Raw genomic sequence first — 63,357 nt, forward strand, 5'->3', positions numbered from 1 at the left:
CACTATACAATAGATAGAAGTGGAAGGCAATTTAAAATAGATAGATAGATAGATAGATAGATAGATAGATAGATAGATAGATAGATAGATAGATAGATAGATAGATAGATAGATAGATAGATAGATAGATAGATAGATAGATAGATATGAAAACCACTATACAATAGATAGAAGTGGAAGGCAATTTAAAATAGATAGATAGATAGATAGATAGATAGATAGATAGATAGATAGATAGATAGATAGATAGATAGATAGATAGATAGATAGATAGATAGATAGATAGATAATAAGAAAGTGCTCATAATTGGCAATTCCATAGTGCGGAATGTTAGAATTCCAAACTATGTTAAACCAGCAGTTCATGTTAAGTGCTTCGCAGGGGCCAAGATTTCTGGCATAGAGGCCGCATTGGACCGTGTCGCCGACGATGAAGTATCTACCTTATTGCTGCATGTCGGCACTAATGATATTTATTCACAGCAATCTGAGGTATTAAAGAGGAACTTCATCTCTCTTTGCATCAAAGCTAAAAGAAAATGTCGGAATTTAGTTGTATCTGGCCCCTTACCAAGATTATATAGAGGGGATGTGATTTATAGCAGATTGCATTCCCTTCACTGCTGGCTAGAAACCTGGCGTGCAAACAAAAGCATAGCGTTTGTAAACAATTGGGATGATTTTTGGGAAAGGCCTGGATTTTTCAGAAGAGATGGTCTTCATCCTAACTGGAGGGGATCTTATGTATTATCCCAAAATATGGCAGCAAAACTGCCTGGTTGACTGATTAGAGCACCATCCAGGCCGCAGTCATGTGATCTTAAATCACAGGCTGTTGTTTATCCCACCTGTTACTTTCCTGAAGCTATTACCCATAATCCTTGTCTTGGGGCATCCAGTAAATTTAGTCTTGATACAAACCTTAAATTAATTGATAACCAAAAAATAAGGTGTATAATTAGACCAAGGGATAAAACCAGACCCTCCACCAGGGGCATCTGTAATAGAAATTTACTACAAATTAAAACAAAAAGTATATCACCAATTCAGAAAGAAGCATACAGTTTTAAATGCTGCTTATTGAACATTCGCTCTCTTGGCACTAAAGCTGTTTTGGTAAATGATATTATATTAAGTACAAAATCTGATCTGTGTCTTCTCACCGAAACCTGGCTTAGTAAATGTGACACTGTCCCCCTAGCTGAGGCGTCACCAGATGGATACTCGTTCCTTCATAAGTCTAGAGATTCAGGTCAAGGAGGGGGCCTTGGAATAATTCATTGTAACAAAATGCAAATCACTTCTAAAAATTTAGGCAACTTTACATCCTTTGAAGCATTCATTTTAAATATTAAAACAGATTCCAACACAATTATAGTGCTAGTCTATAGACCACCAGGGCCGTATTCATTGTTCATGTCTGAATTTAGCAACCTTTTATCTGACTTGGCAATAAATTATGATCACGTAGTACTGATGGGAGATTTTAATGTACACATTGATGTGGAAACTGACACTTTTAGCAAATGTTTTACTTATTTGTTAAATTCAGTAGGATTTTGTCAGAATGTCAAAGGTCCAACTCATAATCATAACCACACATTAGATTTAATTATAACTTACAAAGTTGAAATTCAAAATTTAATTATTACTCCATTAAATGAAGTTATTTCTGATCACTACTTAATTACATTTGATTTGGTCCTGCCCTTGCGAACACACTCCCAGATTAAAACAAAGACAGTGCGGCATCTAGATTGTAATTCTGCTTCAAAATTTATAGATACTTTGAGTAAGTCGAGTGTAATTGTGGAAAACCATTTAGATCAGTTAACATCAAATGTAAACACAGAAAACAATTTAGATGAGCTAACATCACATTATAATGTGACCTTGAGAGATGCTCTGGACACAGTGGCTCCCCTTAAAACAAAAGTGATCAAAGCACATAGAAACTCTCCCTGGTTTAATGAAAACACTCGAGCTCTTAAATTAGAGTGTCGAAAACTGGAACACAGATGGAGAACAACAAAGCTACAGATCTTTCAAATTGCATGGACAGAGAGTGTTAATACATATAAAAAAGCCCTCTTTAAAGCTCGCTCAGAATACTATTCTACATTAATAGATTGCAATAATAAAAATCCTCGGGCACTGTTTAGAACAGTGGCTAAATTAACAAATGGAAATTCAGATCAACAGTGCAAAATACCAACAGACATTAGCAGTACAGACTTTATTAACTTCTTCAATGAGAAAATTAAAAATATAAGATCCCAGATCTCTGCATTACAGTACAAACCAAATACTAGCTTAGCAGACCCTGTCTCACATTGCACTCAGCACTTTAGTAATTTTAATCCTGTAACTGAGCAGGAAGTCTTAAGTTTAATTTCTAAAATGAAGCCCACTACTTGTTCCCTAGATCCAGTGCCAACAAAACTAGTAAAAAGTGCAATGGATGGTAGATAGATAGATAGATAGATAGATAGATAGATAGATAGATAGATAGATAGATAGATAGATAGATAGATAGATAGATAGATAGATAGATAGATAGATAGATAGATAGATAGATAGATAGATAGATAGATAGATAGATAGATAGATACTTTATTAATCTCAATGGGAAATTCACAATGTTCTTGCAGCGCCTATCCTAAACATTATCAATAGTTCATTATTGCATGGCACAGTACCAGATGCACTAAAAGTGTCAGTCATTAAACCATTACTTAAAAAGTCAGACCTTGACCCACATATACTAAATAATTATAGGCCTATTTCAAATTTACCGTTTCTCTCTAAAATACTAGAAAAAGTAGTCGCCAGTCAGCTTCAGACACACCTTATGCATTACAATTTATTTGAGAAATTCCAGTCTGGTTTTCGCACTGGTCATAGTACAGAAACGGCACTAACACGGGTTGTAAATGACATTCTGATATCCTCTGATGAAGGAAACTCAACTGTAATTATGTTGTTGGACTTAAGTGCAGCATTTGACACCATCAACCATTCTATTTTACTGCACAGGCTAGAAAATGATGTTGGGCTTACAGGCACCATGCTCGCTTGGTTTAGTTCTTACTTATCAAATCGATTCCAATATGTACAGAAATGTGCTGACAGTAGTCCATCATTATACACAGAAGTTCAATATGGTGTCCCGCAGGGCTCAGTACTGGGACCTTTACTGTTTTCACTGTACATGCTTCCACTGGGATCTATCATTAGGAAACATAATGTTAATTTTCACTCGTATGCAGATGACACCCAGTTATACCTTTCATTTAAATCACATGAAGTTTCTCCAATATTGTCTTTAATTAGTTGTGTTAGTGAATTAAAGGAGTGGATGAATAAGAACTACTTGTCTTTAAATACAGATAAAACAGAGATGTTAATTGTTGGAGGGAATGATGCTGATCACAATAATATTTTGTCATCATTTAACTCAATGGGAATTCCAGTCAATTTTACTGAATCAGCTCGCAATCTAGGAGTTGTCTTTGACTCTAGCATGTCATTTAAAGCGCATATTACAAAGTTGTCCAAAACATGTTTCTTCCATCTTAAAAATGTTAGGAAATTAAGGCGCTTTTTAAATAAACAGGATTCTGAGAAACTAATTCATGCATTTATCTCTAGTAGGATTGACTACTGCAATGCGGTGTTCACTGGATGTTCAAACTGTTCTTTATACAGCCTCCAGTTAATCCAAAATGCGGCTGCGAGAATTATTACAAGAACAAGAAAATACGAACACATAACTCCAGTTCTTAAATCCTTACACTGGCTCCCGGTTAAGTTTAGGGCAGATTTCAAAATCCTTCTTTTAACATATAAAGCATTAAATGGCCGAGGTCCGGCTTACTTGTCTGAACTTATCATGACTTACAAACCAGAGCGCACATTAAGATCTCAAGATGCCGGTCTGCTTATGATTCCAAGGATTAATAAAATAACTGTGGGGGGTCGAGCTTTTAGTTACAGGGCCCCTAAACTGTGGAATGGTCTGCCTGCTACTATAAGAGATGCCCCTTCGGTCTCAGCTTTTAAATCCTGGCTGAAGACTCACTACTTCAGTTTAGCATATCCTGACTAGAGCTGCTGATTAACTGTACAGACTGCATCTCTGTTGTTAGTCATTGGCACTAAACCACAAGTAACATGACAGTTATAATTGTATACTAACCCTCACTTATTCTGTTTTTCTTCTCGGTACTCAAATGTGGCACTTGGTGCCATGGCCCACCTGCCAAGTTGTTTTGCCTGCCTAAGGAAAAGTCATCCCAGATGGAGGATCGCAGGAATCGTGGGAAAGAGGGGTCCTTTCATCGGATTGGCTGGCCCAGCACTGTTTCAGCTGTGGAATGGCCAAATGGGGGAGGCAGCTTGAAGGATGAGGTCTCCAGGACTCTATACAAATCCAAATCTTATTATGGGATATATCATCTACTATTAAATTCTGCTCTGTACTTCTAAAATTTATATTTCTTATTTCTTACTATATTGAGAAATTGTTCTGTGTACTGTACTGTATTGTATTGTATTGACCCCCTTCTTTTGACACCCACTGCACGCCCAATCTACCTGGAAAGGGGTCTCTCTTTGAACTGCCTTTCCCAAGGTTTCTTCCATTTTTCCCTACTAGGTTTTTTTGGGAGTTTTTCCTTGTCTTCTTAGAGAGTCAAGGCTGGGGGGCTGTCAAGAGGCAGGGCCTGTTAAAGCCCATTGCGGCACTTCCTGTGTGATTTTGGGCTATACAAAAATAAACTGTATTGTATTGTATTGTATATGAAAACCACTATACAATAGATAGAAGTGAAAAACACTATAAAATAGATAGATAGATAGATAGATAGATAGATAGATAGATAGATAGATAGATAGATAGATAGATAGATAGATAGATAGATAGATAGATAGATAATGTAAACCACAATACAATAGATAGAAGTGGAAGGCAATATAAAATAGATAGATAGATAGATAGATAGATAGATAGATAGATAGATAGATAGATAGATAGATAGATAGATAGATAGATAGATAGATAGTTTACTTGTCCCATGAGGTAAATTTGAATTTTTTACAGAAACCCTTTAAATAAATACACACAGATTAAATACATACGTTCAGAAAAAATATTAAAAAAATTGAGAAATAAAGAGCTGCTGTTTAGATGAAAATAAGTAAAAATTATTCATACTGGGTTTGGTGATGTAAGAAATGCCTTTATTTTCGGGTGGTAATTGCGTATTTCCTACTGTTGGTAGGTGACAGCTGCTGAGCAAAACTGCAGATTAGATAATGGATGGGGGTGAACTTAAAATGGCTGTTTATAAGGTTGGGGAAACTTGCAGTCAATTGAGACTGAGGAAGAGACTTGGATAAGTCTCGAAATATTTCTCCCACTTAAAAAACGTTGTCCAGATGAACAGAATCAAATTTCTAGGATTTCCTTACCTGGATTATTGAGCATGCATCGAGACGGCTTAATTTCTATTTCTTTTTATTTTTTTAAATAATGTTAGGTCAACTCAAGCTCACTTTAATGTAATTTGCATGTAACTTGCATCGCTCCTCAGAACAGCTGACAAAAATATAATACAAAAAATAGAAATAAAAAGAATTCAGTACATAGCATACAGCATACTTATACAGTTGCAGTGGATTCATAAAGTATTCAGCCTCCTCACTTTCTTCACACTTTAATATGTCGCAGATTTACCTTTAAATGAAAAATTTGCCATTTTTGCTCATCAATCTGTACTCAATAACGAATGATGAAAACATGTTTTCGAAAAGGTTTGCAAATTATTAAAAAAATAAAAACTGACATCTCTTATTCCTATAAGTATTCAGACTTTTAACTTGTTACTTTGTAGAAGCACCATTGACAGCAATTTCCAGCTTGGAATCCTCTTGGGTATGTCTCTTATAAGCGTTGCAAACCTGGATTTAGGCAGTTTATTCCATTCTTCTTGGCAGATCTTCTCAAGCTCTCTTAGACTGAAAGAGAAAAGTCTGTAAACTGCCATCTTCAGGTCTCTCCACACATGTTCCACGTGGTGGTGGGCTTTAACTGGGCGTATAAATGACATGCAGTGGTCTGTCCTGACGCCACTCCAGCATTGCCATGGAGGTGTGCCCCTGGTCAATGCCAAGTTAAAACAGTGAACCATCGTCCCGGTCTGAGGTGGCGTAACCCTAGGGCGCAGGTTTTCTTCAAGGACTTCTCTGTTTTTAGCTGCATTAACCCTTCCCTCAGTTCTGACCAGCTTCCCTGCAAACGACAGTACACACGGACCTTCAGGAGAAGAAAGAATAGGCTGACATAAAGACTATTTTTGTTGGGGCTCAGTACTTTATTAATTATTATTATTATCCATCTTATTTCCCCACAGTTGCCTTCCCCTCAGATCGTCCCGATGTGAATGTGAATATTATGTGAATTTCCCCTTGGGATTAATAAAGTATCTATCTATCTATCTATCAACATATTTAAACCCACCTCTTTTTCCCTCGTTCACCCGGATGTAGAGTTTACGTCGGAAAGCGGAAGTACACGCCGGTTCGACTTTTTCCTCGCTCTCACTTTCTCTCCCCTCCCCTCACTTCAGCGTTAAAGAAGCCATTTTCAATTTCATAATAGAGAACACCAAGGAGAAAGGAGAAATTTGACGAAAGACAGAAGCCAGCAGTAAGAGCTTGTCAAGTCGGATATCAAGTCCTTTTGTCGAGAGCAGCACTTTTTGAAGTCGTCTTGAAATGTTTTCCTTGTCCTCCACGGTGCAGCCGCAGGTGAGTCGGCAGTTGTCTCGCGTGGAAATGGCAACTTGTCTTCATAAGAGAAGAATTTTTAAACCGCGGGCGTTGTTTTTGTCTGTATGGGTCTGTGCGATGAAATTTAATTATACGTTCACGGTACTGTCTAGTAAGTCAAAGAGACTTTTAAGAGAAGCGGGCCCATGTGAAAACCGGAGTTTATGCGTAATCTTTCTTGACAAGATTGTTTACCTCGCCCGGTGTTTGTAATCACTTGAAATGTTAACCAGATGTCTTTATCATTTCATTTCTTTTCCCTCGTTTGATTTTATTAAATTATTATGTATAGTTAAATCTTTATGAGGCGTATGGCAGTTGACTTGACCCCAAGCCTTCTCTCGATGACTGTTGTTGAAATTGACATTGCGTCATTCGTCGGAATAAAGCATCAGCATTTCTAGGGTTCAAAGCCAGCACACGGTTTGAACTTTTTGTGTCTTGCAAAAATAAAGAGTTTTATTCACTAAATATTTTAAGATCAGGATAGCCATTTGTGTGTTGTTATGACTTTGTATTTTAAAAGTAGGAGACGGCAAGCCGGTGCTATACGGTGAAAATTTTCATCGATAGGCAAGATAGATACTGGAGAGCCGGATTTTCTGCAAATTTGTGATTGAGTTTCTTTTATTCACGGTCAATGTCATGCTCAACGCTAATTCTCTCTTCTTTTTTTAGTTTTGCTGTGAAGCTTTAAGCAGATTTGCTTAGTTCAGTCTTATTTGTGATTGCATGAGTGTGTTAATATGTAGCTATTGGGACTTTTGGGGACTTTTTAGAGGAGTGGAAAATGGCCATTTTTCAGTTTCACGTTAAGAGTGATAACATGCTGATCACTGCCAATCAATATGACCGGTGTTTAATAATTTATTTACCTTCCTATGAAAATAAAATCTGATAGTCAAAGTCGCCGCATTATTTTTCAATATTGTTCCCCTTGACTTCAACACACTTGATGCAATTTGCCTCCAGTGATGGCATCTTTTCAGAATAAAAGGATTCATCACAGTCCTCCAGCCAAGTCATTATCATTGGGAAGTCGCCAGTTCTGTGTTTTGTTTTTTTTTTTTGATACACAGTACAGTACTCTAATTTTAATCCCAGAGAGGAAATTGTCTTTTTGGATGTTCTTTGGAGGTCGTTGGAGGCCAACCCTGGACTGAATGTTGGATGGTTAAACTCTATGAAGCCGCATTCCCTGATAGCAGCCTTTGATATTTTGAGATCTGTGGAGACAATTTGCTGCCATGAAGCAGCAACAGCCCTGATGACAGTTTCCCCACAACGTTTCAATTTGGTGGCCTGTTATAATGATTTTGTTGTGGAAGTGTAGATTTCATTAGTGAGGGTTGACGTGTGCAGAACACCCCTTATATCCCAGAAAACTGTCATTATGACTTTTCTGGCCAACTGTGGCACACAGTTTATTGGAGGTCGGGGACCTTTTATGATTCTGTCTCATGAACTCCCATTGCTTGGTTTCAGGGCCATTTTGGTGCACCTACGTTTTATTTCCATTAACTGTCTGGAGAAAATGTCAATTTTCTTTGCGAAAGTCCATGTTCTTATGGCTCATTTCCTGGCAACATGCTTTCTGATTTGGTGTTAGCTTTTGGGGTACCCATTGTAAACTGTCCTTTGACATCATCAACTAAATATAGAGGATTGTGGAAGTGTGTCAGATGAAATGTCTAGGGGCTATAATATTAACATTAACTCGGTGGTCCTCCATAATCATAACTCCCATTTTTTTTGGCACATTTCCTGTCAAAATGCCTTCACAGGACCCTCCCATGTTGGGGCCATCTTTATTTGACTCCTGGCCCCATTGAAATTGCTTGGCCAAAAATTCACCAAACAATATGAAGGTGCATCATCACCATACACATTAATTCAACCTTTCATGGTGTATTCTTTGGCTTCTTCCCCTCCTTTGTGAGAAATTTAATGACAGAACAGTGTCCCCAATCTGTCAGTTTCTTTGCAGACTTGCGGGTAGATAGATGTGTTTGCCATCCTTTCTCTCTTGAGTGCTTGATATGAAATTACGTCAAACTGCGTGTGTGGCATGGCAAGACGTGTCCTGCACTCCAGTGACAAGTTCAGAGTTGTAATATAAATACATAATTCTTGGGTAGAAACATTATTGAACAACTCTCATAAGAACAGTTGCACACCTGTGTGATATCTTTTTGACATCTTCAATTATTTTCAGTCAGAAATAAGTGGAAGGTTTTAAAACAAATTCAGCTCCACTACTTTAGAACACTACTTCTTAACTGTTCAGAAGTAGCGTCACTACTTTGAATGTGATAACAGTCAAGTAGAAAAAGGAAAGTAAAGTTCAAAGGCATGACCAGATCTGGCCCTTTTTATTCTTTGATTTATTTGCTACCTTTGGGTAAAATCTTATGTCCGCAGAACGTGTTTCTGCTATTACACTGATGACACTCAAATTTTTCTCCAGACCATTCCCAATGCCCTTGTTCTACAAACTCAAGACACTTTCTGTCCTAGTGATATTCAGAATTAAATAGCAGTAAGTCAGAGGTTAAACTTGTGGGCACCCCTTGTCAAGTAAAAAGAGTCCAGTATAAAACATTAGTACTGATGGTCACTTAATTACTGCATCTTCATTGGTTACAAATTTGGGGGGTAAATTTGATTCTACTCTTTCATTTTAAAGTCACATCATATCCTTGTCCAGGACTTCATTCTATTACTTACAGAATATAATAAGAATTACACCTTGTTTATGAATGCATGATGCCAAGAAGTTAGTTCATGCTTTTGTCACCTCTCCTTTACTACTGTTATTCCCTGTTTGTTGGTCTTCCTGGAAAGACCATTCAGAGGCTACATTATTTCCGAAACGGTGCTGCATGTGTTTTAACTAGAACTCGTAAATTCACTCGACTAACCTCGGTTTTATCATTCCTGCACTGGCTACCTATTAGAGAGAGGATCCCTTTTAAGCTCTTACTCATTTTTTACAATTTAATTGCTGCTACTACCCATGTCTGTCTTTGGCTATGTCCAAACTACCACGCTTTCATCTACTGTGTTTTTAAATGAAAATGATCTCTGTCCACCCTAGAGTTGTAACGGCCGGCCACTACACTACCAAGACTATTCCTTGGATAACCTGAGGCTTCTTGATCTGTTAACAAGCCATACTCCTTACAAGTTGTATTTTTTTTCCCCCACACGATGAATTAACCAGCAAACAGTAGACAGGGATGTAAAATCAAATATGGATATATTGTAAATGGAAAAGACAAACAAATATTCAATAACGTAGATATGTGTGTGCAAAACACCACTATCCCAATGACACCAGTGACTAATTACTATATAAAAACACGAATATACAAATATTTACAAAAACCTTCCCTTGCCCCTAAACAAATAGAAACCGGGAACACAAACACAGATTATTTAAACACAGCAATTGAAATGTGGTGATAAATGAGTCCAATGTTAATAAAGTCCGGCGGTATTGATACTGGCTGTAATGTTATTGTGCTCCTTCCCAAAAACAAAACAACCTCACCGCGAACGTTCTTGCAATAGCTGGGATGAATCTGAACCCCGGGGTTCCTCGGTGCTGGCTGTCGTGGTGATGAATCAGATGTTGAAAAAGCAAGCAGTGGAATAAAGCAATGATCGGCAGTGATGAGTTGGTAAATGAATGGCTAAATTGTTTTCTATTTGCACCTTGATTTCTCTCTTCTACTTCTCTCTCTCCCTCTCCTCTTCGTTTCGCTCCTCTTGTTTAAATCCTGAATGTCCCAGATGTAACTGGTGGATCCAACAGGTGATTTCCATCTTGGGTTGCAGTCTCCCTGTGTCATCCTTCCCCATTTCACTTACGGGGACAACATTTACCGATGCACATGTAACAGACAGTAAACTGGACGATGAAAACAAAACGCTCTTGGAACAGACAAAAAAAACAAATACTTATTATTATTATTATGTAACCCCGCTACAGAGTTTTCACATTGTTTACAAAAGTTTTGCCGTTCACACTAAAACAAGTGAAAACGCAATTTGAAATAGACATTCACCTACACTAAGCATGGAAAATCCACTCCTGTGTCATGTCAGCATACTGATAACAGATGACAGTAACTGTCTTCAGAACTGGTAGGGGTCGTCTTGTCATTACTTAATAAACACTGCAAATGTTAAAGCTGTATATTCATTTGCGTGAGGATTCATTATAAGCAGTTCACAGCTATCAGGGTGCAAATTGTACCAAACGAAATATTTAAGACTAACTCAATAATATTTAGAGGAAATTAGTGTGTGCAAGAGTCTATATCTTCGCTTTGCTGCATAGTGCTTTTGTGTTTTTGTCCTGTATTTTTGTGAGTTTGACTGCATTCTACCCCCATCCACTTCATTAAGTGCCTTGTTATTAATTATGCTGTGGAATGCATTCTTCCTTATCAAACAGGTTAAGTTTCTTATATATAAACATCTACGCGTGGAAGTATGTATGTGTGTGTGTGTGTGTGTGTGTGTGTCCGCCTGTCAGGCCCGGAAGTTTGAGGCTACAGCATGTAGCTCAAAGAGCCGGCAAGGTGGCCCAAGTTAAAAAGTTGGAAGAAGAAAGAAGTTTGAGGCTGCAGCATGAAGCTGAAAGAAAGCGTCGCCAAAGTGAGACCGCCGAGGAAAGACAAACGAGAGAGAAACTCGCTTAGCCGCTGATAGACAAGGGGGCTGAGCATGCTCACAAAGCGAAACCGCCGACTCTGCATTTCAATTTTTTTGTTTTTTTTTATTTGACGATTTCAATAGTTTGTAGGAGCCCGGGCTTTTTACAGCACAGGCTTACACAGCTAGTAAGAAATAAACATTGATTAGAGGCTGTCAACTTAGTTGTTTACAATCGGATTTGTATGAGACCCTGAATTTTGTGCTACAACAGTAATGCTACTGTCTGTAGAATTTAACACAAAACTATAGCGACCAGCATGTCATTTTCCTTTAATGCATATATATGCACCATTTGAACTGTACGACACGTAATGTAGGTCCTTATTTAGGTAAGTCACTCAAGTACCATGAAAAGTGACTCTTCTTTGGTCACCTGTCATGAAAGAAAAATGAGCAATCAGTAAATGAGACATTGTTCATTGGGCCCTTGAGAAAGGCCCTTAACCTGTAATTGCTTCGTCCTGGGTATGACGTTAATCTGCATCCAGCCCAGCGAGCAAGTCGTCCAATTTACAGGGAAAAATTGGGAATTGTTGGTATAATTGGAACTCCAGCCACCATAAAAAAGACCTTGTACTGTTCTAGTGTGGTGCTGAGGTGTCACCGTGCTACACTCGGTTGGTTCCCAATCCAGGTGATTTGTTGTGTGGTGGGTGGGGCAACATGTTATCAGTGCATGCTCCCATCCTCTCGCTGTCTCTCCCTCTCTAATATTACTACCATCATGAGTGTGATTTGTGTGCACACCCCGGGGCCCTGCTTGCATATGCAAGAAAAACATTATTATTAGGAAAGGTCTGTGTTTTCACTGACTGGCACTCGCAGCAATCTACCACCTGGCGCGCACCCCTGCCCAACTACTGTCATCACAATTATAAACCTGTCAGCCAGACATAAATAACAAAAGCCTTTAAAAACAAAAATGTGTTCTGGTTGGTTGATATAGGTGAAGCACAGTCAGCAGAGGTGTCTTATTCGTGTTGCTGTGCCATAAAAGAGAAAATATCCAATTGAATGGTCATTCAAAATAGAAAAAAGGAAAATTTTGAGAGAGAGGGAGAGAAGCAAAGTATGCTGTTCTGGTGAGTGAAAACTATATCTGATCTTTTCAAAAAAAGAAGTGATAATATGAACAAGCCGTATATTTCGTAGGTGAGACTCATGAAGCTGACCTCACAGATAGCCTTTGCCTGACCTGACCTGATTCATATGACCACTTCTAGCAGCGATGTGCAGTCCCATTCTATGATGTTACATAACTCCGATGTAGACTTTAGCAACAATGTGAAGGACACGCCAGTTACACATCGCTTTGGCCTCTTAAAAATGTTTGAGATTCGTTAACTTTGCTAGCAGAAGAAAGTTGATTTCCTGCAGATGTTATGTTGCACACATCAATTCATTTGTGTCATTCATTGAAATACACAAATGAACAAAAAGCAAACATGCATTTTCCTCTAAACTTTTATGGTAGGTTGGTGGCTTTCCTTACTGGGCTATAAATGTCCTCCAGGGTTGGAAGCTGTATCCCGATGATCCGCTGCGCTCTCTACACAATCCACCATAGAGCTTTCCACTCGGCTGCTCTGCAGCTATGATACCACACACACATACAGTGGGTTAAAATGCTCTGAGTGGTGGACTGAGAGTAACAACGCTAAAGCAGCTATGGTATTTGGAATAGTTTGTTCATTCTGTGCATCATTGTTACAGAATGATTACAATCAAGTGAATGCAATTTGTAAACTATATGCAACTAATTTTGGTGTATTTGATGAATCCTGCATTACTAATATGAAGCTGAAAAATTGGAGACCACACAGAAACAGTAGAACTGCTTTGACGCTGGGTGCCACCTATTTGCAAAACCGAGCAGAAAAGTGCATACGCAAGGGGTGAGGCTGCCGTGAGAGTTGTGTGTGGCTTTAAGCCAAGTTTACTTTTTATACATTGCGAAGCGAGTGTGGAAGTGGCTGTACATGAGGCCCCTGGTAATTATTCCATTTTCTGTGGTGGCAATCTGCGCCACCACCCCCTAATCAAAGCACTGTGATGTCCCTACATTGATGGATTAAAGGCCAGAAGTCCACATGACCATCATCATTATCAAGTTCTTCCATGAGAACCCTGAATACAATGAGGACTGGTTGAGGTCATTTATGTTAGGTAGAATGCCTAGAGGGGACTGGGTGGTTTCGTGGCCTGGAACCCCAGCAGATTTAATTTTTTTTCTCCAGCCGTCTGGAGTTTTTTTTTTGTTTGTTTTTTCTGTCCTCCCTGGCCATCGGACCTTACTTTTATTCTATGTTAATTAGTGTTCCCTTATTTTAATTATTTATTTTGTCTTTTTTCTTTCTTCATCATGTAAAGCACTTTAAGCTACATCATTTGTATGAAACTGTTATAGAAATAAATGTTGTTGTTGTTCTGTAATGGAATGACCTAATGTTCCATGTGTATTAATTAATTTTGTATTATTCTTTGATAATTTACACTTGTCAGCAACACGCATTGCTTTTAAGTATCCTTTCAAAGTATTCAGCCCTGCTTAATCACACATAATTTTACTTTATGTATGTTTAATGCCTCTGTTTCCTTTTAATGCCACTTAAACAATACTTTCTCCTTTCTTAGGTAACAATCCCTCTCAGCCACCTCATCAGTGCCTTTCATTCATTAAAAAGCTCTGTCAGTACTGCTTCTATTCAGTGTCTTCACAAAGACAATTCCACTGAAAGTGATCTTTACAGCGCTGAGGTAAGACTAATTTGCTTTATCATTTACAGCTAATTAACACAAAGATATGTTATGTTCTAATAGATAAGAGATTATTTGTTTTAATGTGTATATGACACTGGATATAGCTTTTTTCAGCTACAAACACTAAATTTAAGTTTTCTGAAAATACTATGCTTCAGTTTGTCTAAAAGTTTTTGTTTATTTGTGTGAGTGATGGCATACTGCAAAAAAGTCAAAACAAATCTACTTTGTGCTGTGATGCTGAGTTTAAAAAAACAATACTTACTGAGAATAAAAAGGTTCAGAAAATGGAAGGAAGGATATTTTCTGGATTGTATGGCTGCACCACTATTATTAATTTCTTGCATAGATCCTGTCTGGGAGTGTGGTTTAATGTACTTGTTGAAACATTATTAAATTATTCAAAATCTGCTTAGCATCTCTTTTATTTTCTTTGATAATTTAGCAAATTAACTAATCTGAAAATGTGAGGAGCGAAGTGAAAGCTAATTAGACACTGTTGCTGGTGGCCCGTTTGTATCAACAGTTATTTATTTGATAATTTCTTTAATCAGGAAGAGAGTACACTGGATAGACACCATCATCATTCTATGTAGTATAAATCAAAACGGTTATCCTTAAATAAGCCCTCATCTTGAATATATTTTTTTTTAGGTCTTGTATTACAAAACATTTATAACACTGCTACAAAATGTCCAGAGAATCGCTTGCAGGTTATGAAATGTGAGGAAAGCTTTAATTAGGTCAGGGGTTTTTTTTTCCCTCCATCAGAAGCAAATAAAGATTTAAGAGGTCAAAACATAGAATAACTTAAAAGTAATAAAGCGAGTTTAAAGTAGCATGTCATATACCTTTAAGTGAGCTCTGCAATTTGAGCACATAGATGTTTGTTATGGGTAAGTTTCACACATACATCATACTGTACAAGCAAGGAATAGTTAACTTTGTACTCTAATAAATATTTGTACTAGGATGTTAAGATGAACTGGTTTTGCTGTTAACTGCAGTTGGAAATGGCATGGTTTTCTAGAATGAGTGTTTATAAAGTTGTACTCAAAGGATTAGCTCCTGCTTCATAGCTAACATGTGGCAGCAAATAAATGGATATTCTACCAGAACACTGTTTCATTGGTCAGTGTTATGGTTACCTCTATCCTCACATGTGAAGAAGATCACATGATATTTGAATTCTTGCCTGTGCCAAAGTTGGTTTCTTATTGGAAACATAACTCACTTTTCTGTGAGGGGACCATGCCTTTAGATTTAGAGGTACTAATTCTTGTTCCATCTGCACGGGGTGGAGTGGTGGCCCTAAGGTCTGCGCTGGTATGTGGAAGATTGCCAGTTCAAATGCCATTATTGCCAGAAGGGATCCTTTAACCTGAAAATTGCTCCAGTGATGCTGTATAATAGCTAACTCTGCACTCTAACCTAATGCAAAAAGACATTAATCCCCATCAGGATTAATAGTGTATTAAATCAAAATCCCACTTCGCTGAAAACTGTTCCAGTGCCTTCCAAAGATTAATCTGATGAAGCAAAGAAGACAACAATATCTGCAAACAGCAGGTGGGGTACCATGCTAAATGCTTTCCATACCTTGACAAGTATGTGGTCAAAGAATGGAGCTCACTGTTGTCCAGACACAAAAAAAACTGAAGAACTGCCATGCGGGCTAACTACCCACAAGGCACTGACTGAATGTCTTGTTCAGTGTCTTTTCGGTAACAGGAAGAAATCTAGCACAGATGGTACCAGTGTGCAAAATACCCTGTGGTAATTGGGGTGCACCAGGATTGGCTGAATATTGAGATTGTAGTCTGGAATTATAGAATATACGTTAGCTATGTAGAATGCTGCCAGTTTGGATGTGTATATCTCAAAGTAGCTAATTGTATCGTACATGCATACATAAAACATGCTACCTTATACTTTTGAGCAACATCCTACAGAACAGCCTACTTTCATGCACTTAAACGCAGTATGTACAATGCTAATGTAGCTGTTTCATTATGTAAATTGCTAGACCAGAGCTGTAGGTCCATTTAGTGTGTAGAGACTGTCCCCAATTTAGATTTTTAGTCTTTGGGTCTAGGGGACTAAAGGCTTAAATGTGTTTTGCCCCTTAAGTGCAATCGCTTAGATTCCCAAACTGGATACTTCCCAAATATGTTTGGTATGGTGAAGATGCACTGTGATGGGCTGAGTTCTTTTCCTAGTTACGCATGTCTCGTAGTCTTCACCTTCCCACAGTCCTGTATTAAAATAAAGTTATCAAGTTATGACGGATGGATAAGTGACTTTTTCCCCCCCTTTTTTGTTTAGCCTGCGGTAAACATTCGTGAATTAGGATTGAACGATCTCAGAACAACTCAGCTTGAAGAACTTGTGAACAGACTTCTTCCTAGCCTTACTGCAGACCAGTGCCCAAACAGCTCACACTGGAAAACCTCCTACATCTCTGCAGAATCTTTCTTTCATAATAAAAATGGTAAGTCTTCTAATTTCAGATTTAGAAAATTCCTTTCAAGTATTTATTGCACATACATTTGGAATGATTTGAAAAAAATCTGAAACACATATGTACTAATGTGTGATACTTTTCAACTGTAGCTTGGTGCAAGTTTATATCTGTCAACTGTGTGCATAGTGTATTTTTTTTTTTTTTTTTTTTCTTTTTTCCCCCCCAGTTGCTGGAGCCTCATGTATAACGCCATGCATAGAATGCACACTAAAACATGGTGTACGGACAAAAGTGGAAACGTGCGTACGCACAAAAAAATTCAGATGCACAAAACCGTGTGTAAGCCAGCTTCCACGAAGTTCCGCTCCATAAATCCCGGTCAGCGTGAAATGTAACACAAATGCACACGCCTGCCACCCCACCCCAACTCTTGTATATTTTAATATGCAAGTCAATATAAATATCACCTTGCATTCAGTGTTTCGTTAAAAGACAATGGCAAAAGCATATTAGAAAAGAATTTCAGCGAATGCAAAGTGGAGGCAAGGAAAAATGAACTATTTGTTGGCTTAAGCAGTGGTATAAGCAAAAAAAGTGTGGGAGAGACACTTGAAAGTTACAGTTCAGAAAGCTGCACCGTGCCCAAAATAAAAGGAAGTGGTCAGATATCACAGTCGATGTGTAAATGCGAGTCGCAGCCCACCGTTTGCTTATTCCATTTCAGACAACTTTTTTCTATAACTGTAGCAAATCCCTAATTTTATTTAATCTAGTTCAATGCAAGGTTGCATGGAGCCAGACCTACCCGAGATTATCCCTAGGCTAGACATCAGCACGAAGAGTGGCTAGCAGAGTAAATTTTAGAATTGGCAATTAAACTAAACATCTTTAAAACATAAATGAAAACCCACTTGAACATTATTAGACTTTGTAAGAAAGTGAACGCTTGAGGGCACTGTTGCCCCGTGAAACCCAACAGATGCAGACACAGGTAAAAGCACCAAGAAGTATTTTAATTTTCTTCCTAATTATGCTTCCAAGGCACCACAGCCACAATAAGCACACAATGAATAAACAATTCTCCTCCTATCCTCCCAGCAGCTCTGTCACACTCCCTCCCAACTCCGGCTCGCTTGCTGGGTCTCCATCAGTCCTTTATATAGTCCTTGACCCGGAATTGCTTCTCCTCATCTGTTCACGTGACTTGTCAGCACTTCCGGGTCAGATGGAGAATTACATTTTTCTTCAGCCTGGAAGTACCTCTGTCCTTCCGTCCCAATGACTTGGGAATACTTCTGGGCTATATTGGAAACCGAAATCCCCTTGTCTCCCTGCAGCGTCCCCTGGCGGCACCTACGGTACCCAACAGGGCTTTGAAGCTGAAGTCCATCTCCCATAATGCCCTGCAGGACTCTGGGGCACTGCTAAGCTGCAGGGAAGTCGCCATCTAGCGTCCTGGGGGTTTCGTCTGGGTTGAGCTGCCGGCCGTCCCTCACAACTTTAATATTAGACTCACAGTAAAAATATAAAAACTTGGTTTTACCATTATTTGTAATAACTGGGTACTACTGAATAATAATTTTGGTTAAAAATGTACAAATAACTCCCTGAAACTATAAATGTACTACTGTAGATTTGGGATGCTAACCAAAATTAGTACTTTGGATAGAATTAATCCACAAGTTTTGTTTTTCCTAAAAAAATCATATGTGAGAATGTGTATCTAGTGAGTGTGACTATATTTGCAGATATTTAAAATGGCTCCAAACTGGGTGCGTTTGTTGCAATGTTTGCTGTATTCAGTCGTTCTTGATGCTGTCTCTACTGCCTACTTTTGTTATTGTGAAAAGTAACAAGTTGACATGCCAGTCAAAACTATGACCAGCATCTGTGAAATTCAGTTTTTAATATTAAGAAAACAAACAGACCTACAACAACTGTGCTGTTGTTAAGATACTTTCTTTAAACCCTTAATTACTTTAGTTTGATTTTATTAAACACTGTACATTGCAATTAATAAGCGTTTTTAAATCTACTCAACTGTTTTCAGTAAATTCAGTATGGTAATGGTCTTTTATATGTCGTCAGAACAGTAACTGTATCAATTGAGATTTTTTAGTTCAAAATTGATTTTGACATTTTGCATCAGTTGCCCTTCCTTAAATGTGGACAGCTGACAGGACAGTTGCACTGACTCTAGGTTTTTCCTTGTTGTCTCTTTTCATGATCTGTCATATAATATGTTTCCTTCATTGTTGCTTTGCCTGCTACTCAAATCCACTGCTAGTCAACAGAGCATTTAGAGTTTGTTCTGCTGCATGTGATGATGTCAAGCAATCTGACACATCCAATAAACTGTATTCTGCATTAAAGCCAAAAAAGTGCTGTGAAGCAGCCCTGTTGCAGGAGAATCCTGTAGAAAAGTGGTTAAACCTACAGACAAGAAAACAAAGTGAAGCAAAATGTTGCTGTTGATTATGAAGAAAAAATTGCAAACCAGTTGTATACACTGCAATAAATAAAGCCATAGTTTTCCTGCCTATTTAGCTTTTCTTGCTCATGGTTAGTCTCTGCACCAAAACCCTTGCCTTGAAAATACAGGACAGATGTTTGAGGGAAATTGTGTCAGATGTTAACAATTTCATAACCAGTCAAGCAAGGTCTAGACCAGGAGCGTCAAACTGAAGGCCTGCAGGCTGGATCCAGCCCATGCATCTTTTTAAAACAGCAATATTCAAAACATTTTACATACAGCCCACAAAGTTGAAACACCTGCTTTATGACATGTTTCATATATAGACCATATCCATATTAATAATTAGGTCAGATTAGGTTTGTACCTTGCCTAAAAATGTGTTCCTAGTGGAGGCTTGTGTTTTAACTGTTAAGCACTGTGCACCAAGGATACTAACCTGTAGTTAAGAATGAAAACTAGCTGCTTATAAAGGCTGGACTGAAAACAAGGTGACATGCTGGCAGCCATACCACCTACACTTCAGATCAAGTTATCCATTTGAAGCAAAGCAATTTTGTGCCCGGCTAGTACTTGGATGGGTGACCATCTTAACAAAAGTTTGGGCTGCTACTGGAAGAGGAGTTGGTGCACTCTGTGCTCTGTATGTAGATTCCAGTGCCCCAGTGTAGTGATGGGGAAACTGTGTTGTCCTTCAGAATAGAAATCAGACCAAATTCCTGACTCTGGACATAAAAGCTCTCTTTCTTAAACACTAGGACAGGTGATGTCCAGGCTAAATTGCTCACTACAGCCTGACCATTCTTACCTCCTAATCGACTCCTGTCTCTTGTTGATGCTCTCTGAAACATCACCCCCTAAGAGCTAATGTGTAGTGAGCATACCGCAGTTCATTCATCCGGCTGAATGCTACACATTGTTGTTGGTTAAAGTGGTTCCCATCTGTCTAAAGTGTGGAGAGGAGCACTTTATGCATTTAATTAATTATGACAAACTGACCTGAAGAACTTTATTGTTTTAGCATGATGCCAAAGCTATGACATTCTCATTAAGGAGCTGGCAGCTTATCTTCACACAAGGTTCTGCCACTCTGCTCACTTTTGAAAATTGCATGGGTATCTTGGCTGGCTATCCTTCCTTGCCTTACCTGACTGCTACCACCACCTTAAATGATTCTTTTGTCTTTTCCACTGACTTGATTGTTATGTGGATAGAAAACACATTTGCCTTTCCACTTGTGTTAAACCAAACTGCAATCCATTTCTGATCAACTCTGAATGTGACCTGTGTCGTCCATCACCAGTGCATTTACACCTGGGTTATTAACATGGTTACATGCCATCCAATCATGATGCATGTAGATGTAGCTGTTTTCAAATTTTCCTGCACATAAAGTCAGAGTAGCAGGCGTCGCAATTTCAAGTGCAGCACAGGACAGAATATGTAATTGTGATGTGCATAGAGGCACTGCCCAGGCTTCAAAAACACCATGTCTGCAGTCAGGTACAGTGGTGGCAGCATAATTCTTTGGGGATGATTTTCATTAGAAATGCTTTGTTTCAGATCCTTTGGTCTTGAACTTTTGATTTTTATTGTTCTTAAAATTAATTGAACTCTTGTTATCCTTGTGGTGTTTTCCATGTGATTTTTAGGCTTTTCCAGTGCTTCTTTGGGTCTCATGGGTTCCTGGGCTTCATACAGACAGCACCATAGTCCTCTTCAGAGAGTGTGTTCAGATCTTCATCATTGGCCAGGTAATACAATTACTAATTTTAAAGAACTGAATTTTAGGTTTTATAAATATTATGGATACCTGCGTACACAATACAGAGGAAAATAAGAAAAATAGCATGTCACTTGAAATGTCAGGTGTTTTTTATTTTTCATAGTTATGGTTTGCTGTTCATTTTATTTTACTGTAGTTTTGTGTGTATTTTTGTTTTTTTTTTTATGTAGGTTTATGTTTTTGTTTATCCCTCCACTTTCAGCCATTGTCAAATCTGCTATTTATAGGAAAAGTTTGGTATTTTTTCACAAACATGGTATATATGCATTTGCCGTGCAAAATTGTTTTCTTAAATTTAAGCATTTTCTATAGATTTAAAAAAAAAAAAAAAATTTTGTCCTCGCTGGTGCTTTACAGTAGAGGCTAAACTTACCAAATACATCCAAGACAGTTCTGGAATATTGATCCTTGTCTTGCGATTACACACATTGTAAAATAGTTCATATAGTATAATTTCTGAACAAAAAACACAACCATTATGAGATTCAGCCATTTTAAAAGAAGACCAGCTGTGTATGCAAACTCAGCGTTTGTCTTTCTTTGGCAATAATCGTTCACCCTCCCAGGGTGAGATTTCCTTTTGATAAACCAAATCACAAACATTTCTTGCCATATGGTTGGTTTTGTTTTGATTTACTCAGTATTTATGTGAGAACTCAAGAAAATAGAAAAAAAAAACATCCTTACCATGAGAAAAATAGTCCCAGGGATATGCGATTAAATGATTATTTTCCTTTTGTTGTCACAAACCTGTGTCAGAAACATGCAAGGCATGTTTTGTTACATTAAAACTTTTTCTGGTTCATCGGTATGTTTTTAGGCTTATATTTTCCACGTATGCCCCATGCCTCCTCTAGTGAGGGCAAGAATTTTTTTTTTTTAATTTATAAAAAATGCTTAACTTTAGAACAAAATGTAGAATTTCTATACCATGTCTGTGAAGAAATAACTTTGACTTGAAAAATACCAAACTACTCTTTTAAACCCTTAAAGGCAAGAAAGGGTACTGAAAATTGAATTTATTGGGACCTTCACTATACTGTAGTTTATAATAAAGCTAAAATAGTAGGTCCATATGCCATGACTGTTCCTCATTTGAACTGTACCCTTTTTACATGGAGTTTAAAGAAAACTTGATTTGTATTCTTTTGGTCAGTTTTTATACAGACTCGTGGCTTTAAAACTCTGAAATCAAAAACGAGGCGTTTGCAGTCATCATCGGAAAGAGTTGCGGAGCCTGAGAGCTATGGTTCATCCTTTATGAAGGTTGGTGTTATTAAATATATATTGTTTGCATATATATGTATGTATGTATGTATACATGCATTATAATTGCACAACACCCCTTACCACAAATTAACACTCGTGATGACTTTTTGTACTAATTTCTCTGTAGTCATTGCATGCAAGGGATATCCAACAAAGTACTAAATATCACTGCTTTAATAGACCTGCCATTGCTATGTTGCAAACCATTATATTGCAATGTACTTTTCAAAGTACAGGTATAAGTTTGAATTAGGATTCAGAATTTTACTGAAATTTTTACATGTTCCTTTTCCATAGTTCATAATACTAGAGTCTTTTATTCAAAGGAAAGTTGATCCCTGTTGTAATATTGATATTGCAGTTAAATACATAAAGTAAACTGAAAGATACTTATCCTCCAGAAAAAAAAGTGGGGAAATGGACAAAGCCAGTCTAGGATATAGAAAAATGAATTGATTTGCAGAAGAGTTTAAGCTTAGAAAGTACCTAAAGTTAATATTGCCTAAAATGTATTCTGCACTTAATTCTTATCCATTCCAAAATCGACATTTTCTTTTTTTGTTGTTGTTGTTGTTTTTTTTTATATAACAGCTTTTCAGAATTATTATGTTAGTTTTTTAAAATTGTATGCAAGTTACAAAGATGGATATACGGATAGATTAAAATATGCAAATTGTAATTTTATGACTCTGAGACCTTTCATTGCCCTTTCATTTTTGTCTGTAGAATTCCTTGCTTAGACCCCACTTGACAGTTCATGGCCATTTTTTTTTTCCCCACTGGTGGTCTCACTAAAATGTTAAGATGCAGTAATATTTCTTTTGAAGTGCACTGTAGTTATTCTATGCATATCTGCAATTTAGTGAAAGCATATTTAAAAGTTGTTAAATTATATTTTAGCTGAAGTCCAACGTCAAAGTTATAAACTTTTTCATATTGGATAGTAGTATTCAAACTGTTTAGGTTTTCTTGCACACTTTTGACTATATATAGACTAGAGATTGTTTTCAAAGAAAATCTACTATTCTATACAGTATTTGTCTTTAAAAGTTGTTTACATTGCTTCACAGGCACTTCAGCAGTAAGGTCTGAAGGCATAACTCTATTATGCCTTTTTGTTTAGAAAAGATAACTTTTGTTAAACAAAATGCTTATTATTTTTGGTGTTCATCCTAAAGGGCCTTTTGATGCGAGACAAAGGATTGGAGGTTGAAAGTTTAGAAAAGTTAATGAAAAATAAGAATATTTCTGAAGCTCATCAGGATGCTTTTAAGACTGGTTTCGCAGAAGGATTCTTGAAAGCTCAGTCAATCACACAAAGAACACATGGTATGTTTTTCCCCTATTTCTCCACTTGTTGAGAAAACAGTTAAACACTAAATGAGTTTAGACCCTCTCCCTTGATAAAAGTGTTGATAATTTCCACATACACAAGCTAAAAATACTAAATGCTATATTCTTCAACCTTCCTGCTATCTGCATCTGCTATGTGAAAATGATCTCTTCAGCCTTGGTACACTCTTTAGCTCCCTGGAATGTCAGCCATTCACAAACGTTTGCTAAGACAATATACTTTGAAATAAGTAATGGGAAGTTTGCTTGCGAGGATGCTACTTGCTGGCAACTACACTCAAAATATTAAAGTCAACAGACATCATATTCTCAAAAGAACATTCAAAATAATAGTTGTACTCATGACATTTTAATGCCATAATTAGAAGATCCTAAATCAAGTTTGAGGAAGTGAAATGTATAAAATTAAAAAGCTATCATTATGAGATGCATTTATTTATTTACTTTTATTGGAAACCAGCTTCTTTTAATATTGCTTACTGGAATATTATAAGACAATCTCGGCCTCCTATAGGTTTGTCATATTAATGAGGATATACTTATTGCTCTTCATAGTTTGAGCAGAGATTTAAAAATTATATTTCCATCATTGTAATCATGACTGGGTTAACAGCCATTTTCTGAGTTTACCCAGGTTAGCCGGTTGCACTCCTGTTCCCCAACCTTCCACAATCTTTTTTTTTTTTTTTCTTTTCTCCACTTTCCTTGGCATTATTTAAGGTGAGATGTATTCTGTTCATATCATTATGAAACGGCAGACTCCTGTGTCCTCCCTGTGGACCTAATCCTCTCCATCCCAATCTTGGTGAACCTCTGCCTTTCGCTCTTTCTCTTAACTGTGTATTTATCATCATCTCACTTTGTGGCACTACACATCTACCTGAATATTCTAATCTTAGTTCTTTCCACCTTTTCATCGTTATTTTGTTCATCAGCCACATCTCCTACTACTACTCACAAAGCTCTCATAAAAGTTTCCTATTAATGCCTTAGGGACTCCTTTTGACGTATGAATGGGGGACATCTCAGATAATTTTTTATGCACCTCTCTCTGCAATACCTGTACCTCCATTTATACTTAACATGTCATCTAATTATCAGACCATGCCTACTTTCTCTAAAGAATTCTATTGCCAATATCTACATTTAGTATACCGGCATTCTTTGACCACAGACACTTCAAACAAAGGTTGCTCTCATTGCCTGCATATTACCCTTCACACCACATTCATGTGCCTACCTCTGACAATCTATACGTTGGACAGAGTTTCTCATAACATATATTCCAACTCTGTCAAATAGGTACTGTATATTCTTACGAGTTCATTTTTTTTTTCTCAGTGTTTCCAAAGCATTTTTCCTTTCCAGGAATGTACATGCCAATCTCTGGCTGATCTGCCTGGCAGCTCCTAGCAAGTTAGGACAGCTCACAAGCTCCCCTTAATCCTGGTGAAGTTAGGAGTAGTTTCACAAATTAGGAAAATTGATAATATGCTTTTACTCCTAATCCTAAGAGTAGGGACACATTTTTGTCACTCTGAGAATTTTGAGGCAGTGAGGACAGTTTTCCTACTCTTAATAAGTGCACGGGTATTATAGTAGTTTAATTCACAGTAGCATGTTGCTATCAAACTGTTTTTGCTCATTAAATTGTTATATTGCAAAATCTTTGATTCTTTTATTTTTGTTTTAGATTCTCTTCGGAGGACACGACTGTTTCTACTGATTCTCCTTCTGATTGGTATTTATGGCTTGTCAAGAACCCCATTCTTATCTGGTAAAGGCTCCTTTTCTGATGCTGGTTTGTTACATTTTAGTTTTTATTGTTCAGTGAAGTATTTATTTTGGTTTTCTGTCAGTGGCTGAATCTGTTATACCTCAAATCAGTGGCTTATACATTTCATATGGTAACTTAGAGACACTGTTCCCATTCCAGGATTAGTCTATCAAGTTTTGACCAATTTATTTATGCACTTACTGTTCAGCAGCAAATTGGAAGTCCGACGTTTTTGCTGCCAAAGAATGCAAAAGTTTCTTGATAGACAATGTGATAGTAAAGTAGTAAGAATTACTTTTTATGTTTCAGTATAAATATGTTAAACTGAACCTTTTCTTTATCTGGGCCTACTTTTGGTGGAGGCAAAAAAGTTTCTGTCATTAGTTGTACTGCAGCGTTTTGCCTTTTATAGTCACAGTAAGCTTAATACATATTGGTAGTTCATTTTGTAAGAAAAAAATTACATATAACATTCTGATTTGGAAATATTGTTTTTTTTTCTTTAACATTACTCAGGGTGTGTCTGTATAATATGTGTGTGTATATTTGTGTGTGTGTGTGTGCATATATATATATATATATATATATATATATATATATATATATATATATATATATATATATATATATATATATATATATATATATATATATATATATATATATATATAATATTGTGTATATATAAATAATGTAGTATTGTATATGTATGTAACTTTTTTGTTTTAATTGACAGTTCGATTCCGGACAACATCAGGTCTTGATGCAGCTGTTGATCCAATTCAGATGAAAAATGTCACCTTTGAACATGTGAAAGGGGTATGCTTTGAAAAGTTCAGCTTCTTCAATATTCCTTTCCTGTGCGTATTAAAATTCATGCACTATTTTGTATTTAGGTTGAGGAAGCTAAGAATGAGTTACAAGAAGTTGTGGAATTTCTTAAAAGCCCTCAGAAATTCACAATGTTGGGTGGAAAACTTCCCAAAGGTAAACAATACAAATTTTAAAGGGTTGTTCTAACATTTCTACTTGTCTAGTAATATAATGCTGTTATTAGTATTTTGCTTTTAAATTCTTAACATATTTGAATAAAACATAAAAAGAAATTGATAACTATTATTGAATCAGTGGTTCCAAGTAAATACAAAGTGGACGTGCGCCCACAGTGAGTGTACTTTGTTGCTTCTTTGTGGTGAATGGAGCACCCTAGTGGTTAAGGCATTAGAGTTGACCACAGAACATTGTTTCAGTTGTAAGAAATATTTAAGCAATTGTACGATAGCATGGTACTTGCAGATCATCTTGAGATATGTTTTGTTAATGAATGATTTCACAGAATAATGTTTGATGAGTTGGCCATTTTGCTCTGGCCATTTGTGAATTTTTTTGTGATGTGTAGTAAACACTAGAATTCAATTACTGTAATTTTTCATATAATTCCTCCTGGCTGACATTATGAATTTAAAGTGAGCTATATCATTACAAACCCACTGAGATTCCCAGTATCATCTATACCTGCTTACTGCTTAACATTAAAGATTGAAGGAACAGTGCCGTTTTTTTATTTCGGTCATTTTGGAGTATATCAAGGATAGCAAAGGTGAAACCAACAGTTTTTGCTTTCTAGTTTATTTTGATTAAAACCGGTTTTGGTTTGCCTTCTGTCTTAATCGTTATTGTGTGTCTGTATAACAAACATTCTGGAAGCCTCCTATCCTAATGACACAAAGCAGGAAATAGGCTTAGCTATCCATCACAGTGCCTTATTACACACAATAACATGGCAATTTTGGAACCAGAATTAACCTAACCTGCATATCTTTTGGGGGTTTGGGAAGAATGCCATAGTACCTATAGGAAAACTTGAATAGACCTGTTGAGAACATGCAAATTCCACACAGACGATCACAGTGTGCAGGATTTAAACCTAGGACACTGGATCTGTTTTATAAGATTGGAAATGTTCAGTTTCTCTCTAGTTCCACCTGTATTTTGCATTTTCTTTTGTAATTTATTTATTATTTCATTGTTCATTGGCCTCTTATCCTGACCTGGGCACTATTAGTGTCTGTTTGCCTGTTGTCATTGTTCTGACATGGTTTACCTCTCACATCACAAAGAGTTGCAGGTTGTGTTGGTTGACATCTCTAAATTGACTGGAAATATGACCTGTGGCAGACTGCAATCCAGTCCTAGGTTTGCTCACACCTTGCAATCAGATTTCCAAAGACAAAGTTCTGGAACTCCTAGCCCCTAAAACCCCAACCCATCCACACACAAATCAGAAATACAAGGGACATTCAAAAAGTTTCCACACTTTTTTATATTTTCATTGGGAACGGTGAAGGTGAGAGGAGTAGTAATTGGGCATTAAAAAGTTGCTACGATGCTGGGAAAAGTCTTAAATAGAGTTTAAAAAAAAGTGTGGAAACTTTTTGAACATCCCTCGTATAATATAAAACATAAAATTAATTTTGGAAAATCAGAGTCTTCATTACTGCTCTTTTTACCTCCTGTAATTATCAGAGGCCTTTTATCCAAAGCTCAAAGGCTGCTTCCAGCTGTGCAAATCACTATTGTGTGTTAGTTGAACACTAACTCATTTTTTAAAGGTTTCTTTTCCATGATTTAGATGTCCACCATAAACAATATCCTCAGTGTGTGTCATTTCATTTCTTACATAAATGTTCTGTTCCTAACATAAATAAACCATCTCGTGTCATTTTGTAGGAATCCTTTTGGTTGGACCTCCGGGTACTGGAAAAACTCTGCTAGCCCGAGCAGTGGCGGGTGAAGCAGATGTTCCTTTCTATTATGCCTCTGGATCAGAGTTTGATGAAATGTTTGTTGGTGTGGGAGCCAGTCGTATCAGAAATCTTTTTAGTAAGTTTTGCTTAATTTTGTTTTACTTCTCTCATTTGCAAACTACTGCAGGAGTGGAGGAGGATCATACCGGAGGATCGGAATATCTGACATAAGTAATTTGACAATAGGTATAACAGATATATGACACCTTACTGGTGTTCCTCAATTTCTAGATATTTACTTTTACTTGTGAATGAAATTTGCAGGGTTTTTTTTTTTTGTTTGTTTGTTTGTGTTTTTTGAAAGTTTGAGGGAAATTTAACTATAAAATATCTGCAGTGTTCCCAATCACTTTGGCATGGTTATATACGTGTTGTAATATATTCAGCTTCTTTCAAATTTCAAAAAGAAAATCTACTGTTTGTGAAACGATTAGAACATTTGGAGTACTGCTATAGCTGTTACCCGGTACAGAGTTTGTGCATTATCTGTAGTACAGTTTCTTGCTGCAGGTATTGTTTGACATTGGTAGTTTTAAGCAGCACAATAGTAGTGTTTATCTAATTAAGCTCAGTTGGTATTTTTCTGTTGATTTGTGTGTAGAATAATTTTCTACAATGAATGTGACTTGTTTTTCCCCCATTGTAGGAGAGGCAAAAGCAAATGCACCATGTGTTATATTTATTGATGAGTTGGATTCTGTTGGTGGAAAACGAATTGAGTCACCAATGCACCCATATTCTAGACAGACCATCAATCAGCTTCTGGCAGAAATGGATGGGTAAGTTTAATTTTTTGTTAACAGTTAACTGAACTTTCTATATCTGTTGAAGACTACTAAAACGTTACGGCACTTGTGTTGGATCAGTACTAAAAACCTGATACCAGCTTTCACACCTCAGTACCGGTACTAAAACAGTACCACACCAAAGCAAATGAAAAATAACTTCCCTATATAATATCCTTTTCATTTGCCTTAAAAGCAGAGTATAAAGTCAGAGAGGCGAGATTGCGTTGCTTTGTACATGTGCAGAGGAGAGATGCTGGGTATATTGGGAGAAGGATGCTAAGGATAGACCTGCCAGGGAAGAGGAAGGCCTAAGCAAAGGTTTATGGATGTGGTGAGAGAGGACATGCAGGTGATGAGTGTAACAGAACAAGATGACGAGGTCAGAAAGATATGGAAGAAGACGATCCGCTGTGGCAACCCCTAACGGGAGTAGCCGAAAGAAGAAGAAGAAGAAGATTGCCTTATCTCATCCTGCTGTGTTAATGCTCTCCATACCCTCTTTTTAAAGACAGTTTATTTTTCAATAAAGCAAGCGTAAAGTAAATTCAGTCACATTTTCATGTGGTAAGATTACTGAATTTTGCATAATGGTGTAGTACCATTTAAAAATGTGGTAGTTTGGCATTTTTAGTACCACTATACCATGTAACACTATGTGGCACACCTACCATCCATCCATCCATCCATTGTCTCCCGCTTATCCGAGGTCGGGTCGCGGGGGCAGCAGCTTGAGCAGAGATGCCCAGACTTCCCTCTCCCCGGCCACGTCTTCTAGCTCTTCTGGGAGAATCCCGAGGCGTTCCCAGGCCAGCCGGGAGACATAGTCCCTCCAGCGTGTCCTGGGTCTTCCCCGGGGCCTCCTCCCGGTTGGACGTGCCCAGAACACCTGACCAGGGAGGCATCCAGGAGGCATCCTGATCAGATGCCCGATCCACCTCATCTGACTCCTCTCGATGCGGAGGAGCAGCGGCTCTACTCTGAGCCCCTCCCGGATGACTGAGCTTCTCACCCTATCTTTAAGGGAGAGCCCAAACACCCTGCGGAGGAAACTCATTTCAGCCGCTTGTATTTGCGATCTCGTTCTTTCGGTCACTGCCCATAGTTCATGACCATAGGTGAGGGTAGGAACATAGATCGACTGGTAAATTGAGAGCTTCGCCTTGCGGCTCAGCTCCTTTTTCACCACGACAGACCGATGCAGAGCCCGCATTACTGCAGATGCCGCACTGATCCGCCTGTCGATCTCGCGCTCCATTCTTCCCTCACTCGTGAACAAGACCCCAAGATACTTGAACTCCTCCACTTGGGGCAGGATCTTGCTACCAACCCTGAGAGGGCACTCCACCCTTTTCCGGCTGAGGACCATGGTCTCGGATTTGGAGGTGCTGATTCTCATCCCAGCCGCTTCACACTCGGCTGCGAACCGATCCAGAGAGAGCTGAAGATCACGGCCTGATGAAGCAAACAGGACAACATCATCTGCAAAAAGCAGTGACCCAATCCTGAGCCCACCAAACCGGACCCCCTCAACGCCCTGGCTGCGCCTAGAAATTCTGTCCATAAAAGTTATGAACAGAATCGGTGACAAAGGGCAGCCCTGGCGGAGTCCAACTCTCACTGTTGGTTCGACTTACTGCCGGCAATGCGGACCAGGCTCTGGCAACGATCGTACAGGGACCGAGCAGCCCTTATCAAGGGGGCCGGTACCCCATACTCTCGGAGTACCCCCCACAGGATTCCCCGAGGGACACGGTCGAATGCCTTTTCCAAGTCCACAAAACACATGTAGACTGGTTGGGCAAACTCCCATGCACCCTCCAGGACCCTGCTAAGGGTATAGAGCTGGTCCACTGTTCCGCGACCAGGACGAAAACCACACTGTTCCTCCTGAATCCGAGGCTCGACTATCCGACGGACCCTCCTCTCCAGGACCCCTGAATAAACTTTTCCAGGGAGGCTGAGGAGTGTGATCCCTCTGTAGTTGGAACACACCCTCCGATCCCCCTTCTTAAAGAGGGGGACTACCACCCCGGTCTGCCAATCCTACATTTTGTTAAATTTGGATCAAAAGCTAACACATTAAATGCTGCAAAATTGGAAAAGCTGTGTTCACACTGTAACCTGATCTGAATTCCCATTTGGTAAGTCTGCCTGCATTGTGCTGCACTATTAAACATTGTTCAACATGCTCTCCACCTCATAAGTGATGGAAAACAGTACTGGTTGGGGGGAAAAGTAATTCTCATCTAATCTTCCATGTGTCTTGTCTGAGTTGACCTGGACCATACAGTATATGATCTTCTAATTCAGTGTATTAGTTTGATGATAGAACAGTGATTGAAAATTTAGTATTTTTTCTTTTTTTTTTTTTTTAAATTATTATTAATCTCAACTGTTTTACCTCAAAAAATACATATGTGATCTAATAGTAACCTTGGCTTCCTTAACAAAAGGAACCTGGATATTTTATCATGTTTCCTCTTTTGGAGAAACTGGTTACAGTATGTACACTCTAATAATAGTGTGTCTTATACCTCTAATGTTCCTTGGGCTTTGTTTGTAACAATGTACCTATCTTTCAAGGATTCATTATATCTTATGCCGACAAGTATTCTCCCTCAGTTGCTTATGTGACAGGTCTTAAAACTATGCAGAATTTCTGCAGAAATTATTTTGACTGACAATATGGTCTGTATAACTCCACTTTGTAGAAATACCAGAAAGACTACATTCTTAAGCATGACACTGGGTGAAAGGAGTGTGTTTGATCGTATGGTTTAGAGTTAACCTGAAAGAAGCCAGTGTAGTGTGGAAAATTGGGCTTACAAATGACTTTTTTTTTTCTTCTGTAATCCTCCAGATTCAAACCCAACGAAGGTGTCATCATAATCGGAGCAACAAACTTCCCTGAAGCCTTAGATAAGTAAGCTAATTTATTTTTCACTTTATTTTTATGAACTTGAGGTTTGTGTTCACCAAAAGTCTACTTGATTTGCTTTGTTTAATGTGGAAAAAACTATAGTGTATCTTATTGTGTTAGTGGCCTTTTTGTCAGACGAGTGCTCTTTAGCTTTTGGCAGTAAATGTCAGTCTTTAAGTGTTAAATATATTACAGCAAGTAACACGTCACAAAGTGAGCATTACGTATCTTGCACCCAAAGCAGGGTAATTGACATCAACAACAAATATAAACAGGTTTGCGTAATCTAAATAAAACTGTATATTCATATGCGAAATAAGAATGTCCGATTTATCTACACTTTTAGGATTGACAGAGCAAGCTGCTTGTTAAGCATTGCACAGAAATAAAACCGTTTCATGTTTCGTTTTTTTTCTCGAACAGTGTATCTGTACAGTTTGAAGGGTCTCCTGTGAGGGGGTAACATTTATTGAATGGATTCCTAGCTGACAGAAGTGCAGATTTTCTCTTGCTGAGTGTAAGGGATGTATCTCCTCCCACCCTTCTCAGGTTTATTTGGAAGAAAGCTGTAGTTAGGCTGTGGCTTGTTACTGCAGTGTTTGGTTGGTGCACCTTGGTTTGTATTTGTGGTCTTATTTTAGTAGTCACTTACACATAGAGGCTGGGAAATTTCATATAATGTAGTGATAAAACAGTGCAAAGAGAAAAAAGGATGTAGATTGCAGCATCTTAGGGGGCACGCTATTGGCTGCCATTAAAATGGAAAAGCAGGACTGTCCTAGAAGGTTGGCACATAGTCACTAAATGTGAAATGGCCAACAGTTTTTACTTGTTTAAATTGACATAGTCTGAGATCAGCAGCTGCAGCCACCAAATCTGACATTCTTAACTACTAGAAGTCGAGTAATGCGACATCCACTTTAACCATACAAAAATCCATTGGAATTTACCGATTCACATGTGTCGGGACAATACAGTTTCCAAGTTGATAGCATTTGAACATGACAGTTTCAGTAAAGGCAGTAGTAGGAATCCTGAATGATGTGTTAAGGGTTTTTTGTTTTGTGTGTGTGTGCATGCATGCATACATATAATGTTTTGGGGTTTCAAGACCTTCATAATACACTAGATAGAAAATGGGGAAAAAGAAACGGGTTCCATGCCACTTCAGCCTGAGTCCCTGTTCATCTGTGAGACTGAATTATGGCCACCTTGGGTGGCAGCTGAGCTGAATCATTTCCTCGTTCTGGATGGAAAGTAGCGGCCTAGATGAGAAAATGTTTGGAAATAGGAAACCTTGCAAAACACACTTTGCCAAATAACGGTAGTTGTTGACTTATACATCACTTATTCATTTAGATCAGTGTAATTGTGCTTTAGATTGAGCAGTCCGATGATAAGCTGTCCTCAGTTTTTTGGAGTTATGACTTGGCATTCATACAGCTTTATTTCCACATACAGTTTTCTTGGGATATTTAACTGTTGATTTATTGACATATAACTTTAAAGCAAAATACTCCACCCAAAAATATTTTTATATATTGCATTCAGTTTATTGCAAGGGACAGGTAAAAATATTACCAGTTTCAATGCAGAACCTGTCTATATCCCTCATTTATTGGTCAAGAGTCTTGTCTTCAATTGAAAAGCACATTCTTGTGTGACTGGGCTTCTTGTTTGTGGACTACTTTCATTTTTTAGTGGTATTTATTTAACATTTTTTTAGCATGAAATGCACATGTGTACCCGTTGTGAGCATATGTCTGGATGCCTTGACATGTGGATTATGCAACATGAGTAGCATGACACTTTTTTCTTGAATGTTGTAAATATTGTTTGTTGTTGTCCAGACTTGGTCACTATAGGCTACTATTCTATTAGAAATATTGAGCTCTCAATTTTCCATTAAAGAAGGAGAGGAAAAGTTTTTCTCGGCTGTCCCTACAAACTACATGAGGAAGGTAACGTAAAAAAAAAAAAATCCTCATAAGAAATTATCATTAGTTTTGGGATAGTTAGCTTGTGTGATAGACTATGCATCCACTGAAGCACTCACTAGCTCTTTTGATGCTTCAGATGCATTGTCAGCTGGCTGTAACACTGCAGGCTTGAAATTCTTAGTGTCCAATACATCATCTCAATTGGTGGCAAAGCTTTCTGTCAATTTATTTATAAAAAAAAAAAAGATGGATGGGTGGTCACTTGGTGAGTGTTGCGGAGGAGAAAAACTTCAGTCTAACAGATGTAGTCTGTAAGATGTTAGTTTCTTCATGGAAGCTTTCTGCCTTGTGTGCATTTATTTTCTAACCTTTAAATTCTATCACATTTGCTGAGTGTATTGTAATTATCATCTGTTACTTTCTAATTATGTGGAAGCTGTGTTATTTTATTTAGATTCCTTTCACTTTAATTATTTCATTTAAACCTACTTTTTCTTTTGTGATAACAGTGCCTTGATTCGTCCTGGACGCTTTGATATGCAGGTGACTGTGCCCAAACCTGATGTGAAAGGTCGAACTGAAATTCTGAAATGGTATCTGAACAAAATTAAAGTGGATACAGGTATGGTTTACGTTGCAAGTATATTGACTTACTATCACAATTTGCTTTTAAATAACTTTTTTTTTTTTTTTTACCGAAAAATAGGTCCAATTAATTATTTAGGAGGTTATATTTATTCCAGGTGTAAATGCAGAAATAATAGCAAGAGGAACAGTTGGGTTCTCTGGAGCAGATTTGGAAAATTTGGTAAATCAGGCAGCATTGAAGGCCGCTGTAGATGGGAAGGATGTGGTAACAATGAAGGAGCTGGAATTTTCTAAAGATAAAATTCTAATGGGTAAGTCTGTGTATGTGAACTTCCTGACTGAATCTTGTATTATATTGTGCTTGAAACATTCTGAAACCAGTCAAATAAGTTATTTTATTAGAATCTGTAGTGTTTAGAAGAAACTCTAAAACATGTTATACTAATAGGGAAAGAATGGTGATATTTATTTGTATCAAGTGCTCCTCACTTTTGTAAATGCTTTCAGTGTTTTATGACCTTTAATCTTCTGTTTAAAGATTATTTTAATAGAAGATTGCTGTGGAATTTTGGTAAAAATGCCAACACTTTTAAAATTGGTGCAACTCTATCCTCTTTTAACATGAGAACGTTCTGTTTTCTGTCACCACAAAATGAAAAGTACACAGAAATGAAACAGAATTCTTTGTTTAGAGGAGTACATCTCTGCTCTCATTCTGTGAGGAGAACAGGAATGTGCAAACGTGTGCAGACTTTAAAGGAATGTGCACATGTGTAGCATTTCAGTACTTGCTTAAATCCATATCTATAATACCAGCCTTCAACCCCCATACATTTAGCTGAGGGCAAAGGAGTTGCAGGGACACTTTACAGAGCTGATGATTTGGTAGAAAGTTAAATGACTATCAAGGCATGTTGCTTGCTCCTGGGCTTAGCTTAGTAATGTAAAAACACTTTATGTATTGTTCAGCGGATATACACACCATGAAATATTGGTGGTTTTATCTCAGAGTCTCCTAATGCAAACCCAGAAGCACTTCTATACATACACACACCTTAAAACAGCCAGCAGAGTACAAAACATTTGAACGCGAGAGAATATGGGGCTTAGCCCTGACTTTTAATGCTTATTTAATTTCTTGAAAGAAGCTGTGGAGGCAACATGTCAGCCCAATAAAAACTACATTATTTATTTCTTCAGCACATTTTCATACAGAGGATGTGGCTCAAAGAGCTTTACAGGATGTTGCAATAAAAGAAATTAAATGAGAACAATAATGAGCAGATAACATAGAAATTCCTCGCAGGTGGCGCAGTGGTAGTGCTGCTGCTTTGCAGTAAGGAGACTGTGGAAGATTGTGGGTTCGCTTCCCAGTTCCTCCCTTTTTGGATAGCGCTTTGAGTACTGAGAAAAGCGCTATATAAATGTAATGAATTATTATATTATTATTAGAAAAGAATTACACATATTTACATAATATAGACATAATTAATAGAGAATTACAGTTGTTATACTTAGAATCGTTTTAAGTCTCAAAAGATGAGTACAGTGGGCCAGATGGACAGAGAGAAATTTAAAAAAAAAAAAAAAAAATTCCAGTTAAGCTGAAGAAGAAAAAAATCTGCAGGGGCTTCCAGGCCAAAAGACCACCCAGCCACCAATGGGCATTCTACCTAAAATGTTCTTCTTTAAGTATGTACTTAATTTTTTTTTTACCTTTTTTTTTTTTTTTTTTTTTTTTTTTTTTTTAAAAGCTTTGACAAGTTTGGGGTAACCATTGTTGCTGTCTTTTTCCAGGAACAACTATGCTCTAAGTGAAATGATAAACTTTGAAGTTCATGTTTAGTATTTTGTCTAACAAATGGAAAAAAATGTCCTATTCAAAGAGGTTTGAATGTAACTTTTGATTTTAGAGGTTCACCTTCAAAGACAGCCTGCAAATACTTTTGAATGGTAATCTATTTTATAGGGAAATGAGTTTAATGAAAAGAAATTACAGCTTCATGATTACAGCCATCCCCTGCCTATCGCAGAAGTTACGTTCCAGACCCATCAGCAATAGGTGAAAATCCGCGATATAGAAAGACCATATAAATAAACATTTTTTTTTATAGTTTAAGCCTTAAAATACCCCTCCCACACGCTTTAAACACATGTAAACTTATTCAAACACTCTTTGTAAACATATGATATGTGGATGTTGGGCTAAGGATATGAGTAACATCTCTATTAAAAAAAATCTTGGCAGGGAGACCAGGGAAACGAGGCTTGATCTTCTCAGAAGACAATTTGACATCCCACGAGAGACATTTTAACGTCCTGCAAGACAAGGCAGTGAGACAGGACGACAGCTGCTGTACAGGCTTTTAAATGATTGATGCGCAGAGCGACAAGCAGAACAAGCATTTTGGCAGAAGTAGCGTGCGTTCAGCTCCCCCCCCTTCACAATGCAAGCGGGAGAGACATGAAGTGACAGGAGCGTAGCGCGCTTCTGGGGGGGTTGAGCAAAGTGACTGAGACCAGATCATCTCGGAGAGACACTTTGATGACAAGCAAGACTAGACATTACAACCTTCGGTAGCAGAACCCCTGAGATGGTGACCTTTGCACATCACGCCCTACTTACAAACAATTTAAACAAGTTCACTGACATCTAACCTAGCAGTTGTTGGAATGCTTTTGGCAAACAAACTTCAGGTGCTCCCAGCTCTTAAAACAAAGACAAGCAGAACTCACAGTTTGCCAGCTGCAGCAAGCCAGTGTGCGTTCAGCCCTCACACCCCCCCTACTCCTCCTCCTCCTCCTCCTATTCCTATTCCTTCAGAATGCTAGCGGCAGAAACGCAAAGTGGCAAAAGGACAGCTGCTGTACAGGATTTTAAGTGATTCACGCAAAGCACGACAAGCACAACACACAGCTGGCCAGCAGCAGCAGCAAGACACCATTTGAACCGATTGCATCTCTTTAGCATGCGTTCAGACAAACCCCCCCGCACCCACAACACGAGCAGCATTAGAAGTCCAGCGAGAAAGAGATTTAACCATGCCTGGGGCAGGAAATAAAGGACAAATATTGTTTTTACAAAAGTTTTAAAGGAAAAATGAAAATAATGCATATGTAACAATTCCCATGAAAATAACAATCTCTTTAAATTGTTTATCCGGTAAACCAAACCCGGGGGTGGGTGAGCGAAGCCCCTTAGTAATTATAATATTAATAAATCCGCGATGTAGCGGGGGGCGCGATAGCTAAACCATGATATAGCAGGGGATTACTGTACATGTGTTTTACCAAAAAAAAAAAAAAAAGACTATCTGCATTATTGTAGACTGCAAATGTAGGTGACAGCGCATCATCTGTTATATGAATGTTTGTTAGTTTTTTAAAATATTGGGTTGCTCATTTCTTTGTTTGTAATAGGCCCAGAACGCAGAAGTGTGGAGATTGATAAGAAAAACAAAACAATCACGGCCTACCATGAATCTGGACACGCTATTGTTGCATGCTATACAAAAGATGCAATGCCTATAAATAAGGCAACAATAATGCCAAGGGGACCTACACTGGGACATGTAAGTATAATAGTTACCTGCCATGAAGTGTTGTGAGTTTTTATTACTTAGTTTAGGAAACCATTTTTTTCCTTTATGCATCTATTAAACAGTAGCAAGTGTAGAGCTTGCATGTAAATCATTTTTCAACATTGTCCTCCTTTTCTTTATTTGGAATTTCCAAAATGTAATAAAAATACAATTTTTAAAGAAGATAAAATAAGTTACAAGTGAAGTGTTACAGAAGTCAAACAAACATTGGTTTAAACAAAAAAAAATGCCAGTATTCTGATCCAGTATGTCACAGAAATAGTTAAGGTTTGTTAACCCTGCACCACCCTAAAGCCCTTTATTTTGGTATTGTGTATCAGAGTTTAGGAGAAAGCATTTTATTTCCTTTTCCAAGAAATATTTTAACTGGGTCATTCACACTGTGGAGTGCAGACAGTGGCATTTGTTTTGTTTCCATAACACTTCTTGGTTAAGTTGCTCATAAGCCTAATCTCTTTTTAACAGTATTGCGTGCAATATTTACATAACATTTTAATGATTTAATAAATACATTGGAAGCAAGAAATCTCTTGCCTCTTTTGTCCTTGAAATTTAGTTAACTCTTGTGTTTCAAAAGCGATTGACAATGGTTTACTTTAAAAGCTGGCAAAATCATAATTTAAGATTTTTAATGTAGTATTTTGTAAATAGAGAAGAATGTGAAGATTCACAACATTTTGCATAATTTAAAAACTTTTGAGTAGCAGTGGATTTCAGTCATTTTGTAAAGTCAACATTTCTTTTGGGTAAAGATTTTTTTTTAATCCCTTTTTATTTTAAGGTGTCATTACTTCCAGAAAATGACAGATGGAGTGAAACCCGCTCTCAGTTGCTGGCTCAAATGGATGTCAGCATGGGAGGAAGAGTTGCTGAGGAGCTCATTTTTGGAAATGATAACATCACCACTGGTGAGTGTTTGAGATGCACTGTATCTATAAAATAGCCACTTAATTGGAATAGGGTCAAAACTCAAGCCATAATTTATTACAAAAAAGTACAACAGACGTAGAGCCTTTTGATTTTGAGCCCTATACAGGTGGTAGCTTTGGTATTCCTTTTCTGATCTCTCCTTCATCTTAAAGGAAATCTGCAGCATGTATCATGGGTGCTGCTCTGATAGCAGCAAAGGCTGGCCATCTTCACTCTTGTTTTCTGCATGAAAAATTGCCAGATGGCCAAAAAAATACCACATTTTTAGGAAAAATGTCCAAGCTAGTTTGAGCACAAGGTGTTTTTGGCTTACGGTACGAAGGGGGGGTGGGGTGGGGGGAGTCAGGCCTTCCATTTACATTTGTTCATCTTGCAGACACTTTTATCCAAAGCAGCTTACAAAAAAAGTCAACATAAGTAAATGTCAGTCTGGGACTGTTTAGGAACTGGTGTTACAGGACAGGTTATAAAATTAATCATCACAAATGAAGAGTAAACAAGACAACCCAAGACTATTTAGTCTTTTCTTACCGTGTTTCCCCAAAAATAGGACCTACTGCAAAGATAAGCCCTAGTATGATTTTCAGGCCGCTCTGTAATATAAGCCCTACCCCAAAAATAAGCCCTAGTCAAGATCGTCAGCTGAAAAGTAAGGCGCCTAAGGCTAGGTTTATCCTTCACGCGATGCAACGCATGTGCCTGAAACATTCGTTAAATTCCGAGGACACCTTGCCACAATATCTGTGAAAAGGATGTTTAATGATTTCATCCATCATTTCGGGGATGCGCCCATTCCAGCAGCATCGGCGCAAGACAGAAACAAAATCTCTGGACAGGGCATCGGCTCCATCGCAAGATGAACACAAGCACACACATACACTGACGTCATTGTAGCTTCACCAAATCCCCAAACCTTCATGTCTTTGGATGGAAAACTGGACACCAGGAAAAACATGCAAACTCCAGGCAGGGATCACAAGGGACGCGACTCCCTGCGAGACAGCAGCACTTCTGCTCTGCCACCGTGCCTCCCCATATGTGTAATTATTAGCAGTATTCATTATTTAAACAATGTTAACGATTTATCTGTAAAATGTAACATACATATTTTTAATGCATCATCATGAAAGTGATATCAAGTATAAATCTAAGAATTCTAAATGTGCAGAGAGTTGGAATATTATAAATTTAATATGTTCTGTGTGGCGATGCTGCAGTCAGGTCAGGAGGAAGCCCCAGAAGCGTGTAGCGATTTAACAACTAGGTCGGTTTTAAGATGACATTTACGACGGTCTACTTTATTGATAAAATAAACTACGAGGTTAAAGCCAAAATCTCCACTTTAATCACAAAATAGACATTTTTATTATGTCCTAATTTTTTTTCCCTCTGTGGCTCAAATACTCCGCCGTACGTTCTGATGGTATTGTAAAGGTGCAAAAAAAGACGGCACAGAAGATGGTATGTGAGACTTTTAAAATGTATTGTCATTACTTTAGGGAATATGCGACGCTTGAATATCAAAGCACCACGAATGCATTTGTATGTCTGCATTTTGCTTCACCACATCGAACAATTCATCAAATATCGAAGCGCGCACATCGACCCTGGAGGATCCTAAAAGGGGCTGGAGTCCCAAGAAATTCAGGGTTTGAATGTGGAGAGTTGTGATGATATTCCAGAAGAAGATGACATGACTGTATTTGGATAAATATAAGAGATCCCCTGAAAATAAGCCCTAGTGCATCTTTTGGAGCAAAAATTAATATAAGACCCTGTCTTATTTTTGGGGAAACACGGTAGTTACAAGAACATATCAAAGTCATTGTCAATTAGACAGTATTCACAGAATGAGTCCTCAGACATTCTTAGAAACACTGAAGGGAGTCAGTAGTGGATGGAGGTGGGCAGCTCGTTCAGCAATCTAAGAGCTACAAATCATAATAATAATTCTTTGCATTTATATAGCGCTTTTCTCACTACTCAAAGCGCTCAGCAGTTGCAGGTTAAGGGCCTTGCTTAAGGGCCCAACAGAGCAGAGTCCCTTATGGCATTTTACAGGATTCGAACCGGCAACCTTCCGATTGCCAGTGCAGATCCCTAGCCTCAGAGCCACCACTCCACCTAAATCGTGGATGGAGATTTGATGGCGTGCAGCCGCATGCAGAATTTTTTAGTTTTTTTTTTTTTTCTTTTGTTGTTTCTCTTCTTGAAAGCCTCCACAGAGTGAATAAAGAATACAGAACAGTTCTAAGAATGTGAAAATCTACCTTGGGCTCCATGAGTACCAATTAACATTATGGCAAAATGATTAATGTATTGTGTGTCAGATTGTAAACTTCAGCCTATCAAAGCTTCTACTCTGTTTTACATCGGACAGACAGCGAGTCATTTTCTTACCCACTTAGTCTTGAACAGGGTCACGGGGAGTGCTGGAGCCTATTCCAGCAAGCACAGGGCAGAAAGAAAATCTGAACAGGGCACCAGTCAATTACAGGGTGAACACACACACACACACACACACACACACCCATCCATACGCTAAGGCCAATTTAATATCACAAATCCACCTAACCTGCATATCCTGGGACTGTGGGAGGAAACCCATGCGAATATGCAGACTCTACTCAAGGGTGGACCTGGGACATGAACTGTGGTCTCCTTACTGCGAGGCAGAAGTGCTGCTCTACTTCGGACTGAAGCTTGGTAATCCATTTGTAGTGATCAGTTGACAGAGATTGACTTTCTGAATTCAGATTGTTAACCAACAATATCATCTGCAAAGTCTGAATTTTTAGGGCATACCGTATATACTCGCATATAAGTCGGGTCTTGAAACCCGAAAAATCGATCATAAAATTAGACCCCGACTTAAATGCCCGTTGAAAAATGCGACACTTTTTTTTACATCTTGGCTCCTCCAATCTCACACCAGTTTCTCAGGCACATCGAATTTTGTTGCAGCAGCGTCATTACCAAGTTCTTTTGCCACTTCAACGTTTAATTTAAAACCAGCTTCATATTTATTTTCTGATCGAACGCTCCATCGTAGATAAGGGATGCTCATACGATAAAGGTATATGAGGGTGTGAGATATAAAAAACACAAAACAGTGCAAACGTTGCTTCGGAATAGTTCGGGTATTTGGGCAAAATAGAGAGAGAGAGAGTGAGTTTAGGAGCACATGCTGATACAGCGCATTGCCGCACCCACATAGAAAAAAAAAAGGCAGTGTGCTCTGTGGTTACTTTCTCAGTTCAGCGTTAGCATATCATAATCTCTTGTACCAACAACGTGAGTTTTCCGCATTCGACTTATACGACCAACATTATACCATACCAGAAATTATACAGTAAAATCAAGTCCCGACTTATCTGCGAGTATATACGGTACTTAATAATATGCTGTTAACAGAATGTTTCTTTTATTGATGCAACTCTTGCCTTGTTCTGCACATACACATTCTCTTCTAAGCAATAGTAATTGAAAATTAACCTCTTCTTTGGATTTTTTCTTATTTTTAGTGTGCTATATTTTGTTGTTTTTAATCTGAGTTGTGCTTTCCCAGGGGCATCGAGTGATTTTGATAGTGCAACAAAGATAGCAAAGATGATGGTGACTAAGTTTGGAATGAGCGAGAAGGTAAGTAGCATGTGTTTTTTAATGGAAGACTTCTGATTTGTAGTGAAGTCTCAAACTAACAGTACATCAGTCACTTATCAATTTCGGGTTGCCATGTGTACATAGTAAAGTGTGTCCATAGTACAAGGAAATTCTTTCTTTCTTCTCATTATGACAGTGATAAGTAATACAGTAACAACAAAACGTGCACACACAATGAATGCATAGCATGCACCATACGCAGTTTATACACATGATGTACTGTTAAGGTGAAAAGTAAAATTAAAATGAGACATCAGAATATTTCACTGGAATCTCTTAAGTTTACTATTATCTAATGTGCGGAGTTTAATGAATTAAGCATAATTATTCATCAAGTTCTTCCATGTGAACCCTGAATACCATGAGGACTGATTGTGAGGTCATTTATGTTAGGTAGAATGCCTAGAGGGGGCTGGGTGGTCTCGTGGCCCGGAACCCCTGCAGATTTTATTTTTTTTCTCCAGCCGTCTGAAGTTTTATTTTGTTTTTTTCTGTCCTCCCTGGCCATAGGACCTTACTTTTATTCTGTTAATTAGTGTTCCCATCCATCCATCCATCCATTTTCCAACCTGCTGAATCCGAACACAGGGTCACGGGGGTCTGCTGGAGCCAATCCCAGCCAACACAGGGCACAAGGCAGGAAACAATCCTGGGCAGGGTGCCAACCCACCGCAGGACACACAAACACACCCACACACACCAAGCACACACTAGGGCCAATTTAGAATCGCCAATCCACCTAACCTGCATGTCTTTGGACTGTGGGAGGAAACCGGAGCGCCCGGAGGAAACCCACGCAGACACGGGGAGAACATGCAAACTCCACGCAGGGAAGACCCGGGAAGCAAACCCGGGTCTCCTAACTGCGAGGCAGCAGCGCTACCCACTGCGCCACCGTGCCGCCCTAGTGTTCCCTAATTCTATTTTATTTATTTTGTCTTTTTCTCTTTCTGCATTATGTAAAGCACTTTGAGCTCCATCATTTGTATGAAAATGTGCTATAGAAATAAATGTTGTTGCTCATTGGGTTACTTTTACAGATCTTGCATATTTTAAATTATAGACCGAATGTTTAAAGTTTTTTTTTTTCTCAGATTTTATCTGACACGTATTTTCACAACAGTTGCTTCTGAGGCCTGTTTATCACAGCTCTTCTGTGAGAAAAGCCCAAATCAATCTAAAGTAAAGTTTGCAACGTGCTGCTTATTGACTTAATATTTTTAATTGATTTCATATTAACTGTGTTAGTGCCATTTATGTTATAAAATGTATTTTATTAAACTTAAAAAAAAATTTCTCCTCCTGCTACTATGTGGTATCGAGTTTACATTAAAACAATTCATTATATGCAGTGGATGAAATTGACAGAGTATTGGAGTTTAATGGCCTTTTTTGCTTAAACTACATTTTTAACATTTGGAAACAAGCTGAATGTATTTTTCCTGATTTCTTATGAATCCAGCTTGGAGTCATGACATACGGGGATACTGGAAAACTCAGCCCTGAAACACAAGCAGCTATTGAGCATGAAGTACGAATACTCCTGAAGGTAATGTTTCTTTTTCCACCTTCTGCTATTTATTTTTTTTAATGAATGCTTTTTCTGATTGGGTAGCAGTGGTTAGACACCAGCAGCCTAAGTAAGTTGACAGATAATTTTGTGACTGGTTTGCACATTGGTGGATTTTTCATTCCTAAATAATGGGAACTCTTTAGGCTATGCAGTAGATGCATTTTCTCTGCAAAATTAGGTCTCTAAGGTACAAATAAGCAATTTCTAAATGATCATTAGGAGCTGAATAAGGCAAAACAGACCAAAACGTATTCAACTATAGACTACAGAATGTGTTAACAGCTAGCGGTGCTCTGATTGATTGGCTGCCAATCTAAATCAGCAGGTTTTTTACACCAGCAATTTCTTTTCTGAGCTTTACTGTAATTTAATTGTAGTGCTGCTTTACGCAGTTTAATCATGTCTGAATTGTTTGATGTGTAATTTTAAAATGTGGAATAGAGGGACAAATCAAGGAAAATCATGTCTTTGTCCCAAACATTATGGAGTGTATCGTATGTGTTTTCCAGTGTCATTTAGAGCAGGGGTGGGCAAATTCATTCCTGGAGGGCCGCAGTGGCTGTGGGTTTTTGTTCCAACCCAGTTGCTTAATTAGAAAACAATCCTTGCCAATAATTACATTTCATGGCTTGTTAGTGCTTTAACTCTGCTATGTCAAGTCATTCTCATATCCTAGATTTTTTTTTTCCATTCTAAGGATATCATCCAAATACTTTGAAGTGTAAAACGGATGGGTAATTCTCAGTCCTTCACTTTTTTCTCTTCTCTTTCCTTCCAAGTATTTAATTAAACCAAATAGTGCACGATAAATACACACAGGTGTAAAGGGTAACAAGCAAAATGGAGAACTGCTGGTCTCTTTAGTCATTTGCATCTTATTGTTAATAAGGAACAATTAAAAACCGAGAATGCAGCTGTTTAAGATTTAAATAAGCAATAAGGGTTCATAATCTTAACGAGGGAGATAACTAAAATGAAGCAGAAGTGTTTCTAGAGCAATAAGTGCTTCTTATTAACCTTTTAACCGCCAACTCCCTAAATATTCCCCATGCCAGGAGAAATCTGAACAATTTTCGTTTTTTTACTTTACATTTATTCAAGCAGTATTTACCTGCTGAAATGTTTCAAATAAATGGTCAATCAAAGGACGTAGCTTGAACAAGCGGTCACGGTTTGGATCTTTCATATCTGGCTCAGATAACGGGCAGCAGTCCAGTTGAGATGCTGGGGATACACCCACTCATCGCCATCATCCGATGCGTCGTCATTCACAGTATCATGCAGCGCACGTTGCTGATCATCATTGTCGCTAAAATCTTCTTCAGAACTGCTACAATCATGATCAGAATTATTGTCCAAAATCGCCTGCAAAACCTCACTTGAAGTCAGTTTACGTTTCGCCATATTCACAGCTTTCACTTTCGAATCGCATCACGTGAGCGGCCAATACAAGCGCAGAGTTGTCGAAATACAACGTAGTAATAATACCCACGCCAAACTGTCAGTTATACTACGCGCCAGGCATTCACATAACCACAGGCAAATGTGGTGTTTCTAGAGCAATAAGTGCTTCTTATTAAGCAATTGGGTTGGAACAAAAACCTGCAGCCACTGCGGCCCTCCAGGAATGACTTTGCCCAACCCTGATTTAGAGTGTTAGAAAAGAAGAGGCACGTCTTCAGCAGACATTGAGAAGCTGCTTAAATGAGTTCAGACCTTTTCATTTTGTTGATTTTGTAATTTAACGAGCTGTATATACCCGGCGTTGCCCGGGGCAGAAGTAACCTAATCGGTCAAACACTTACATATATACCAAAGTAAACCTAATCGGTCAAACAGTTACATGTATAAAAAAAGCGAACCTAATCGGATAAACAGCTTCATATATACAGAAGCAAACCTAATCGGACAAACAGTTACATAAATACAAAAGCAAACCTAATCGATGAAACAGCTTCATATATACAGAAGCGAACCTAATTGGTCAAACAGTTATGCATGTGCAGAATAATTTTACAAAGATTATGCGTGTTAACAATCATTAAAAAGAAAAGATTGAGGAACTCTTCTTCTATATGTGATGAAGCTGGATGAAGCTGACTTGACGAAGACGTAGGTGGCATAGATTGGTTTTTCTAAAACAAAAGAAAAAAATCAGTATCTATTATTATTTTAAATTAGAATGAAAATGAGAACCTTGATTAGAGATAGATTATCCGTATTAAAATATGTGCATGAATAAACTTTTGCTAACTCTCTAGCAAAAGTTTATTCATACAAATTGGCATGGGATGGCTTTGTGAAAAAGTAAAAATTAGATAAAAATAAATTGAGAATGCGTACTTCGATTTGACTGAGATTATCTGTAATGATGAAAAAAAAGTTTACTATGTTTTTTTTTCCATACGGGAAGGATGTAAAACCTTACATAGGCACCCTTCAGCCCGTACTGAAGGGTAGTGTCAGATTCTTACTGACTAAAAACACCCTTTTTATTCCACAGCTACCCCAAAAACCACTATTAGGCATTACTTTGGGGTGGCAGTAGTTTAGTTATGAAACAGCTGGGTCCTGAAAAAAATCTGTCTTATTAGTGGCTTCATCACATATAGAAGAACAGTTCCTCAATCTTTTCTTTTTAATGATTGTTAACACGCATAATGTTTGTAAAATCATTCTGCACATGCATAACTGTTTGACCAATTAGGTTCGCTTCTGTATATATGAAGCTGTTTGATCGATTAGGTTTGCTTTTGTATTTATGTAACTGTTTGACCAATTAGGTTTGCTTATGTATATAGATTAGCTGTTTGTCCGATTAGGTTCGCTTCTGTATATATGAAGCTGTTTGTCCGATTAGGTTCGGTTTTTTTATATATGTAACTGTTTGACCGATTAGGTTTACTTTGGTATATATGTAAGTGTTTGACCGATTAGGTTACTTCTGCCCCGGGCAACGCCGGGTATATACAGCTCGTGTTTGACTAAAATCTACAGCGAGTAAAACGACATTAGCTCCTAATTTTTTTTTTTACGATCTCTGAGATGTTGCTTTTTTCGGTTCAAGGCTTCATAAGCTCTTTTATGTTGTATGGTGTACTTATCCCAAACCATCATCTTTGAATGTTGCAAGACTTTCGCCTTGTATGTAGATCCGGGTAATTACATTCATTGCATTCCTAGTCTGAATCACAATGTGATTGTATGGGTGGTTACCTGGCACTGTAGGGTTGCCACCCGTCCTTTAAAATACGGAATCGTGCCGCGTTTGAGAATGAAATTGCGCGTCCCGTTTTGAATCAGTACTGGACGGGATTTATCCCGTATTTTTTTTATCATTTTTTTTTTAAAGCAGCGTCTCATGCAAATCATCCCACACGCATTTTATGAAGATGCCTCCTTTCCTACTTTTGATTGGGTAATACTTGATGTCATCGTTAGTTTGATTGGTGTTTTTAACTGTCCAGTGAGTAGGGCGTGTCTTTCAACCGTAAGCAGATTTTTTTGCACTGGTATCACTGACCTCGGCGACGTTATACGTCAAAAATAAATTACGATAAATGACGATTTTAGCGATACTTTATTACGACGGCGGCTACATAGACACGATCAAATAAAAACAAAAAAATCAAATAATCATTCTACATTTTCAAAACGTCGAAAAAACGACGGAATGAAAAAAAGGCCCACCCGACGACCCACCCATTCCATTTTTATATATATAGATTAAAATGGACAACCGTTATCTGAATGTGAATGGTAAACTTAATAATAATAAATTTTATTTATATTGCACTTTATATTTTAGCAATCTCAAAGTGCTACAGAGTAAAAATAAAATAATAAAGCAAGAAAATCTATTTATACTTTAACAGAATATCATTCTAAAAAGATGAGTTTTTAGATTCCTTTTAAAAAGATCAGTCGACTGTGGGGCTCTCAGGTAGTCAGGGAGGGCATTCCACAGTCTCGGCGCCACAGATGAAAAAGCCCGATCACCCATACTGCGAAGCTTGGTTCTAGGGACTTGGAGAGTTAGTGTGTACAGAGCAGAGGGTGCGTGAGGAGGTATGAGGGGTAAGGAGTTCCTGTAAGTAAAGGGGGGCATGTCCATAAATGCACTGATGGGTGAGGAGAACAACCTTGTACTCAATTCTGAGTGGGACAGGGAGCCAGTGAAGGGTGTGTCTATTTTATGTGTAAAATGGTTACGCTTGTTATCTTCTTGATAAACTTCTCATGAACATTGTATGAAAATTGGGGCGCATAATTGACAAGCATATTACTTTTATGTCATACTCATTATGGATAAATGTTTTGTGTACGTGTTTTATTAGTTAACAAATTCGTATTTTAAGGGAGTTTTATTTTAGTGTTTATTATGGTCACTGAACAATTAAGCCTACATAATTTCATATATTCATAATATATATATATATAATATTATGTATTTCATATAGATAGATAGATAGATAGATAGATACTTTATTAATCCCAATGGGAAATTCACATATATTCATATATAGAAGTCTGTGTGTGTGTATGTTCCAGCATCACTTCTGAACAGCTATGCATGTTTCTCGTTGATAGACTAAAAATACTGTAGGGTGAAATCAACCCTAACCCAAGCCCTTCCTGGTGGTGATCTTGCGGTCTTGTATGCACGTTATCATCCAGTTGACACTCGGAGTGACCACCAGAGGGCAAACTGGAGGTGACTGCCAGCTTTCTTTATGTTTGAGTGCCACCGTGCCCGCCTGTTGCTTTTGAAATTAAATAGAGTTGGCCAGTAACAAGCGTCAACTGGATGATAACATACACACAAGACTGCAAGACAAGCACATTAATGAGTCTTCATTGTTTGTGAATTTTTAAAGGTGCTTTTTTTTTTTTTATTATTTTTCTCAAACATTTCAAAAAAAAATATTTTCCTCCCGGGCAACGCTGGGTATTTCAGCTAGTTATTAATAAAAATGAACAGGCAAAACATGTGGACTGCAGCTTAATTTTGAAAATACCAAGGAGCTTAGTGTTTTTTTTTTTTTTTTTTTTTTAAAGTCAGATTTGTTCAACTCTATTACCATGAAATCGATTCATCGGTATCGGCCCTAAAGAAAACCTGATCAGAGCGTTATGACTTCACTGCTTCCTATTTCAGGCTCTGTAGGCTGGGCCTGAGAAGATGCTCCTTTTTTTAATTATTACTTTCATTGTTTTCAAGGACTCGTATGACCGAGCCAGAAACATCTTGAAGACTCACGCAAAAGAACACAAAGACTTGGCTGATGCTTTATTGACATACGAGACACTGGATGCCAAAGAAATTCAAATGATCTTGGAAGGAAAGAAGCTTGAGACGAGATGATGTTTTCCCATCTTAAATGGACTCTGAGCAATCTGAATGTAAATATGCAGACACGAAAGATTTTGGGGGTGGTGAGGAAGACGGCTGCTGAATGAAACTTAACAGAAAGGTTTCGGTTTGTTTGTTTGTTTGTTTGTTTTTTTCCAAAATATACCCGTACACTTTTAGCATTTTCTTCCAGCTTACGCTGAAGAGCAGATATTCCTGGAAAGACTGACCGACTTTCATTGGGAACGACGACAGACTCCTGCCATTTCCCTTTCTGTGTGCAGTGCTTGAAATACGGGTGCTTCCATAGAAGTAAAGAGTCTCAGGGTCACAGCCAGTGGGTCAGGAAAGCCTCCATGCTATTTTGTACAATGATAAGATGTTTATCTATTTATTTTATTACTTTAAGGCCGTGAATCCTAATAACCAGAGAGGAGTAGGCAGCCAGTATATTTTATTACTGCTGTCTCTGAAGTTTTGTGATGTCGGCTGCATGTTTTGTCCTCATTATATCATCGATTTACTTGTAAATTGAAATACATATTTACCTTTTTTTTTTTAGTGGTTTCTTTCCATTTTAGTAGTTACATTTTTTAGAGTGCACAAGTTCAGCAGTTATTTTTGTATTCTTTGCCCCCAGCATCACATTGCCATTATGGTATTTATTAATGTGAGAATGTTATTTAGTTCACTTTGCAAACCTCGCTTATATTTTCTAGTCTTTAAAGTCAAATCCAAGTAATCAGGTCAACATTGAACCCAGCTTTTTTTCTTAATTTTTTTTAAATTGTAAATGATTTATACAGTAAAAGTGAACAAAATATAATAAATCTGCCATTCTTCTACAGTTATTATAGGAATCCTAATGGATTAATTTATGAATTGCCTCAATTAGTGGTGAATTTTGTATTGAATGGAATCTGAAATAAAACCCGAAGGTAAGCCTTTCAAAAATTTGTTAAAAAAAAAAAAATATATAAAAGATCCTGTTGGTTGGTAATTGACATTTTCACAAGTGTGTTGAGATTCCTGGCCATAAAACAAACACTAAAATACTTTGCTTGAAATGTTCAGTTTTAATCCCCTTTAAAATACTTTTTAGAGCTGTCTTCACTTCAAATGTTTAATCCTGAACTTAAAGCATAATTTTGAGGTACGACTAAATTGATCGATTTTAAGTACAATAATTTTTTTTTGTTTGTTTTTTGATTGGTTTATTGGTTGCACACTCATTGACGTTTTGAAAATTTCAAATTCTAAATAGACATTCCTAGTAAGCCGAGGTCCTGCCTTCTGCGGCCTCTCGTCGCCCACACTGATGCGGTGTAGCAGTTGCAGCCCCACGTCTGTGTGTAGGAAACGCATTTGTCTGAAAATGGTTTCAACTGAACACTTCAGATTATTTATTTGTTTCAGAAAGTATTGTTTCATCTGGTTCTTGCAGCAGTGATCAGGATCTACTTCCATTTCCACCCCTTGCAGTAATTGCACACTTGCGGTTTCCATCCTTCTGTAAGATGCCTGATATTTAACCATTTTATTTGCACATGTGTTGTTGCTGTTTGCTTTAAAATGTATGTTTGCATTTGTTTTCCTTTATGTATCTGTTCATGTATATAAAGTAAAGAAGTAAAAATAAATCATAATCAAATGCCTTTAAGGATCTGCCGCATTTAGTGATGACTGTAATCATCAGGAGAGTCTGCAGGCTTTCCACGTGTCTGTGTGGGTTTCCTCCCTCAGTCCAGAGACATGCCAGTTAGGTGGATTGGCACTTCTAACTTGGCCCGTGTGGGTTCATCCTGTGATGGACTGGCGCTGCTGTCTTGTGCCCATTGCCTCCTCCAGCTTCATTGTGACCCTGCTTAGGACAAAGCAAATTTAGAATTCCATCCTCTGTATTTATTGAACTGAATCTAAAATAAAAACGATTACATTTTTATTGGCCATTTTATATTTACGGTTCTCTATTAGATTGCACTGCGGTGGGTTGGCACCCTGCCCAGGATTGTTTCCTGCCTTGTGCCCTGTGTTGGCTGGGATTGGCTCCAGCAGACCCCCGTGACCCTGTGTTTGGATTCAGCGGGTTGGAAAATTGATGGATGGATGGATATTCCCGTGACCCTGTAGTTAGGATATAGCAGGTTGGATAATGGATAGATGGATATATGGTCATATATGTTCTATTTACTGGCATATATGTTGTATTGATACTGTCTGGTATGTTATCACTGTTTCAGTCTCATAAATATTCCTTTTCTTCCTCATGTTCATTATTACTGCTATAATTACTGCATTAATGATCAAGTTGTATCTAATGAAAATATGGATGGATATTAGATTGCATGCAGTTGGTCATTGCACAGGATTAGCAACCCTAACTTGGTTTCTGAGCACATTTAATAAATACATTTATTTTCCTGCTCGTTTTTGCAACTACATTGGTGTGAAGAGGACACCAGGATACACTGGGAAGAAGACGAACCAAACCAGTGCTGCATTCGGACAGCGGAGGTTTTCTAAACATTCATATGGACATGAATTTGACGCGTACCACCTACCTAAATAACTTTGCAGATCAGGAATACCCAGGATTCGTGGCAGCAGCATTCCCTGATCGAAGTGGCAACTTTCACATTGAATTGATCAGGAATGGTTTGAGGGGAACACAGTGAAGAGTTGCCCCTCAAATCTAATCAAGCAGCTGTGGGATGTGCTGGAACAACAAGACCAGTCTGCACTCCGTGGCGCCCCACCTTACAGGAGTTAGGGGGGGGTCTGCTGCTAGTGTCTTCATGCCACATACCACAGAACACTTTCCGACGTTTTGTGGAGTCTGTGCTTCAGCTTTGGTGACCCGTGGAGGACCAACAGCATATTAGACAGGTGGTCAGAACGTTTTGGTTGATCACAGCGTAGATCCGGAGGCTGTAGTTGTAGTGAGCTGTCTGGCACTAATCATCAGACATTAAATACTTCAGGGAAGTGCATTCAAGACTGAAGCAAGACGGCACATCTTTATACAACAACTCGTGAGAATGTCGTTGGGTCAGCGCAGAGTTGAAGCAGAAACCAAGAGAACTTTATATAAAAAAAAAAAAAAAAATTCCCTTGCCCTCCAGATTTACAAATTTGACATCGGTGGTTTTGGTTATTTGTCAGTTGGCCATGAACAGTTAAATGGGAATATTTTTAGAGCTTAGCAAAAACCTTGCAGACAAGGCATAAGGCAGAAATTATATAAACAATACCGAACATAACTTACATCACATAAAATTCTATAAACATTGGTGTCCTTTTCATATGGTAGTGTAAGTTTATTCTATATCGTCATATATCTTAGAACTACATGATGCCCTATTGTTAAATTGCTTGTATGTGTTTAGTTATTACTGTCACATATGTAACATTTTAATAATATTAATAATCTCATGTATTACTGTTATTGGCCTTTTTATTATTCTACTTAAAGGGCACAGTCATAAGAGTTGTGCAGCTAAGCATCTCACTACACATATGTCTAATTTGTGTGCAGAAAGTAAAATCTGATTAAGTTATGTTTGGTTAAAAAAACAAAACTGAGATCTACGTCAGCTGCCTTCACCGCTGTCCTAGTTAATCAGCACATCTGGATTTCTTCTCCCAGCCGGTGTGTGCTCTGCGCTCTTGCACAGAGCTCTGGTCATCTTTCTCGATCTCGTGCGCACTTCTCCCACTCCATTTACTTTCTCCCACTTTCTTACCTGCCCCATTCCTTTCTTCCCGTTCAGCCAACTCCACTAAAATGGCACAAAGCTTATTAAAGTGACTGCCCTCAGGTGCTGGCACGGTAAGCAAAACCTTAAAAGTAATAAATTTAAACCTCAACAATACCAAGTTGTTAACAGGACAACTTAGCTAAGTGGGTTAGCTTAATGGACTGAATGAAGGGCCTGTTCTCATTTGTCAAACTTCTATTCTCACTGGGAAGGCTATAAATTTCCAGTGTTTTGGGAATTCTACCATTTAAAAATCAACACATAAAATTCTTTGTCTTTTTAATTAATGAGACCAATGAAGATGTTTGAACAGAGCTGCACTTTTTGGCTTAGAGAGCAGAAAAGAGTGCATCTCTTTATAACTGACTGATCATGACTTCGGCCTAGAGGTGGGCGGTATGACCAAAATTCTATATCACGGTATTTTTCTAAATTCTGCTGGTTTCACGGTATTAGACGGTATTTTTTTCCCCATGCATGAGTGGATGTTAACCACATTTTCCACTGCAATTACTGCAGTAGACTGGCTAAGAATAACCTATTAGACTGTTATGAGAATTGTACATTGTACAAAAAGACATTTTAATGTGCACACAAGTATTAATCCAGGTTTGCATGGCCCCATAAAGTGATAGTTTTCAAGGGGGTGGCACTAATGAAGAAAAGGAATCACATTGCATGACAGTTGCAGTCAAAATATAGAACCTTTAATTGAACAAATTTTGCAAAAGCTTAAACTATGATTTTGACAACATATTTTCAACCATCCAAAGAGGCATTTAGACTTAGTAAAATATACAGAGGTGCTCGTCAAAACTTGTATTGCACTGAACACGTCTTAGAAAAGGAATAAATAGTTAAATATTTTTTGTAAACCAACTACACTTTCTGTTAATGTTAACAATCTCTGTCCACTACAACGTTTAAGTGACTTTTTAAACAATTTTACCATCATTAAACTGCATAATATTTAAACTAATAAATAATAACAATAAAATACATAATAGTATTACTGATAGCTGCACCATTACTTCAAGGCTTAAAGCCCAGGTGCATTACACAGTATTCACCAAATTAAAATAAAATAAAACAAGTGCAACTTGGTGATGACATCTTACCAACTGTACCATCATTTAGGCAAACTGCATTAATATGGACCTTGCTTCAAGCTAAGCTATATACATAAATAATAAAAACTGCAACTTGCATTTATAATGCTATTTGTGGTATAGCCCTATGGAAGCGCATTAGGGCCACTGTGAAGAAAAAAAAATATGGACACGGAAGAAAAAAACAAACTATATGTCGAGAATAAATTCGACATGTTGACTATGTCAAGATTAAAGTCGACATTTCCACTTTATTCTCATAGTTTATTTTATAATTAAAGTAGAATGTTGTAAACTAAACTTCATCCTAAAATCAATGTTTAATTTACTAGATTTTCTCAAACCCCGTCACAAGTTAACCCTTTAACCGCCAACTCCCTAAATATTCCCCACGCCAGGCGAAATCTGAACAATTTTTGTTTTTTTACTTTTTTACATTTTTTTTACATTTTTTACATTTATTCAAGCAGTATTGACCACTAAATGTTGTGCAAGTTGCCAGTGTATACACGAAATCTATAAATGTAACCTGAATTCTCAGCTAAGCAAAACATCTTGATACCAAACCGTGCCCTTTTCAATGGTAGATACTGTCGAAACTGTAAGCGGCCCTTCCACGACAATAAACTTTCATCAACTGCAACTGACGGTCCTGGCATGTAGGGCAACTGAAATGCTTCAAATAAATGATCAATCAAAGGACGTAGCTTGAACAAGTGGTCGCGGTTTGGATCTTTCTTATCTGGCTCATTTCTGTTGTCATTCAAATGAAAGAATTTCAGCAGCAAAGAGAATCGGTTACGTGTCATGACAGCTGCAAAAATAGGTGTTGCATACATAGGATCTGTAGACCAGTACATCTCAATATCTGGTTTTCTGATTATTCCCATCAACATCAAAATCCCAATGAATTTTTTCATTTCGTTTTCATCAGTGTCAAACCAAGCACGAACACGGGAATGTGGAGGTAAATTGGGATTTTTCTCAATAAACTGTGCTGCATACAGATTTGTCTGATGAACAAAATGTCTAATCAAATCAGGTGACACAAACAGCTCATAAAACTGCTCAGCAGTGTAATTGTTTACATCAACAATAAAGCCACACGTTCCCTCAAACGAATGCAGAAAAGGTAGTTCACCACGGGCAGCAGCCCAGCTGAGATGCTGGGGATACACCCACTCAGCGCCGTCATCCGATGCGTCTTCATTCACAGTATCATGCAGCGCACGTTGCTGCTCATCACTGTCACTAAAATCTTCTTCAGAACTGCTACAATCATGATCAGAACTGTCCAAAATCGCCTGCAAAGCCTCACTTGAAGTCAGTTTACGTTTCGCCATATTCACAGCTGTTACATGCGAATCACGTCACATGACCGGCCAAAACAACCACAGACTTGTCGAAATACAACGTAGTAATAATACCCACGCCAAACCGTCAGTTATACTACTTGCCAGGCATTCATATAACCACAGGCAAATGTGCCGGATAATTCCGGCAGTATGGCGTTAGCATTAAAACAACGGTGCCGGATATATCCGGCAGAGGGCGGTGAAGGGGTTAATGCAGCACATCAAATACTTTGTGTTAAGTGTTCCCCGACCCAGTCGTTAATCACTCGCTTCTTAAACTGACTTCCTCCGCACGAAGAGCAGGCGCCTGCAGCAATCACCGCACAGATAAACGTCTTTGTGAAATTAAAACTAGTTATTAACTTAGCCGACGGAGTGTTCAGAACTTTAAAAATATCTTTGTTATACATGTTTAATTATGCCATCCATTCAGAGTTGCGCCCATCTCTGAACGAATCGATAGCACATCGCAGAATGAATACAAGCAAAACATACTGCAAGCCAAGTTGTACTTGTTTGTGTATTATCCAGTAGTATAGAAACAGTATTTACACATCTGACCTTTTAAAACTAAAGTATCTCCAGGCGACGGATGTGACTCCTTTTTTTCGGCAAAAGTTCTTCTGTTCATCACATGTTCAACTTTACTTTTAGTTCAGTTTCGGAATGCTCTCTGTCCATTTTCACCGCACGGCATTCCTATGCTACCGCCCACTATTTGGTGGTGTAGCAGTGAAAAAGAGCCCTAGTGCAACAAATCTGTGTTTAGCGGTGTAGCAGTGAAAAGGGTCCCCACTTGAACAGTTTCCCGCTGCGCCATGTTCCGAAATGTCGTTTAGGCAATTTAAACCGGTGTTGCGGTATAAGAAAAATCCATATCATAAAAAAAATAAAAAACGGTTTTCGGTATGAACCGGTATACCGCCCAGCACTACTTTGGCCTGGTGCTGCTAACACAGTTAATGGCTGCTTCTTTCTCTTACACACTGTAAGGGTGGATGGTATGGTCACAAATCTGTCACAATATATATATATATATAAAAGCCAAATACCACTGACTCACTCATCCCGAAATCTCCCGAACCATGAGGACTTGGTACTTGAAATTTGGAATGTAGGTTAGCCTTAGCCCATAGGTGCTCGCTAAGAAACGGATTTAAAAATTTTGTGGTCCAAGCACAAAATTTCTTATAGTTTTTTAGACCCATTTTTTATGTCAGTCCACTTTTCATGAGATAACTACTTAATGAATTTACATCAGGTATTTTTCATCTATAATTTGCTTGAACACTCTGGTTGATTTTGCGACTTTCTCATTGCACCAAGTATCATAGTTTGCTTGCGGTACCAGTTTATTAGCGCAAATCCGAGAGAGACTCATCGGTCTACTGGGAGGGGCCCTCCTCACTCGCGCGTCTGCCTCGGGGCAATAGCCTTAAATCTGCTTAGTTAGCGAACGAGAGCACTACTTCACGGATTTAGAATTTTTTTTTTTTCTTCTATAATTTGCTTGAACATTCCGGTTGATTTTGTGACTTCTCTCATTGCGCTAAGAATCATAGTTCACTTTCAGGAGTGAGATATTCGCGCTAATCCGAGACAGAGGGGGAAGAGTGACATCAGGAGTGGGGAGCCGGTCAGGGCCCACCTCACTGTCCTGTTTCACTACTACGCGGATGAAGCTGTGGGAGATGGCTAGTATAATATAAAAATATCATGCTGATGGTATATATCGCGGCGTAATCTATTGTGCACATACTTTTCAGACAGAGACCATTTCAGGTGCTGCTGTGGGCCCCATTTCATAGGTTAACAAAAGGATTTCTACTGTGATGTTTCTTTTTATAAGTAGTAGTAGTAGTAATAAATGTTATTTATAAAATGCCCTTCCTATGGTCCAAAGTGCTTCACAGAATTTCAAAATGATCAATAGGAAAAGCAGAAAAAATATCAAATCCACGACAGTGGATACAAATAAAGAAATGCAGCAAACACACCACTTTGAATTTCAATAATCCAGAATAAAAATACATAATATATGAAATATTACAAAAAAAAACCCTGAACAAATGACAATTTTCAAATCATTCCCGAGCACCTGAACAGAGAGGGTAAACTAAAAGAAGGGTCATTTAAATGCCTTCCTGAACAAATGGGTTCTAAGTCTTTAAAAAGAAAGAATGGAGTCAGTGGGTCTTAAGAATGTATAGCTGAAATATCTTTATTGTGCAAAATAATAAGAACTGAACAACAGATAAACGCATATTGCACATGCTGTTAAAAAGACACAATCTTTGAAACTACAGTAAAACAGGACTCAAGATTGACAATTCCTTTAGTTGCCCATCTAATAAAAACAAGCAAACCTAGCTAGGGCCTTGCAAATGTCTTGATGAACATGAAGAAAAGTAAAGACAGATGACAGAAAATGTACTTTTCCATTGAGTGAGTATTTGCTTGAGGAGAGGCGATCAAACCAAGCTCTGCAACACAGGCTTTTTTCACACTTGTTAAATTGACTGGTTTTTAAAATCATTTTTCAACAGAAATAAGACACATTTTTCTAATACAGAAATTAAGAATATTATTATTTATATAAAACAAAACCTCTCCTGTTCCATTGCTTTCTCACTTTGGAGCATTTTCTACATAATGTTGTGAAAAAAAGGATTTGCTCCATTGCTGATTTTCACTATTTTTGCTCATTCTGATCACCAGCCCAGTTTAGTTTAATACAAAAGACAACCTGAGGAAACACAACACCCAGTTTTTAAATGAACTTTTGATTTACTGAAGGAGAAGAGTTCACCAACACCTGTGTCACCCATGTGAAAAAGTAACTGCCCCCTTAGTCCACTCAATCCACCGGTGAATCAACAGGTTACATTAGACCAGACGCCCCCAAGCTTGACTGCTGCCAGCACTACTGAGTCTAAATGTTACTTAAACAGAACCAATGTGAAGCTGCACAGCAGGCCTCGATTAAAAGAAATTCCAGAGCACCTGGAAAGAAAGTTACTGAAATGTATCAGTTGGGTAACTGGTACAAACCCCAAGACGTGAGAGTTATCATCATCAAGTGGGGAAAACTTGGAACAGTGATAGGCCGGCCCATCCTGGACATATTTATCAAAATAACTCCGAGTGCGTAGAAGACTCCGCTGGTAAATCACAGAGGAAGCCAAATGACCATTTATTCAGCACCAGTGTGTCAAGAAACATTACGGGGGGCTCCTTTATACCAACAGCACAGTGCCACAAAACTGAGACTGGGACAGCCACGGCAGAAGTTTTTTTTTTTTTTTCCTTCATTTATACAGTGGGGCAAAAAGTATTTAGTCAGCCACCAATTGTGCAAGTTCTCCCACTTAAAAAGATGAGAGAGGCCTGTAATTTTCATCATAGGTATACCTCAACTATGAGAGACAAAATGACAAAAAAAAAATATCCAGAAAATCACATTGTCTGATTTTTAAAGAATTTATTTGCAAATTATGGTGGAAAAAAAGTATTTGGTCACCTACAAACAAGCAAGATTTCTGGCTCTCACAGACCTGTAACTTCTTCTGCAAGAGGCTCCTCTGTCCTCCACTCGTTACCTGTATTAATGGCACCTGTTTAAACTCATTATCAATATAAAAGACACCTGTCCACAACCTCAAACAGTCACACTCCAAACTCCACTATGGCCAAGACCAAAGAGCTGTCAAAGGACACCAGAAACAAAATTGTAGACCTGCACCAGGCTGGGAAGACTGAATCTGCAATAGGTAAGCAGCTTGGTGTGAAGAAATCAACTGTGGGAGCAATTATTAGAAAATGAAAGACATACAAGACCACTGATAATCTCCCATGGGGTCAAAATGATCAAGAACGGTGAGCAAAAATCCCAGAACCACAAAAGGGGGGGCCTAGTGAATGACCTGCAGAGAGCTGTGACCAAAGTAACAAAGGCTACCATCAGTAACACACTACGCCGCCAGGGACTCAAATCCTGCAGTGCCAGACGTGTCCCCCTGCTTAAGCCAGTACATGTGCAGGCCCATCTGAAGTTTGCTAGAGAGCATTTGGATGATGCAGAAGAGGACTGGGAGAATGTCATATGGTCAGATGAAAAAAACTCTACTCGTTGTGTTTGGAGGAGAAAGAATGCTGAGTTGCATCCAAAGAACACCATACCCACCATAAAGCATGGGGGTGGAAACATCATGCTTTGGGGCTGTTTTTCTGCAAAGGGACCAGGACAACTGATCCGTGTAAAGGAAAGAATGAATGGGGACATGTATCGTCAGATTTTGAGTGAAAACCTCCTTCCATCAGCAAGGGCATTGAAGATGAAACATGGCTGGATCTTTCAGCATGACAATGATCCCAGACACACCGCCCGGGCAACGAAGGAGTGGCTTCGCAAGAAGCATTTCAAGGTCCTGGAGTGGCCTAGCCCAGGGGTGGGCAGATTCAGTCCTGGAGGGCCGCAGTGGTTGCAGGTTTTTGTTCCAACCCAGTTGCTTAATTAAAAACCAATCCTTGTCAATTATATAATTGCATGGCTTGTTACTGCTTTAACTCTGCCATGTCAGGTCATTCTAATATCCTAGATTTATTTTCCTTCCTAGGATATCATCCAAATGATCTGAAGTCTAAAACAGATGAGTAATTCTCAGTGCTTCACTTTTTTTCTCTTCACTTTCCTTCCAAGTATTTAATTAAACCAAATAGTGCACAATAAATACACACAGGCGTAAATGGTAACAAGCTAAATGGAGAAATGCTGGTCTCTTTTGTCATTTGCATGGTATTGCTAATTAGGAGCAATTAAACACCAAGACTACAGCTGTTTAAGACTAAAATAAGCAATAAGGGTTCAAAATCTTAACGAGCGAAACAACTAAAGTGAAGCTGAAGTGTTACTTGAGCAATAAGGGCTTCTTATTAAGCAATTGGGTTGGAGCAAAAACCTGCAGCCACTGTGGCCCTCCAGGACTGAATCTGCCCACCCCTGGCCTAGCCTAGTCTCCAGATCTCAACCCCACAGAAAATCTTTGGAGGGAGTTGAAAGTCCATGTTGCCCAGCGACAGCCCCAAAACATCACTGCTCTAGAGGAGATCTGCATGGAGGAATGGGCCAAAATACCAGCAACAGTGTGTGAAAACCTTGGGAAGACTTACAGAAAACATTTGACCTCTGTCATTGCCAACAAAGGGTATATAACAAAGTATTGAGATGAACTTTTGTTATTGACCAAATACTTATTTTCTACCATAATTTGCAAATAATTTTTCAAAAATCAGACAAGGTGATTTTCTGGATTTTTTTTTCTCATTTTGTCTCTCATAGTTGAGGTGTACCTATGATGGAAATTACAGGCCTCTCTCATCTTTTTAAGTGGGAGATCTTGCACAATTGGTGGCTGACTAAATACTTTTTTGCCACACTTTACATTGGCATTCAACAGCATCAATGGACAAGTAGTTCACATGAACAATATGCTGTCACAGGTGTGCTCCCTGTTGTTCAGCATTACGACGACAGTGTAGAAGTCGATGTAAGTTTGAAAGAGTTGGCAGTGATACTCATGAAAATATGAGCTGCAAAAGATGCATTTGAAGTAAACGTTGTGTCAAACTCCATCAAAAGGACTGCTGTTAATAGAGCTGACGACAAAGAGCCAAAGGAAATGCAGATTTAGGGACTCAAAACACACAAATCTGTCTAACGACACCAACAGATGCGCAGATGAGGCTGCACAACACCTGCCCTCTGACTGTACGTCTAAACAAACGACTAAGGAAACTGAATGTTACCGTCTGATTGGGAATGCAAACACACCATGATGAAATGGCCGCAGTATACCTACAGACCACAATACATAAAGTGACAAAAGATATTGTAGGAGACAAACGTGTGGAGCCCGGTAACAGCGGTGGTCTACGTGTCTGTCTGTCACCACACTCATTACAACATGAAGATCAATTATTAAGCTTCAGTTACCTTGTGCTACTGAGTTTCTGAACGGATAGATAGATAGATAGATAGATAGATAGATAGATAGATAGATAGATAGATAGGAAAGGCACTATGTGATAGATAGATAGATACTTTATTAATCCCAAGGGGAAATTCACATACTCCAGCAGCAGCATACTGATAAAAAACAATATTAAAAAATATTAAACAATATTAACAATATTAAAGAGTGAATAAAAAACAATATTAACTTAGAGTGAAATAGAATAATAGCAGTTTTAGCTTTTCATTTTCTCTCAGTGTCAAATCTTTTGTTCAGTATCTTTTATTCTCTCCCTGAAACCCTGGCAGCGAGTTTAAAACACATGGACTGGTGAAATTGAGGGTGGGAGTTTTAGGAAGAAGCCCTTTGATCTCATTGCCCCTCACTGCTCACTTTAATGGGTCGTCCCCATATGTGCACTCACGACCGCAGGGAAGCAATCACACGATTAGACTTAATGCACGAGACAAAAGAAGACAACAGGTGCAGACTTACAACCAAGGTGGTTATAGTTTTGCCTTTTTATATTAGTTTTTACTTCTATATTTTTTCTGACCTTACTTGGAAATTCAGTTTAGTTTTCCTTTATTGTGTATTTTTAGTTTTTTTTTTCCACAAAGAAATTTCTATCTAATTTTTATATCTATTAGTTTCAGTTTTAGTAATTATGGTATATGGATAAAGAGCTACTATGGAGTTTAGTTTTGTGTCACAAATCAGACAGAACTGTAAACTTAACGGGTTAGGATACGAGTTTATAAGCTCGAGTTTACATGACATCATTTACTATCTGGTTTTGTTTTTGTCTGGTAAAAACAAACATAATCAAAACCAGATACTGAATATGAACAATTTTATAATTTTTAAAAATATTTTCTGTGTCATTTGTGCTGAACAAATGTGCATTGATTGTTGGCACGTTTTCTCTTTTACTGCCTAGAATGGGCCCATTTGTAATGAAATTTAGGTGAATTTTAAAGGTTTGAGGGTTTCTTTTTTGACTGTACAGCACACAACATATCCTGCTCCAAGACAATGTGCTTATAATGAATGCCTTCAATATTGCATTCAAAAATCTCCCATACTGGGTTTTTTTATTGTTTACCAGCCATATTGATCTCCAATTCCATCTCAGGCACAATACTTTGTTAAAGCAGAAGTGATTGGCACCAATATGCTGATCTTGTATGATGACCGTCAGTCTCTCGATCAGTCCCGCTTTATTTTCAGAAAGGATTTCTCCTGTGTGAAGTGGCAAGTGAATTACTGTCAACAAAATGCAGGCACCCGAGAAATAAACTGAAACGTTAGTCACTCGGGATTTTTATGTCCATACGGTAAAGTTTTTGTTGACCAGCACCTTCTGATTTCAGGCGTTTAAATTACATCTTGATATACAACAAGCGCAAAGAAAGGTGGCAAGTAAATCGCTTTCTATTTCACATGCTTTACGCGCCGCGTATTCAGCTTGTTCTGTCACCGCAAATGCTGTGTGAACACCTGCTGCCCTCCGTCACCAGCT

At 38.1% G+C, this 63,357-nt stretch overlaps 1 protein-coding gene across 2 annotated transcripts; it reads left to right on the forward strand.

Moving 5' to 3' along the window:
• Nucleotides 1-6,556: 6,556 nt before the first annotated feature.
• yme1l1b (YME1-like 1b) lies at nt 6,557-51,262 on the forward strand. 2 transcript variants are annotated; one of them, XM_051928971.1, is made up of 19 exons: nt 6,557-6,810; nt 14,191-14,313; nt 16,642-16,807; nt 20,906-21,007; nt 22,196-22,305; nt 23,487-23,637; nt 25,355-25,462; nt 26,175-26,257; nt 26,335-26,425; nt 28,169-28,321; nt 28,892-29,024; nt 31,894-31,956; nt 34,403-34,515; nt 34,637-34,792; nt 37,902-38,053; nt 38,865-38,991; nt 42,582-42,655; nt 44,139-44,225; nt 49,471-51,262. In XM_051928971.1, the coding sequence occupies exons 1-19, from the start codon at nt 6,778-6,780 to the stop codon at nt 49,612-49,614; spliced, it is 2,169 nt and encodes a 722-aa protein (XP_051784931.1). In that variant the 5' UTR covers nt 6,557-6,777; the 3' UTR covers nt 49,615-51,262. The 2 variants fall into 2 exon arrangements, with proteins under 2 accessions (XP_051784931.1, XP_028660184.1); XM_028804351.2 differs by having other exon boundaries at nt 25,355-25,438.
• The last annotated feature ends 12,095 nt before the right edge of the window (nt 51,263-63,357 follow it).

Source organism: Erpetoichthys calabaricus, chromosome 6 (genome assembly GCF_900747795.2).
Source record: "Erpetoichthys calabaricus chromosome 6, fErpCal1.3, whole genome shotgun sequence".
Lineage (NCBI taxonomy): Eukaryota > Metazoa > Chordata > Cladistia > Polypteriformes > Polypteridae > Erpetoichthys > Erpetoichthys calabaricus.

Excerpts from the sequence above, each read along its gene's own strand:
- yme1l1b (XM_051928971.1), top strand. The coding sequence starts at position 6,778 with ATGTTTTCCTTGTCCTCCACGGTGCAGCCGCAG. Across the intron at positions 6,811-14,190 it reads CCTCCACGGTGCAGCCGCAG|GTAACAATCCCTCTCAGCCA; the intron begins GTGAGTCGGCAG and ends CTCCTTTCTTAG. Across the intron at positions 21,008-22,195 it reads AGATCTTCATCATTGGCCAG|TTTTTATACAGACTCGTGGC; the intron begins GTAATACAATTA and ends TCTTTTGGTCAG.